Source organism: Petromyzon marinus, chromosome 75 (genome assembly GCF_048934315.1).
Source record: "Petromyzon marinus isolate PM22_M1 ecotype Great Lakes invasive population chromosome 75, UKy_Petmar_22M1.pri1.0, whole genome shotgun sequence".
Taxonomy (NCBI): domain Eukaryota; kingdom Metazoa; phylum Chordata; class Hyperoartia; order Petromyzontiformes; family Petromyzontidae; genus Petromyzon; species Petromyzon marinus.
In genome coordinates this window covers 5862531-5934176 of record NC_133741.1, presented here as the reverse complement: position 1 = coordinate 5934176, position 71646 = coordinate 5862531, and the positions used below count along the sequence as shown (strand labels likewise).

General features: G+C 57.4%; 2 protein-coding genes across 2 annotated transcripts in view; both read right to left on the bottom strand.

The window, feature by feature from the left end:
* Positions 1–17630, bottom strand: part of LOC116937897 (chromodomain-helicase-DNA-binding protein 5-like) — a 130440-nt gene extending 112810 nt beyond the window's left edge. Inside the window, exons 1-6 of the mRNA XM_076056456.1 lie at positions 17456–17630; positions 12575–13909; positions 8901–9197; positions 8631–8700; positions 8272–8365; positions 5965–6096 (exon numbers count right to left, since the gene is read on the bottom strand). Coding sequence (XP_075912571.1) covers positions 5965–6096; positions 8272–8365; positions 8631–8700; positions 8901–9197; positions 12575–13909; positions 17456–17572 — 2045 coding nt within the window. The 5' untranslated portion in view covers positions 17573–17630. The remainder of the gene's footprint in view (positions 1–5964; positions 6097–8271; positions 8366–8630; positions 8701–8900; positions 9198–12574; positions 13910–17455) is intronic.
* A 16053-nt stretch (positions 17631–33683) lies between these two features.
* Positions 33684–69370, bottom strand: LOC142907196 (uncharacterized). The gene is made up of 5 exons (XM_076056455.1): positions 69195–69370; positions 61315–61510; positions 55641–55777; positions 34427–34724; positions 33684–33718 (listed from the first exon to the last, which is right to left on the bottom strand). Exons 1-5 carry the CDS (start codon positions 69294–69296, stop codon positions 33684–33686), a joined length of 768 nt encoding a protein of 255 aa, XP_075912570.1. The 5' UTR covers positions 69297–69370.
* Positions 69371–71646: the final 2276 nt, after the last annotated feature.

Here is a 71646-nt window from a genome sequence, read left to right as displayed (position 1 = left end):
GTGAGCGAGTGAGTGGGTGAGAGAGTGGGCGAATGGGTGAGAGAGTGAGCGAGTGAGTGGGTGAGAGAGTGGGCGAGTGAGTGGGTGAGAGAGTGGGCGAGTGAGTGGGTGAGAGAGTGGGCGAATGGGTGAGAGAGTGAGCGAGTGAATGGGTGAGAGAGTGGGCGAGTGAGTGGGTGAGAGAGTGGGCGAGTGAGTGGGTGAGAGAGTGGGCGAATGAATGGGTGAGAGAGTGAGCGAGTGAGTGGGTGAGAGAGTGGGCGAATGAATGGGTGAGCGGGCGAATTAATGGATGAGTAAGTGGGCGAGTGAGTTGGTTAATGAATGGGTGAGTGAGTGAGTGGGTGAGCGAGTGAGTGAGTGGGTGAGTGAGTGTTTGAGTGAGTGGTGAGTGAGTAGGTGAGTGAGTGGGTGAGTGAGTGAGTGAGTGGGTGATTGAGTGAGTCAGTGAGTGAGTGAGTGGTGAGTGAGTGAGTCAGTGAGTGAGTGAGTAGGTGAGTGTGTGAGTCAGTGAGTGAGTGAGTGGGTGAGTGTGTGAGTGAGTGAGTGGTGAGTGAGTAGGTGAGTGAGTAGGTGAGTGTGTGAGTGAGTGTGTGAGTGAGTGGTGAGTAAGTAGGTGAGTGAGTATGTGAGTGTGTGAGCGAGTGTGTGAGTGAGTGAGTGAGTGGTGAGTGAGTAGGTGAGTGAGTAGGTGAGTGAGTGAGTGAGTGGGTGAGTGAGTGAGTCAGTGAGTGATGTGAGTGAGTGAGTCAGTGAGTGGGTGAGTGAGTGAGTGAGTAGGTGAGTGAGTGAGTGAGTGGGTGAGTGAGTGGTGAGTGAGTGGTGCGTGAGTGAGTGAGTGAGTGGGTGTGTGAGTAGGTGAGTGAATGAGTGAGTGGTGAGTGGGTGAGTGGGTGAGTGGGTGAGTGAGTAAGTGAGTGAGTGGTGAGTAAGTAAGTTAATGAGTGAGTGTGTGAGTGAGTGAGTGGTGAGTGAGTGAGTGGGTGAGTGAGTGAGTGAGTGGTGAGTGAGTGAGTCAGTGAGTGAGTGAGTAGGTGAGTGTGTGAGTCAGTGAGTGAGTGGGTGAGTGAGTGTGTGAGTGAGTGAGTGGGTGAGTGTGTGAGTGAGTGAGTGAGTGGTGAGTGAGTAGGTGAGTGAGTAGGTGAGTGAGTGAGTGAGTGGGTGAGTGGTGAGTGAGTAGGTGAGTGAGTAGGTGAGTGAGTGGTGAGTGAGCGAGCGGTGAGTGAATGAGTGTGTGAGTGAGTGAGTGGCTGAGTGACTGAGTGAGTGGCTGAGTGAGTGGGTGAGTGGTGAGTGAGTGGTGAGTGTCAGTGAGTGAGTGAGTGAGTCAGTGAGTGAGTGAGTAGGTGAGTGAGTGAGTAAGTGAGTGAGTGAGTGAGTGGTGAGTGAGTGGTGAGTGAGTAGGTGAGTGAGTGAGTGAGTGGGTGGGTGAGTGTGTGAGTGTGTGAGTGAGTGTGTGAGTGAGTGAGTGGTGAGTGAGTAGGTGAGTGAGTAGGTGAGTGAGTGAGTGGGTGGGTGAGTGGGTGAGTGAGTGAGTGAGTGGTGAGTGAGTGGTGAGTGAGTAGGTGAGTGAGTAGGTGAGTGAGTGAGTGAGTGGGTGAGTAGGTGAGTGAGTGGTGAGTGAGTAGGTGAGTGAGTAGGTGAGTGAATGAGTGAGTGGGTGAGTGGGTGAGTGGGTGAGTGAGTAAGTGAGTGAGTGGTGAGTAAGTGAGTGAGTGAGTGTGTGAGTGAGTGAGTGGTGAGTGAGTAGGTGAGTGAGTGGGTGAGTGAGTGAGTGAGTGGGTGAGCGAATGGGTGAGTGGGTTAACGAATGGGTGAGTGGGTGAGTGAGTGGTGAGTGAGTGAGTGAGTCGTGAGTGAGTGAGTCAGTGAGTGAGTGAGTGAGTAGGTGAGTGTGTAAGTCAGTGAGTGAGTGAGTGGGTGAGTGAGTGTGTGAGTGAGTGAGTGGGTGAGTGAGTGTGTGAGTGAGTGAGTGAGTGGTGAGTGAGTAGGTGAATGAGTAGGTGAGTGAGTGAGTGAGTGGGTGAGTGGTGAGTGAGTAGGTGAGTGAGTAGGTGAGTGAGTGAGTGAGTGGTGAGTGAGCGAGCGGTGAGTGAGTGAGTGGGTGAATGAGTGAGTGTGTGAGTGAGTGAGTGAGTGGTGAGTGAGTGGGTGGTGAGTGTGTAAGTGAGTGAGTAGGTGAGTGAGTCAGTGAGTGAGTCAGTTAGTGAGTGAGTGAGTAGGTGAGTGAGTAGGTGAGTGAGTAGGTGAGTAGGTGAGTGAGTAGGTGAGTGAGTCAGTGAGTGTGTGAGTGTGTGAGTGAGTAGGTGAGTGAGTAGGTGAGTGAGTGAGTGAGTGGTGAATGAGTAGGTGAGTGTGTGAGTCAGTGAGTGTGTGAGTGGGTGAGTGGGTGGGTGAGTGTGTGAGTGGTGAGTGAGTAGGTGAGTGAGTAGGTGAGTGAGTGAGTGGGTGAGTGAGTGAGTGAGTAGGTGAGTGAGTGACTGAGTGAGTGGCTGAGTGAGTGGGTGAGTAAGTGAGTGAGTGTGTAGGTGAGTGTGTGAGTGAGTGAGTGAGTGTGTGAGTGAGTGAGTGAGTAGGTGAGTGAGTGACTGAGTGAGTGGCTGAGTGAGTGTGTGAGTGAGTGTGTGAGTGGTGAGTGAGTAGGTGAGTGAGTAGGTGAGTGAGTGGGTGGGTGAGTGAGTGAGTGAGTAGGTGAGTGAGTGACTGAGTGAGTGGCTGAGTGAGTGAGTGAGTGATTGTGTAGGTGAGTGTGTAAGTGAGTGAGTGTGTAAGTGGGTGAGTGGGTGGGTGAGTGTGTGAGTGGTGAGTGAGTAGGTGAGTGAGTATGTGAGTGAGTGACTGAGTGAGTGGCTGAGTGAGTGGGTGAGTGAGTAAGTGAGTGAGTGAGTGTGTAGGTGAGTGGGTAAGTGAGTGAGTGTGTAAGTGGGTGAGTGAGTGTGTAGGTGAGTGTGTAAGTGAGTGAGTGTGTAGGTGAGTGTGTAAGTGAGTGAGTGTGTAAGTGAGTGAGTGTGTAAGTGTGTGAGTGAGTGAGTAGGTGAGTGTGTAAGTGAGTGAGTGAGTGTGTAGGTGAGTGTGTAAGTGAGTGAGTCAGTGTGTAGGTGAGTGTGTAAGTGAGTGAGTGAGTGTGTAGGTGAGTGTGTAAGTGAGTGAGTGTGTAAGTGAGTGAGTGAGTGTGTAGGTGAGTGTGTAAGTGAGTGAGTGTGTAAGTGGGTGAGTGAGTGTGTAGGTGAGTGTGTAAGTGAGTGAGTGTGTAAGTGAGTGAGTGTGTAAGTGAGTGAGTGCGTAAGTGAGTGTGTAAGTGAGTGTGTAAGTGAGTGAGTGTGTAAGTGGGTGAGTGTGTAAGTGAGTGAGTGAGTAGGTGAGTGTGTAAGTGAGTGAGTGTGTAAGTGAGTGAGTGAGTGTGTAAGTGAGTGTGTAAGTGAGTGTGTAAGTGGGTGAGTGTGTAAGTAGGTGAGTGTGTAAGTGTGTAAGTGAGTGTGTAGGTGAGTGTGTAAGTGAGTGAGTGAGTGTATAAGTGAGTGTGTAAGTGCGTGTGTAAGTGAGTGTGTGAGTGAGTGTGTAAGTGAGTGAGTGTGTAAGTGAGTGAGTGTGTAAGTGAGTGAGTGTGTAAGTGGGTAAGTGAGTGAGTGTGTAAGTGAGTGTGTAAGTGAGTGTGTAAGTGAGTAAGTGAGTGTGTAAGTGGGTGAGTGAGTAGGTGAGTGTGTAAGTGAGTGAGTGTGTAAGTGAGTGAGTGAGTAGGTGAGTGTGTAAGTGAGTGAGTGTGTAAGTGAGTGAGTGAGTGTGTAAGTGAGTGTGTAAGTGAGTGTGTAAGTGGGTGAGTGTGTAAGTAGGTGAGTGTGTAAGTGTGTAAGTGAGTGTGTAGGTGAGTGTGTAAGTGAGTGAGTGAGTGTATAAGTGAGTGTGTAAGTGCGTGTGTAAGTGAGTGTGTGAGTGAGTGTGTAAGTGAGTGAGTGTGTAAGTGAGTGAGTGTGTAAGTGAGTGAGTGTGTAAGTGGGTAAGTGAGTGAGTGTGTAAGTGAGTGTGTAAGTGAGTGTGTAAGTGAGTAAGTGAGTGTGTAAGTGGGTGAGTGTGTAAGTGAGTGAGTGTGTAAGTGAGTGAGTGTGTAAGTGGGTGTGTAAGTGAGTGAGTGAGTGTGTAAGTGAGTGTGTAAGTGAGTGTGTAAGTAAGTGAGTGTGTAAGTGAGTGAGTGTGTAAGTGGGTGAGTGAGTGTGTAGGTGAGTGTGTAAGTGAGTGTGTAAGTGAGTGTGTAAGTGAGTGAGTGTGTAAGTGAGTGAGTGAGTGTGTAAGTGAGTGTGTAAGTGAGTGAGTGTGTAAGTGAGTGTGTAAGTGAGTGAGTGTGTAAGTGAGTGTGTAAGTGAGTGAGTGTGTAAGTGAGTGTGTAAGTGGGTGAGTGTGTAAGTGGGTGAGTGAGTGAGTGTGTAAGTGAGTGTGTAAGTGAGTATGTAAGTGAGTGAGTGTGTAAGTAAGTGAGTGTGTAAGTGAGTGTGTAAGTGAGTGAGTGTGTAAGTGAGTGTGTAAGTGAGTGAGTGTGTAAGTGAGTGTGTAAATAAGTGAGTGTGTAAGTGAGTGTGTAAGTGAGTGAGTGTGTAAGTGGGTGAGTGTGTAAGTGAGTGAGTGTGTAAGTAAGTGTGTAAGTGAGTGAGTGTGTAAGTGAGTGTGTAAGTGAGTGAGTGTGTAAGTGAGTGAGTGTGTAAGTGGGTGTGTAAGTGAGTGAGTGAGTGAGTGGGTGAGTGAGTGAGTGAGTGTGTAAGTGAGTGTGTAAGTGAGTGTGTAAGTGAGTGAGTGTGTAAGTGAGTGTGTAAGTGAGTGAGTGTGTAAGTGAGTGAGTGTGTAAGTGAGTGTGTAAGTGAGTGTGTAAGTGAGTGAGTGAGTGTGTAAGTGAGTGTGTAAGTGAGTGAGTGTGTAAGTGAGTGTGTAAGTGAGTGTGTAAGTGGGTGAGTGTGTAAGTGGGTGTGTAAGTGAGTGAGTGTGTAAGTGAGTGTGTAAGTGAGTGTGTAAGTGTGTAAGTGAGTGTGTAAGTGAGTGTGTAGGTGAGTGAGTGTGTAAGTGAGTGAGTGTGTAAGTGAGTGAGTGTGTAAGTGGGTGTGTAAGTGAGTGAGTGAGTGTGTAAGTGAGTGTGTAAGTGAGTGGGTGAGTGAGTGTGTAGGTGAGTGAGTAAGTGAGTGAGTGAGTGTGTAAGTGAGTGGGTGAGTGAGTGTGTAAGTGAGTCTGTAAGTGAGTGAGTGTGTAAGTGAGTGTGTAAGTGAGTGAGTGTGTAAGTGAGTGAGTGTGTAAGTGGATGTGTAAGTGAGTGAGTGAGTGAGTGGGTGAGTGAGTGAGTGAGTGTGTAAGTGAGTGTGTAAGTGAGTGTGTAAGTGAGTGAGTGTGTAAGTGAGTGTGTAAGTGAGTGAGTGTGTAAGTGAGTGAGTGTGTAAGTGAGTGAGTGTGTAAGTGAGTGTGTAAGTGAGTGTGTAAGTGAGTGAGTGAGTGTGTAAGTGAGTGTGTAAGTGAGTGTGTAAGTGAGTGTGTAAGTGAGTGTGTAAGTGGGTGAGTGTGTAAGTGGGTGTGTAAGTGAGTGAGTGTGTAAGTGAGTGTGTAAGTGAGTGTGTAAGTGTGTAAGTGAGTGTGTAAGTGAGTGTGTAGGTGAGTGAGTGTGTAAGTGAGTGAGTGTGTAAGTGAGTGAGTGTGTAAGTGGGTGTGTAAGTGAGTGAGTGAGTGTGTAAGTGAGTGTGTAAGTGAGTGGGTGAGTGAGTGTGTAGGTGAGTGAGTAAGTGAGTGAGTGAGTGTGTAAGTGAGTGGGTGAGTGAGTGTGTAGGTGAGTGTGTAAGTGAGTGAGTGTGTAAGTGAGTGTGTAAGTGAGTGTGTAAGTGAGTGAGTGTGTAAGTGAGTGAGTGTGTAGGTGAGTGTGTAAGTGTGTAGGTGAGTGTGTAAGTGAGTGTGTAAGTGAGTGTGTAAGCGAGTGAGTGAGCTGTAAGCGCTCCCCACCGCTGGTTCCAGTATAGGGTACGGTGGAGCTCGTAGTCTGGAATGTCCAAATCCTCCTTCTCCCATGTGCTCTGGTCATAGGCAAGGTCCCTCCACTTGATCAGGTAGAGCAGGTTGCCCTTCCTGTCCACACTACGCCACCACCACCACCACAGCAACAACCACAACAACAATAACAACAACATCAATCAACACAAACACTGAAATCACCACCACAACAACCACAACAACAATAACAACATCAATCAACACAAACACTGAAATCACCACCACCACCACAAAAACAATCACAACAACAATCACAACAACAATAACAACATCAATCAACACAAACACTGAAATCACCACCACAACCACCACCACCACAACAACCACAACAACAACAACAATAACAACAACATCAATCAACACAAACACCGAAATCACCACCACAACAACCACCACAACCACCACCACCACAACAACCACAACAACCACAACAACATCCACAACAACAATAACAACAACATCAATCAACACAAACACTGAAATCACCACCACCACAACAACCACCACAACAACCACAACAACCACAACACAATCACCACCACCACAACCACAACAACCACAACAACAACAATAACAACAACATCAATCAACACAAACACCGAAATCACCACCACAACAACAACAACCACAACAACAACAACCACAACAGCCACAACAACCACAACAACCACAACAACAATCAACACAAACACCGAAATCACCACCACAACCACCACAACAACCACCACCATAACAACAACCACAACAACAATAACAACATCAATCAACACAAACACTGAAATCACCACCACAACCACCACCACCACAACAACAACCACAACAACAACCACAACAACAATAACAACAACAATAACAACAACCACAACAACAACAATCAACACAAACACGGAAACCACCACCACAACCACCACCACAACAACAATAACAACATCAATCAACACAAACACCGAAATCACCACCACAACCACCACCACCACAACCACCACCACCACAACCACCACAACAACCACCACAACAACAACCACACCAACCACAACAACAACAACCACACCAACCACAACAACAACATCAATAAACACAAACACGGAAATCATCACCACCACCACCACAACAACAATCACAACAACAACCACAACAATCACAACAACAACCACAACAACCGCAATCACCACCACAATCACCACCGCAACCACGACCGCCACAACCACCAGCACAACAGAACCACAACCACCACCACAACCACCACCACAACCACCAACACAACCACCAATACAACCACCATCACGAGTGAGTGAATTGGCGAGCGAGTGAGTGAGTGAGTGAATGAGTGGTGAGTGAGTGGGTGAGTGAGTGAGTGGGTGAGTGAGTGGGTAAGCGAGTCAGTGAGTGAATGAGTGAGTGAGCGAGTGAGTGAGCGAGTGAGTGAGTGAATGAGTGAGTGAGCGAGTGAGTGAGCGAGTGAATGAGTGAGCGAGTGAGCGAGCGACCGAGTGAATCAGTGAGCGAGTGAATCAGTGAGCGAGTGAATCAGTGAGCGAGTGAATCAGTGGGCGAGTGAGTGAGTGAATCAGTGAGTGAGTGGGTGAGTGGGTGAGTGAGTGAGTGGGTGAGTGAGTGCGTGGGTGAGTGAGTGAGCGAATGAGTGAGTGAATCAGCGAGTGAGCGAGTGAATCAGTGGGCGAGTGAGTGAGTGAATCAGTGAGTGAGTGAGTGGGTGAGTGGGTGGGTGAATCAGTGAGTGGGTGAGTGGGTGAGTGGGTGAGTGAGTGAGTGAGTGGGTGAGTGAGTGAGTGAGTGGGTGAGTGAATCAGTGAGTGAGTGAGTGGGTGAGTGGGTGGGTGAGTGAGTGAGTGGGTGGGTGAGTGAGTGAGTGGGTGAGTGAGTGAGTGAGTGGGTGAGTGAGTGAGTGGGTGAGTGAATCAGTGAGTGAGTGAGTGGGTGAGTGGGTGGGTGAGTGAGTGGGTGAGTGAGTGAGTGAGTGGGTGAGTGAGTGGGTGAGTGAGTGAGTGAATCAGCGAGTGAGTGAGTGAATCAGCGAGTGAGTGAGTGAGTGAATCAGTGAGCGAGTGGGTGAGTGAGTGAGTGAATCAGCGAGCGAGTGAATCAGTGAGTGAGTGAGTGAATCAGTGAGTGACTGAGCGAGTGAGTGAGTGGGTGAGTGGGTGAGCGAGTGAGTGAGTGAATCAGCGAGTGAATCAGTGAGTGAATGAGTGAATCAGTGGGTGAGTGAGTGAGTCACACCCCCACCCACCCCCATACCTGTGCACCAACACACGGTGTATCACGAGCCACTCAGGCTTGATCCCGTAGCGGTAGTGCGTCTGGGCGAGTGATTCACTCAGTGAGTGAGTCACTCAGTGAGTGAGTCACTCAGTGAGTGAGTGAGCAAGTGAGTCACTCAGTGAGTGAGTGAGTGGGTGAGTGAGTGGGTGGGTGAGTGAGTGAGTGAGTGGGTGAGTGAGTGAGTGAGTGGGTGAGTGAGTGGGTGAGTGAGTGGGTGAGTGAGTGAGTGAGTGGGTGAGTGAGTGGGTCAGTGAGTGAGTGAGTGAATCAGTGAGTGAATCAGTGAGCCAGTGAGTGAATGAGTGAATCAGTGAGTGAGTCACACCCCCACCCACCCCCATACCTGTGCACCAACACACGGTGTATCACGAGCCACTCAGGCTTGATCCCGTAGCGGTAGTGCGTCTGGGCGAGTGATTCACTCAGTGAGTGAGTCACTCAGTGAGTGAGTGGGCGAGTGAGTGAGTGAATCAGTGAGTGAGTGGGTGAGTGAGTGAGTGAATCAGTGAGTGAGTGAGTGGGTGAGTGAGTGAGTGGGTGAGTGGGTGAGTGGGTATGTGAGTGAGTGAGCCAGTGAATCAGTGAGTGAATCAGCGAGTGAATCAGTGAGTGAGTGAGTCACACCCCCACCCACCCCCATACCTGTGCACCAACACACGGTGTATCACGAGCCACTCAGGCTTGATCCCGTAGCGGTAGTGCGTCTGGGCGAGTGATTCAACGGCCCTGGGGTCCTTGACCGGCGTCGGGCGACTCTGCGCGGACGAGCGATGCACGGAGTCCACCTCGTCGTCCACCACCACCATCATCTCCTCGTCGGAGCCGTGCTCGTAGGGAGGAGGATCCTCCATGTCATTCTTGCGCTGGTAGTTGCGATACATGACGTTGTGGTGTAGCTCCAGCTGATGGCGGAGCGGGCGGGGATGCCGTGGGGTGGTGAGTCAGGCAGGCAGTCAGGCAGTCACTTACTCACTCACTCAGTACAGTCAGGCAGGCAGGCAGTCAGGCACTCAGGCAGGCAGGCAGTCAGTCAGTCAGGCAGTCAGTCAGGCAGGCAGTCACTCAGTCAGGCAGGCAGGCAGTCAGGCAGGCAGGCAGGCAGTCAACCACTCACCCACTCACTCAGTCAGTCAGGCAGGCAGTCAGGCAGGCAGGCAGGCAGTCAGTCAGTCAGGCAGTCAGTCAGTCAGGCAGGCAGTCAGGCAGGCAGGCAGGCAGTCAGTCAGGCAGGCACTCAGTCAGTCAGTCACTCACTCACTCAGTCAGTCAGTCACTCACTCAGGCAGTCAGTCAGTCAGTAACTCACTCAGTCAGTCAGTCAGGCAGGCAGGCAGTCAGTCAGTCAGGCAGGCAGGCAGGCAGGCAGTCACTCACTCACTCAGTCAGGCAGTCAGGCAGGCAGGCAGGCAGTCAGGCAGGCAGTCAGGCAGGCAGGCAGGCAGGCAGTCAGTCAGTCAGTCAGGCAGGCAGTCAGTCAACCACTCACCCACTCACTCAGTCACTCAGTTAGTTAGTCAGTCAGTCAGGCAGGCAATCAAGCAGGCACTCACTTAGTCAGGCAGTCAGTCAGGCAGGCAGGCAGTCAGGCAGTCAGTCAGGCAGGCAGTCACTCAGTCAGGCAGGCAGTCAGTCAGTCAGGCAGGCAGTCACTCACTCACTCAGTCACTCAGTCAGTCAGGCAGTCAGGCAGTCAGGCAGGCAGGCAGTCAGGCAGGCAGTCAGTCAGTCAGTCAGGCAGGCAGGCAGGCAGGCACTCAGTCAGTCAGTCAGTCACTCACTCAGTCAGTCAGTCAGTAACTCACTCAGTCAGTCAGGCAGTCAGGCAGGCAGGCAGGCAGTCTGGCAGGCAGTCAGTCAGGCAGGCAGGCAGGCAGGCAGTCAACCACTCACCCACTCACTCAGTCACTCAGTCAGGCAGTCAGGCAGGCAGTCAGTCAGGCAGGCAGACAGGCAGTCAGTCAGTCAGGCAGGCAGGCAGGCAGTCAGGCAGGCAGGCAGGCAGGCAGGTAGTCAGGCAGTCAGTCAGGGAGGCAGGCAGGCAGTCACTCACTCACTCAGTCACTCAGTCAGTCAGTCAGGCAGGCAGTCAGGCAGTCACTCACCCACTCACTCAGTCACTCAGTCAATCAGGCAGGCAGTCAGGCAGTCAGGCAGGCAGGCAGGCAGTCTGGCAGGCAGTCAGTCAGGCAGGCAGGCAGGCAGGCAGGCAGTCAACCACTCACCCACTCACTCAGTCACTCAGTCAGGCAGTCAGGCAGGCAGTCAGTCAGGCAGGCAGACAGGCAGTCAGTCAGTCAGGCAGGCAGGCAGTCAGGCAGGCAGGCAGGCAGGTAGTCAGGCAGTCAGTCAGGCAGGCAGGCAGGCAGTCACTCACTCACTCAGTCACTCAGTCAGTCAGTCAGGCAGTCACTCACCCACTCACTCAGTCACTCAGTCAGTCAGGCAGGCAGTCAGGCAGTCAGGCAGTCAGTCAGGCAGTCAGGCAGTCAGTCAGGCAGGCAGGCAGGCAGTCAGGCAGGCAGTCAGTCAGGCAGGCAGGCAGGCAGTCAACCACTCACCCACTCACTCAGTCACTCAGTCAGGCAGTCAGGCAGGCAGTCAGGCAGGCAGGCAGGCAGACAGGCAGTCAGTCAGTCAGGCAGGCAGGCAGTCAGGCAGGCAGGCAGGCAGGCAGGTAGTCAGGCAGTCAGTCAGGCAGGCAGGCAGGCAGTCAGGCACTCAGTCAGTCAGTCACTCACTCAGTCAGTCAGTAACTCACTCAGTCAGTCAGGCAGGCAGGCAGTCAGTCAGGCAGGCAGTCAGTCAGGCAGGCAGGCAGGCAGGCAGTCAGGCAGGCAGGCAGGCAGGCAGGCAGGCAGGCAGTCAGGCAGGCAGTTAGTCAGGCAGGCAGTCAGTCAGGCAGGCAGGCAGTCATGCAGGCAGGCAGGCAGTTAGTCAGGCAGGCAGGCAGTCAGGCAGCCAGGCAGTCAGTCAGGCAGGCATTCAGGCAGTCAATCAGGCAGTCAGTCAGTCAGGCAGTCAGTCAGGCAGGCAGGCATGCAGGCAGGCAGTCAGGCAGGCAGGCAGGCAGGCACCCACTCACTCAGTTACTCAGTCACTCAGTCATTCAGTCAGTCAGGCAGGCAGACAGTTAGTCAGGCAGGCAGGCAGTCAGTCACCCACTCACTCAGTCACTCAGTCAGTCAGTCAGTCAGGCAGGCAGGCAGGCAGTCAGGCAGGCAGGCAGGCAGTCAGGCAGTTAGTCAGGCAGGCAGTCAGTCAGGCAGGCAGGCAGGCAGGCAGTCAGGCAGTCAGGCAGGCAGTCAGTCAGGCAGTCAGTCAGGCAGGCAGGCAGGCAGTCAGGCAGGCAGGCAGGCAGGCAGTCAGGCAGGCAGGCAGGCAGTCAGGCAGTCAGGCAGGCAGTCACTCCGTCAGGCAGGCAGGCACCCACTCACTCAGTTACTCAGTCAGTCAGGCAGTCAGTCAGTCAGGCAGGCAGTCAGGCAGTCAGGCAGGCAGGCAGTCAGGCAGTCAGGCAGGCAGGCAGGCAGGCAGTCAGGCAGGCAGGCAGGCAGGCAGGCAGGCAGGCACTCAGGCAGCCAGGCAGCCAGGCAGTCAGGCAGGCAGGCAGGCTGTCAGGCAGTCAGGCAGGCAGGCAGGCAGTCAGGCAGGCAGGCAGGCAGGCACTCAGGCAGCCAGGCAGGCAGGCAGTCATGCGGTCACTCAGTCAGTCACTCAGTCACTCACTCACTCAGTCACTCAGTCACTCACTCACTCACTCAGTCACTCACTCCGTCACTCAGTCAGTCACTCAGTCACTCAGTCACTCACTCCGTCACTCAGTCAGTCACTCACCACTCACCCACTCACCCACCCACCCACCCACTCACCCACTCACTCACCCACTCACTCACTCACCCACTCACTCACCCACTCACCCACCCACTCACCCACCCACTCACTCACTCACTCACCCACTCACCACCCACTCACCACCCACTCACCCACCCACTCACCCACCCACTCACCCACTCACCACCCACTCACCACCCACTCACTCACTCACCCACTCACCCACTCACTCACCCACTCACTCACCCACCCACTCACTCACCCACTCACTCACCCACTCACCCACCCACTCACTCACTCACCCACCCACTCACTCACCCACCCACCCACTCACCCACTCACTCACTCACCACCCACTCACACACTCACCCACTCACCCACTCACTCACTCACCCACTCACTCACCCACTCACCCACTCACTCACCCACTCACTCACTCACCACTCACCTGTAGCTCAGACACCCAGGAGCAATGCCAGTAGGAGAGCCCCACCCATTTGACAAAGAATTCCCTCTCGGGCTTCCGGGCCAGCTGCCCCTGGAGCTGCCCCTGAAGCTGCCCCGGGAGCTGCCCCTGAGGCTGCTGCCCCTGAAGCTGCCCCTGAAGCTGCCCCTGAGGCTGCTGCCCCTGAAGCTGCCCCTGAAGCTGCCCCTGAAGCTGCCCCTGAAGCTGCCCCTGAAGCTGCCCCTGAAGCTGCTCCTGCTCCAGCTGCCCCTGCTGCTGCTGCTCCTGCCCCTGCTCCAGCTGCTGCCCCTGCTGCTGCTGCCCCTGATCTAGCTGCTGCCCCTGAAGCTGCCCCTGAAGCTGCCCCTGAAGCTGCCCCTGAAGCTGCCCCTGAAGCTGCCCCTGAAGCTGCCCCTGAAGCTGCCCCTGAAGCTGCCCCTGAAGCTGCTCCTGCTGCTGCTGTTGCTCTTGCTGCCCCTGAAGCTGCTGCCCCTGAAGCTGCCCCTGATCCAGCTGCTGCCCCTGAAGCTGCTGCTGCTGCTGCTCCTGCTGCTGCCCCTGCTGCTGCTGCTCGTACGGCTGCCCCCGGCTCTCCGTGGCTAGGGCACCACCCCCACCATCACCACCACCACCACCACCACCGGGGCAGCTGCTGGCGGTGGCTGCCTCTGGAGTGGCCGTGCGGGGCGTGGGCAGTTCTACAGCTGCTGCCCCCGCTGCTACAGCTGCTACTGCTGCCCCCGCTACTACTACAGCTGCTACTGCTGCCCCTGCTGCTGCTGCTGATGCCCCTGCTGCTGCTGCTGCTGATGCCCCTGCTGCCCCTGCTGCTACTGCTGCTACTGCTGCCCCTGCTGCTGATGCCCCTGAAGCTGCCCCTGAAGCTGCTGCCCCCGCTACTACAGCTGCTACTGCTGCCCCTGCTGCTGCTGCTGCCCCTGGAGCTGCCCCTGAGGCTGCTGCTGCCCCTGGCCCTGAGGCTGCTGCTGCCCCTGAAGCTGCCCCTGAAGCTGCTGCCCCTGATGCTGCCCCCGCTACTGCTGCTGCTGCTGCCCCTGAAGCTACTGCTGCCCCTGATGCTGCTCCTGCTGCTGCCCCTGATGCTGCTGCTGCCCCTGATGCTGCTGCTGCCCCTGATGCTGCCCCTGCTGCTGCTGCCCCTGAAGCTGCTCCTGCTGCTGCTGCTGGGGGCGTGGGCAGCTCTGGGGGAGCCGAGGGGGGCTCTGGGGGAGCCGTGGGGGGCTCTGGGGGAGCCGTGGGGGGCTCTGGGGGAGCCGTGGGGGGCTCTGTCCAACGCCAGTGGAGAATCTTCTGCACTTTGCCCTTCAGTGGGGGGCACTGCGACAACACACAGACACAGATACAGTCATACAGTCATACACATACAGTCATACAGTCATACATACAGTCATACACATACAGTCACACAGTCACACACACACAGTCACACACAGTCATACATACAGTCATACACATACAGTCACACATACAGTCACACACACACAGTCACACACAGTCATACACAGTCATACACATACACAGTCACACAGTCACACACAGACACAGACAGTCATACAGTCATACAGTCATACACATGCAGTCACATACAGTCATACACATACAGTCATACAGTCATACACATACAGTCATACAGTCACATACAGTCACACACATACACAGTAACACAGTCACACAGTCATACATACACACAGACACACACATACATACAGTCATACAGACACAGACAGTCATACACACACAGTCATACAGTCATACACACATACAGTCATACACATACAGTCATACAGTCACATACAGTCATACACATACAGTCATACAGTCATACAGCCATACACATGCAGTCATACAGTCATACACACATACAGTCATACAGTCACATACAGTCATACAGCCATACACATACAGTCATACAGTCATACACACATACAGTCATACACACAAACAGTCATACACATACACACAGTCATACACATACAGTCATACAGTCATACACATACAGTCATACAGTCATACACATACAGTCATACAGTCATACATATACACACATACAGTCATACAGTCATACACATACACACATACAGTCATACAGTCATACAGTCACATACAGTCACACACACAGTCACACACAGTCATACACATACAGTCATACACACATACAGTCATACACATACACACATACAGTCATACAGTCATACACATACAGTCATACAGTCATACACATACAGTCACACAGTCATACAGTCATACAGTCACACACACAGTCACACACAGTCATACACATACAGTCATACACACATACAGTTATACACATACAGTCATACAGTCATACAGTCACATACAGTCACACACAGTCATACACATACAGTCATACACACATACAGGCATACACATACAGTCATACAGTCATACACACATACAGTCATACACATACAGTCATACACATACAGTCATACACATACAGTCATACAGTCATACACACATACAGCTATACACATACAGTCATACACACAGTCACACAGTCACATACAGTCACACATACAGTCACACACACAGTCACACACATACACAATCACAAAGTCATACACAGTCATACACACACACAGACACACACACATACACACAGTCACACAGTCACATACAGTCATACACATAAAGTCATACACATACACACAGTCACAAAGTCACATACAGTCACACATACAGTCACACACACAGTCACACACAGTCACACACATACACAGTCACACAGTCATACACAGTCATACACACACACAGACATACACACATACACACAGTCACACAGTCACACACAGTCACACACAGTCACACACATACACACAGACACACACACAGTCACACACACACACAGTCATACACATACAGTCATACACATACAGTCATACACATAGTCATACACACATACAGTCATACACACACACAGTCATACAGTCACACAGTCATACAGTCACACAGTCATACACATACAGTCATACACATACACACAGTCACACAGTCACATACAGTCACACATACAGTCACACACACAGTCACACACAGTCACACACATACACAGTCACACAGTCACACACAGTCACACACATACACACAGACACACACACACAGTCACACACACACACAGTCATACACACAGTCACACACAGTCATACATACATACACATACAGTCACACAGTCATACAGTCACATACAGTCACACACACAGTCACACACACAGTCATACACAGACAAACACATACACAGTCACACAGTCACACACAGTCATACATACACACAGACACACACACAGACACACACACAGACACACATACACACAGTCACACAGTCACACACAGTCACACACATACACACACACAGTCACACACACACAGTCATACATACATACACACAGTCACACACATACAGTCACACAGTCACACACAGTCACACCCAGTCACAGCCACACACATACATACACCACACAGTCACACATACATACACACATATACACAGTCACACACACACACACACGTACACAGTCACACAGTCACACACACACAGTCACACATACACACATACACACACACATACACAGACACACACACAGTCACACACAGTCACACACACACATACACACAGTCACACACACAGTCACACATACACACACAGTCACATACACAGTCATACACACAGTCACACACACAGTCACACACACACAGTCACAGACAAAGTTCCCCCGTGTAGCCTCTAGCAGGTTGTACGGGCAAGTGCTGTTAGTAGTAGCAGCACCTACACACAGACAAAGCTCCCCCAGGTAGCCTCTAGCAGGCTGTAGGGGCAAGTGCTGTTAGTAGCAGCACCTACACACAGACAAAGCTCCCCCAGGTAGCCTCTAGCAGGCTGTAGAGGCAAGTGCTGTTAGTAGTAGCAGCACCTACACACAGACAAAGCTCCCCCAGGTAGCCTCTAGCAGGCTGTAGGGGCAAGTGCTGTTAGTAGTAGCAGCACCCACACACAGACAAAGCTCCCCCAGGTAGCCTCTAGCAGGCTGTAGGGGCAAGTGCTGTTAGTAGTAGCAGCACCCACACACAGACAAAGCTCCCCCAGGTAGCCTCTAGCAGGCTGTAGGGGCAAGTGCTGTTAGTAGTAGCAGCACCCACACACAGACAAAGCTCCCCCAGGTAGCCTCTAGCAGGCTGTAGGGGCAAGTGCTGTTAGTAGTAGCAGCACCAACACACAGACAAAGCTCCCCCGTGCCCCCAGGGCACTCCCCCCACTCCCCCCGTGCCCCCAGGGCACTCCCCCGGTGCCCCCACGGCACTTTCACTCCCCCCCGTGCCCCCAGGGTACTTTCCCCACTCCCCGTTACCGTGCATCGTGGACACGCCCATTCCCCGCAGGGCACGCCCCCCAGTTACCGTGCATCGTGGACACGCCCACTCCCCGCAGGGCACGCCCCCCAGTTACCGTGCATCGTGGACACGCCCACTCCCCGCAGGGCACGCCCCTCCCTCACCGTGCATCGTGGACACGCCCACTCCCCGCAGGGCACGCCCCTCCCTCACCGTGCATCGTGGACACGCCCACTCCCAGCAGGGCACGCCCCTCCCTCACCGTGCATCGTGGACACGCCCACTCCCCGCAGGGCACGCCCCCCACTCCCCCGTTACCGTGCATCGTGGACACGCCCACTCCCCGCAGGCCCCGCCCCCCCTCCCTCACCGTGCATCGTGGACACGCCCACTCCCCGTGCCCCGCCCCCCGTTACCGTGCATCGTGGACACGCCCACTCCCCGCAGGCCCCGCCCCCCCTCCCTCACCGTGCATCGTGGACACGCCCACTCCCCGCAGGGCACGCCCCCAGTTACCGTGCATCGTGGACACGCCCACTCCCCGCAGGGCACGTGGGTGAGTGGTGGGTTGAGGCAGTGGATGTGGAACGAGGAGGGGCACGTGTCACAGCAGATCAGCTCGCTACCGTGCATCGTGGACACGCCCACTCCCCGCAGGGCACGCCCCTCCCTCACCGTGCATCGTGGACACGCCCACTCCCCGCAGGGCACGCCCCCCGTTACCGTGCATCGTGGACACGCCCACTCCCCGCAGGGCACGCCCCCCGTTACCGTGCATCATGGACACGCCCACTTCCTGTGCCCCGCCCCCCGTTACCGTGCATCGTGGACACGCCCACTCCCCGCAGGCCCCGCCCCCCCTCCCTCACCGTGCATCGTGGACACGCCCACTCCCCGCAGGGCACGCCCCCAGTTACCGTGCATCGTGGACACGCCCACTCCCCGCAGGGCACGTGGGTGAGTGGTGGGTTGAGGCAGTGGATGTGGAACGAGGAGGGGCACGTGTCACAGCAGATCAGCTCGCTACCGTGCATCGTGGACACGCCCACTCCCCGCAGGGCACGCCCCTCCCTCACCGTGCATCGTGGACACGCCCACTCCCCGCAGGGCACGCCCCCCGTTACCGTGCATCGTGGACACGCCCACTCCCCGCAGGGCACGCCCCCTGTTACCGTGCATCATGGACACGCCCACTCCCCGCCAGGCACGCCCCCCACTCCCCCGCTACCGTGCATCGTGGACACGCCCACTCCCCGCAGGGCACGCCCCCCACTCCCCCGTTACCGTGCATCATGGACACGCCCACTCCCCGCCAGGCACGCCCCCCACTCCCCCGCTACCGTGCATCGTGGACACGCCCACTCCCCGTGCCCCGCCCCCCAGTTACCGTGCATCGTGGACACGCCCACTCCCCGCAGGGCACGCCCCTCCCTCACCGTGCATCGTGGACACGCCCACTTCCTGTGCCCCGCCCCTCCCTCACCGTGCATCGTGGACACGCCCACTCCCCGCAGGGCACGCCCCCTCCCTCACCGTGCATTGTGGACACGCCCACTCCCTGTGCCCCGCCCCTCCCTCACCGTGCATCGTGGACACGCCCACTCCCCCGCAGGGCACGCCCCCCACTCACCGTGCATCGTGGACACGCCCACTCCCCTCAGGGCACGCCCCCCCCCTCCCTCACCGTGCATCGTGGACACGCCCACTCCCCGCAGGGCACGTGGGTGAGTGGTGGGTTGAGGCAGTGGGATGTGGAACGAGGAGGGGCACGTGTCGCAGCAGAGCAGCCCGCTACCGTGCATCGTGGACACGCCCACTCCCCGCAGGGCACGCCCCCCCTCCCTCACCGTGCATCGTGGACACGCCCACTCCCCGCAGGCCCCGCCCCCCAGTTACCGTGCATCGTGGACACGCCCACTCCCCGCAGGGCACGCCCCCCACTCCCCCCTTACCGTGCATCGTGGACACGCCCACTCCCTGCAGGGCACGCCCCCCACTCCCTCACCGTGCATCGTGGACACGCCCACTCCCCGCAGGGCACGCCCCCCCTCCCTCACCGTGCATCGTGGACACGCCCACTCCCCGTGCCCCGCCCCTCCCTCACCGTGCATCGTGGACACGCCCACTCCCCGCAGGGCACGTGGGTGAGTGGTGGGTTGAGGCAGTGGATGTGGAACGAGGAGGGGCACGTGTCACAGCAGATCAGCTCGCTACCGTGCATCGTGGACACGCCCACTCCCCGCAGGGCACGCCCCCCCCTCCCTCACCGTGCATCGTGGACACGCCCACTCCCCGCAGGGCACGTGGGTGAGTGGTGGGTTGAGGCAGTGGATGTGGAACGAGGAGGGGCACGTGTCGCAGCAGAGCAGCTCGCTGCCGTGCATCGTGGACACGCCCACTCCCCGCAGGCCCCGCCCCCCAGTTACCGTGCATCGTGGACACGCCCACTCCCCGTGCCCCGCCCCCCAGTTACCGTGCATCGTGGACACGCCCACTCCCCGCAGGGCACACCCCTCCCTCACCGTGCATTGTGGACACGCCCACTCCCGCAGGGCACGCCCCCAGTTACCGTGCATCGTGGACACGCCCACTCCCCGTGCCCCGCCCCCCCCATTACCGTGCATCGTGGACACGCCCACTCCCCGCAGGGCACGCCCCTCCCTCACCGTGCATCGTGGACACGCCCACTCCCCGCAGGGCACGTGGGTGAGTGGTGGGTTGAGGCAGTGGATGTGGAACGAGGAGGGGCACGTGTCGCAGCAGATCAGCTCGCTACCGTGCATCGTGGACACGCCCACTCCCCGTGCCCCGCCCCCCAGTTACCGTGCATCGTGGACACGCCCACTCCCCGCAGGGCACGTGGGTGAGTGGTGGGTTGAGGCAGTGGATGTGGAACGAGGAGGGGCACGTGTCACAGCAGATCAGCTCGCTACCGTGCATCGTGGACACGCCCACTCCCCGCAGGCCCCGCCCCCCCTCCCTCACCGTGCATCGTGGACACGCCCACTCCCCGCAGGGCACGCCCCCCACTCCCTCACCGTGCATCGTGGACACGCCCACTCCCCGCAGGGCACGTGGGTGAGTGGTGGGTTGAGGCAGTGGATGTGGAACGAGGAGGGGCACGTGTCACAGCAGATCAGCTCGCTACCGTGCATCGTGGACACGCCCACTCCCCGCAGGGCACGCCCCCCCACTCCCCCCTCACCGTGCATCGTGGACACGCCCACTCCCGCAGGGCACGTGGGTGAGTGGTGGGTTGAGGCAGTGGGATGTGGAACGAGGGAGGGGCACGTGTCACAGCAGATCAGCTCGCCGCCGTCCTTGCAGGCGCGGCAAAACTCCATGTGGCGGTCTTCGACGGACGCCTCGTCGCCTCCTACACCTCCTCCTCGTCCTCCCACCTCCTCCTCGTCCTCCACCTCCTCCTCGTCCACCTCCTCCACCTCCTCCTCCTCCTCGTGCCGGACGGAGGCCGCCAGAGTCGCCCGCGGCGGTGGCGGAGGAGGCAGTGGAGGGCGACTGAGGCACGTCATCGTCGTCAGCTTCCCACTGGACGCCCTCTTTCTCCTGTGTGGGGGTGGTGGTGGTGGTGGTGAGTGGGTGAGTGAGTGAGTGAGTGGGTGGGTGAGTGAGTGAGTGAGTGGGTGGGTGGGTGAGTGGGTGAGTGGGTGGGTGGGTGAGTGGGTGGGTGGGTGAGTGGGTGGGTGAGTGGGTGAGTGGGTGGGTGAGTGGGTGGATGAGTGGGTGAGTGGGTGGGTGGGTGAGTGGGTGGGTGGGTGGGTGAGTGGGTGAGTGGGTGGGTGGGTGAGTGGGTGGGTGGGTGAGTGGGTGAGTGGGTGGGTGGGTGAGTGGGTGGGTGAGTGGGTGGGTGGGTGAGTGGGTGGGTAAGTGGTGAGTGGGTGAGTGGGTGGGTGGGTGAGTGGGTGAGTGGGTGGGTGAGTGGGTGGGTGGGTGAGTGGGTGGGTAAGTGGGTGAGGGGTGAGTGGGTGGGTGAGTGGGTGGGTGAGTGGGTGAGTGGGTGGGTGAGTGGGTGGGTGGGTGAGTGGGTGGGTGAGTGGGTGAGTGGGTGAGTGGGTGGGTGGGTGAGTGGGTGGGTGGGTGGGTGAGTGGGTGAGTGGGTGAGTGAGTGAGTGAGTGGGTGAGTGGGTGGGTGGGTGGGTGAGTGGGTGAGTGGGTGGGTGGGTGAGTGGGTGAGTGGGTGGGTGGGTGAGTGGGTGGGTGTGAGTGGGTGAGTGGGTGGTGGTGGGTGAGTGGGTGAGTGGGTGGGTGAGTGGGTGGGTGGGTGGGTGAGTGGGTGGGTGGGTGGGTGAGTGGGTGAGTGGGTGGGTGAGTGGGTGGATGAGTGGGTGAGTGGGTGGGTGGGTGAGTGGGTGGGTGGGTGGGTGAGTGGGTGAGTGGGTGGGTGGGTGAGTGGGTGGATGAGTGGGTGAGTGGGTGGGTGGGTGAGTGGGTGAGTGGGTGGGTGGGTGGGTGAGTGGGTGAGTGGGTGAGTGGGTGGGTGGGTGGGTGAGTGGGTGAGTGGGTGGGTGGGTGAGTGGGTGAGTGGGTGGGTGGGTGGGTGGGTGAGTGGGTGGGTGGGTGTGTGGGTGAGTGGGTGAGTGGGTGGGTGAGTGGGTGGGTGGGTGGGTGGGTGAGTGGGTGGGTGGGTGGGTGAGTGGGTGAGTGGGTGGGTGAGTGGGTGGATGAGTGGGTGAGTGGGTGGGTGGGTGAGTGGGTGGGTGGGTGGGTGAGTGGGTGAGTGGGTGGGTGGGTGAGTGGGTGGATGAGTGGGTGAGTGGGTGGGTGGGTGAGTGGGTGAGTGGGTGGGTGGGTGGGTGAGTGGGTGAGTGGGTGAGTGGGTGGGTGGGTGGGTGAGTGGGTGAGTGGGTGGGTGGGTGAGTGGGTGAGTGGGTGGGTGGGTGAGTGGGTGGGTGGGTGAGTGGGTGGGTGGGTGTGTGGGTGAGTGGGTGAGTGGGTGGGTGAGTGGGTGGGTGGGTGGGTGAGTGGGTGGGTGGGTGGGTGAGTGGGTGAGTGGGTGGGTGAGTGGGTGGATGAGTGGGTGAGTGGGTGGGTGGGTGAGTGGGTGGGTGGGTGGGTGAGTGGGTGAGTGGGTGGGTGGGTGAGTGGGTGGGTGGGTGAGTGGGTGAGTGGGTGGGTGGGTGAGTGGGTGGGTGAGTGGGTGGGTGGGTGAGTGGGTGAGTGAGTGGGTGAGTGGGTGAGTGAGTGGGTGAGTGGGTGGGTGTGTGAGTGAGTGGGTGGGTGAGTGGGTGAGTGGGTGAGTGGGTGAGTGGGTGGGTGGGTGGGTGAGTGGGTGGGTGGGTGAGTGGGTGAGTGGGTGGATGAGTGGGTGAGTGGGTGGGTGGGTGAGTGGGTGGGTGGGTGAGTGGGTGAGTGGGTGGGTGGGTGAGTGGGTGGGTGAGTGGGTGGGTGGGTGAGTGGGTGGGTAAGTGGTGAGTGGGTGAGTGGGTGGGTGGGTGTGTGGGTGAGTGGGTGGGTGAGTGGGTGGGTGGGTGAGTGGGTGGGTAGTGGGTGAGTGGGTGAGTGGGTGGGTGAGTGGGTGGGTGAGTGGGTGAGTGGTGGGTGAGTGAGTGGTGGTGGTGGGTGGTGGGAGGGTGAGTGGGTGAGTGGGTGAGTGGGTGGGTGGGTGGGTGGGTGGGTGGGTGGGTGAGTGGGTGAGTGGGTGAGTGAGTGAGTGAGTGGGTGAGTGGGTGGGTGGGTGGGTGAGTGGGTGAGTGGGTGGGTGGGTGAGTGGGTGAGTGGGTGGGTGGGTGAGTGGGTGGGTGGGTGAGTGGGTGGGTGGGTGTGTGGGTGAGTGGGTGAGTGGGTGGGTGAGTGGGTGGGTGGGTGGGTGAGTGGGTGGGTGGGTGGGTGAGTGGGTGAGTGGGTGGGTGAGTGGGTGGATGAGTGGGTGAGTGGGTGGGTGGGTGAGTGGGTGGGTGGGTGGGTGAGGGTGGGTGAGTGGGTGGTGTGGGTGAGTGGGTGGATGAGTGGGTGAGTGGGTGGGTGGGTGAGTGGGTGAGTGGGTGGGTGGGTGGGTGGGTGGGTGAGTGGGTGATGGGTGAGTGGGTGGGTGGGTGGGTGAGTGGTGAGTGGGTGGGTGGGTGAGTGGGTGAGTGGGTGGGTGGGTGGGTGGGTGAGTGGGTGGGTGGGTGTGTGGGTGAGTGGGTGAGTGGGTGGGTGAGTGGGTGGGTGGGTGGGTGGGTGAGTGGGTGGGTGGGTGGGTGAGTGGGTGAGTGGGTGGGTGAGTGGGTGGATGAGTGGGAGTGGGTGATGAGTGGGGTGAGTGGGTGGGTGGGTGAGTGGGTGGGTGGGTGGGTGAGTGGGTGAGTGGGTGGGTGGGTGAGTGGGTGGATGAGTGGGTGAGTGGGTGGGTGGGTGAGTGGGTGAGTGGGTGGGTGGGTGGGTGAGTGGGTGAGTGGGTGAGTGGGTGGGTGGGTGGGTGAGTGGGTGAGTGGGTGGGTGGGTGAGTGGGTGAGTGTGGGTGGGTGAGTGGGTGGGTGGGTGAGTGGGTGGGTGGGTGTGTGGGTGAGTGGGTGAGTGGGTGGGTGAGTGGGTGGGTGGGTGGGTGAGTGGGTGGGTGGGTGGGTGAGTGGGTGAGTGGGTGGGTGAGTGGGTGGGTGGGTGAGTGGGTGGGTGGGTGAGTGGGTGGGTGGGTGGGTGAGTGGGGTGGGTGGGTGGGTTGGGTGGGTGGTGAGTGGGTGGGTGAGTGGGGTGAGTGAGTGCTGAGTGAGTGAGTGCTGAGTGAGTGAGTGGTGAGTAAGTGGGGAGTAAGTGGTGAGTGACTGAGCGACTGAGCGAGCGATGCGATGCGATGGCGCGCCAGCGCCGGCGTCCGTCGCTTCGGTGCGGGGGTCCTCACGCAGTGCGGGCAACTCCACTTCCCGTGTGGAGCCTTCACGAGCTCGGGCTCCAGGCACACGAGGTGGTGGGCACGTGGACACGTGTCACACAGGATGATCTCGCCACGCTGTTGGCAAACCTCGCAAAAGTCTTGATGGTCCGTCTGGTAGCCATCGCCACGCTCCTCTGTGTGGGGGAGAGAGACACGGGGAGACACGGGGAGAAAGACACGTGGAGAGAGACACGTGGGAGACACGGGGAGACAGAGAGAGACACGTGTCACACAGGATGATCTCGCCACGCTGTTGGCAAACCTCGCAAAAGTCCTGGTGGTCCGTCTGGTAGCCATCGCCACGCTCCTCTGTGTGGGGAGAGACACGGGGAGACACGGGGAGACAGGGGGAGAGAGACACGGGGAGACACGGGGAGACAGGGGGAGACAGAGAGAGACACGTGGAGTCACGTGTCACACAGGATGATCTCGCCACGCTGTTGGCAAACCTCGCAAAAGTCCTGGTGGTCCGTCTGGTAGCCATCGCCACGCTCCTCTGTGTGGGGGAGAGAGACACGGGGAGACACGGGGAGAAAGACACGTGGAGAGAGACACGTGGGAGACACGGGGAGACAGAGAGAGACACGTGTCACACAGGATGATCTCGCCACGCTGTTGGCAAACCTCGCAAAAGTCCTGGTGGTCCGTCTGGTAGCCATCGCCACGCTCCTCTGTGGGGGAGACACGGGGAGAGAGAGACACGGGGAGACACGGGGAGACACGGGGAAACACGGGGGAGACAGAGAGAGACACGTGGAGACACGTGTCACACAGGATAATCTCGCCACGCTGTTGGCAAACCTCGCAAAAGTCCTGGTGGTCCGTCTGGTAGCCATCGCCACGCTCCTCTGTGTGGGGAGAGACACGGGGAGACACGGGGAGAAAGACACGTGGAGACACGGGGAGACACGGGGAGACACGTGAGAGACACGGGGAGACAGGGGGAGACACGTGGAGACACGGGGAGACAGAGAGAGTCACGTGTCACACAGGATGATCTCGCCACGCTGTTGGCAAACCTCGCAAAAGTCTTGATGGTCCGTCTGGTAGCCATCGCCACGCTCCTCTGTGGGGGAGACACGGGGAGAGAGACACGTGGAGACAGGGGGAGACATGGAGAGACAGAGGGAGACACGGGGAGACACGTGGGAGACATGGGGAGACAGGAAGAGATACGTGGAGACACGTGTCACACAGGATGATCTCGCCACGCTGTTGGCAAACCTCGCAAAAGTCCTGGTGGTCCGTCTGGTAGCCATCGCCACGCTCCTCTGTGTGGGGGAGAGACACGGGGAGACACGGGGAGACAGGGGGAGAGAGACACGGGGAGACACGGGGAGACAGGGGGAGGGGAGAGAGACATGGGAGACACGTGGAGACAGGGGGGAGACATGGAGAGACAGAGAGAGACAGAGGGAGACACGGGGAGACACGTGGGAGACACGGGGAGACAGGAAGAGACACGTGTCACACAGGATGATCTCGCCACGCTGTTGGCAAACCTCGCAAAAGTCCTGGTGGTCCGTCTGGTAGCCATCGCCACGCTCCTCTGTGGGGGAGACACGGGGAGAGAGAGACACGGGGAGACACGGGGAGACACGGGGAGACAGGGGGAGACACGGGGAGACAGAGAGAGACACGTGGAGACACGTGTCACACAGGATGATCTCGCCACGCTGTTGGCAAACCTCGCAAAAGTCCTGGTGGTCCGTCTGGTAGCCATCGCCACGCTCCTCTGTGTGGGGGAGAGAGACACGGGGAGACACGTGGGAGACACGGGGAGACAGGGGAGACACGGGGAGACACGTGGGAGACACGGGGAGACAGGGGGAGAGAGACACGTGGAGACACGGGGAGACAGAGAGAGACACGTGGAGTCACGTGTCACACAGGATAATCTCGCCACGCTGTTGGCAAACCTCGCAAAAGTCCTGGTGGTCCGTCTGGTAGCCATCGCCACGCTCCTCTGTGTGGGGGAGAGAGACACGGGGAGACACGGGGAGAAGACACGTGGAGACACGGGGAGACACGGGGAGACACGTGAGAGACACGGGGAGACAGGGGAGACACGTGGAGACACGGGGAGACAGAGAGAGTCACGTGTCACACAGGATGATCTCGCCACGCTGTTGGCAAACCTCGCAAAAGTCCTGGTGGTCCGTCTGGTAGCCATCGCCACGCTCCTCTGTGTGGGGGAGAGAGACACGGGGAGACACGGGGAGAAAGACACGTGGAGACACGGGGAGACACGGGGAGACACGTGAGAGACACGGGGAGACAGGGGGAGACACGTGGAGACACGGGGAGACAGAGAGAGTCACGTGTCACACAGGATGATCTCGCCACGCTGTTGGCAAACCTCGCAAAAGTCCTGGTGGTCCGTCTGGTAGCCATCGCCACGCTCCTCTGTGTGGGGGAGAGAGACACGGGGAGACACGGGGAGAAAGACACGTGGAGACACGGGGAGACACGGGGAGACACGTGAGAGACACGGGGAGACAGGGGGAGACACGTGGAGACACGGGGAGACAGAGAGAGTCACGTGTCACACAGGATGATCTCGCCACGCTGTTGGCAAACCTCGCAAAAGTCCTGGTGGTCCGTCTGGTAGCCATCGCCACGCTCCTCTGTGTGGGGGAGAGAGACACGGGGAGACACGGGGAGAAAGACACGTGGAGAGAGACACGTGGGAGACACGGGGAGACACGGGGAGACACGTGGAGAGAGACACGGGGAGACACGGGGAGACACGTGGGAGACACGGAGAGACAGAGAGAGACACGGGGAGACACGTGGACACGTGTCACACAGGATGATCTCGCCACGCTGTTGGCAAACCTCGCAAAAGTCCTGGTGGTCCGTCTGGTAGCCATCGCCACGCTCCTCTGTGGGGGAGACACGGGGAGAGAGACACGTGGAGACAGAGAGAGACACGTGTCACACAGGATGATCTCGCCACGCTGTTGGCAAACCTCGCAAAAGTCCTGGTGGTCCGTCTGGTAGCCATCGCCACGCTCCTCTGTGTGGGGGAGAGACACGGGGAGACACGGGGAGAAAGACACGTGGAGACACGGGGAGACACGTGGAGACAGGGGAGACACGGGGAGACACGTGGGAGACACGGGAGACACGGGGAGAGAGACACGTGGGAGACACGGGGAGACAGGGGGAGACACGGGGAGACACGGGGAGACAGAGAGAGACACGTGTCACACAGGATGATCTCGCCACGCTGTTGGCAAACCTCGCAAAAGTCCTGGTGGTCCGTCTGGTAGCCATCGCCACGCTCCTCTGTGTGGGGGAGAGAGACACGGGGAGACACGTGGAGACAGGGGGAGACATGGAGAGACAGAGGGAGACACGGGGAGACACGTGGGAGACATGGGGAGACAGGAAGAGATACGTGGAGTCATGTGTCACACAGGATGATCTCGCCACGCTGTTGGCAAACCTCGCAAAAGTCCTGGTGGTCCGTCTGGTAGCCATCGCCACGCTCCTCTGTGGGGGAGACACGGGGAGAGAGACACGGGGAGACACGGGGAGACACGTGGGAGACACGGGGAGACACGGGGAGACAGAGAGAGACACGTGGAGTCACGTGTCACACAGGATAATCTCGCCACGCTGTTGGCAAACCTCGCAAAAGTCCTGGTGGTCCGTCTGGTAGCCATCGCCACGCTCCTCTGCGTGGGGAGAGACACGGGGAGACACGGGGAGAAAGACACGTGGAGAGAGACACGTGGGAGACACGGGGAGACACGGGGAGACACGTGGGAGAGAGACACGGGGAGACACGGGGAGACACGTGGGAGACACGGAGAGACAGAGAGTGACACGGGGAGACACGTGGACACGTGTCACACAGGATAATCTCGCCACGCTGTTGGCAAACCTCGCAAAAGTCTTGGTGGTCCGTCTGGTAGCCATCGCCACGCTCCTCTGCGTGGGGAGAGACACGGGGAGACACGGGGAGAAAGACACGTGGAGACATGTGGGAGACACGGAGAGACACGGGGAGACACGTGGGAGACACGGGGAGACACGGGGAGACAGAGAGAGACACGTGGAGTCACGTGTCACACAGGATAATCTCGCCACGCTGTTGGAAAACCTCGCAAAAGTCCTGGTGGTCCGTCTGGTAGCCATCGCCACGCTCCTCTGTGGGGGGAGAGAGACACGGGGAGACACGTGGGAGAAAGACACGTGGAGAGAGACACGTGGGAGACACGGGGAGACACGTGGGAGACACGGGGAGACAGGGGGAGACACGTGGAGATACGGGGAGACAGAGAGAGACACGTGTCACACAGGATAATCTCGCCACGCTGTTGACAAACCTCGCAAAAGTCCTGGTGGTCCGTCTGGTAGCCATCGCCACGCTCCTCTGTGGGGGAGACACGGGGAGAGAGAGACACGGGGAGACACGGGGAGACACGGGGAAACACGGGGGAGACAGAGAGAGACACGTGGAGTCACGTGTCACACAGGATAATCTCGCCACGCTGTTGGCAAACCTCGCAAAAGTCCTGGTGGTCCGTCTGGTAGCCATCGCCTCGCTCCTCTGTGGGGGGAGAGAGACACGGGGAGACACGTGGGAGACACGGGGAGACAGGGGGAGACACGGGGAGACAGAGAGAGACACGTGAGAGACACGTGGGAGACAGGGGGAGACACGTGGAGACACGGAGAGACAGAGAGAGACAGAGGGAGACACGTGGGAGACAGGGGGAGAGAGAAACGTGGAGACACGGAGAGACAGAGAGAGACACGTGTCACACAGGATAATCTCGCCACGCTGTTGGCAAACCTCGCAAAAGTCTTGATGGTCCGTCTGGTAGCCATCGCCACGCTCCTCTGTGGGGGGAGAGAGACACGGGGAGAGAGACACGGGGAGACACGGAGGAGACAGAGAAAGACACGGGGGAGACACGTGAGAGACACGGGGAGAGAGACACGTGGAGAGAGACAGGGGGAGACACGGGGAGACACGTGGGAGACAGGGGGAGACACGTGGAGACACGGGGAGGGAGACACGTGGGAGACAAGGAGTAGGAGACACAGGGGGGACACGGGGAGACACGGGGAGACAGAGAGAGACACGTGGAGTCACGTGTCACACAGGATAATCTCGCCACGCTGTTGGCAAACCTCGCAAAAGTCTTGATGGTCCGTCTGGTAGCCATCGCCACCCTCCTCTGCGTGGGAGAGAGACACGGGGTGGGAGACACGGGGAGACATGGGGAGAGAGACACGTGGGAGACACGGGGAGACACGGGGAGACACGGGGAGACACGGGGAGACACGGGGAGACAGAGAGAGACACGTGGAGTCACGTGTCACACAGGATAATCTCGCCACGCTGTTGGCAAACCTCGCAAAAGTCCTGGTGGTCCGTCTGGTAGCCATCGCCACGCTCCTCTGTGGGGGGAGAGACACGGGGAGACACGGGGAGACAGGGGGAGAGAGACACGGGGAGACACGGGGAGACAGGGGGAGAGAGACACGGGGAGACACGTGGAGACAGGGGGAGACATGGAGAGACAGAGAGAGACAGAGGGAGACACGGGGAGACACGTGGGAGACACGGGGAGACAGGAAGAGATACGTGTCACACAGGATAATCTCGCCACGCTGTTGGCAAACCTCGCAAAAGTCTTGGTGGTCCGTGTGGTAGCCATCGCCACGCTCCTCTGTGGGGGAGACACGGGGAGAGAGACACGGGGAGACACGGGGAGAAAGACACGTGGAGACACGTGGGAGACACGGGGAGACACGGGGAGACAGAGAGAGACACGTGGAGTCACGTGTCACACAGGATAATCTCGCCACGCTGTTGGCAAACCTCGCAAAAGTCCTGGTGGTCCGTCTGGTAGCCATCGCCACGCTCCTCTGTGGGGGGAGAGACACGGGGAGACACGGGGAGACAGGGGGAGAGAGACACGGGGAGACACGGGGAGACAGGGGGAGAGAGACACGGGGAGACACGTGGAGACAGGGGGAGACATGGAGAGACAGAGAGAGACAGAGGGAGACACGGGGAGACACGTGGGAGACACGGGGAGACAGGAAGAGATACGTGTCACACAGGATAATCTCGCCACGCTGTTGGCAAACCTCGCAAAAGTCTTGGTGGTCCGTGTGGTAGCCATCGCCACGCTCCTCTGTGGGGGAGACACGGGGAGAGAGACACGGGGAGACACGGGGAGAAAGACACGTGGAGACACGTGGGAGACACGGGGAGACACGGGGAGACAGAGAGAGACACGTGGAGTCACGTGTCACACAGGATAATCTCGCCACGCTGTTGGCAAACCTCGCAAAAGTCTTGGTGGTCCGTCTGGTAGCCATCGCCACGCTCTTCTGCGTGGGGAGAGACACGGGGTGGGAGACACGGGGAGACACGTGGAGACACGGGGAGACACGGGGAGACAGAGAGAGACACGGGGAGACACGGGGAGACACGTGGGAGACACGGGGAGACACGTGGGAGACACGGGGAGACAGGGGGAGACAGGGGGAGAGAGACACGGGGAGACACGTGGGAGACACGGGGAGACAGGGGGAGACACGGGGAGACAGAGAGAGACACGTGAGAGACACGTGGGAGACAGGGGGAGACACGTGGAGACACGGAGGGACAGAGAGAGACAGAGGGAGACACGTGGGAGACACGGGGAGAGAGACACGTGGAGACAGAGAGAGTCACGTGTCACACAGGATAATCTCGCCACGCTGTTGGCAAACCTCGCAAAAGTCTTGATGGTCCGTGTGGTAACCATCGACACGCTCCTCTGTGGGGGGAGAGAGACACGGGGAGAGAGACACGGGGAGACACGGGGAGACAGAGAAAGACACGGGGGAGACACGTGAGAGACACGGGGAGAGAGACACGTGGAGAGAGACAGGGGGAGACACGGGGAGACACGTGGGAGACAGGGGGAGACACGGGGAGACACGGGGAGGGAGACACGTGGGGGACAAGGAGTAGGAGACACAGGGGGAGACACGGGGAGACACGGGGAGACAGAGAGAGACACGTGGAGTCACGTGTCACACAGGATAATCTCGCCACGCTGTTGGCAAACCTCGCAAAAGTCCTGGTGGTCCGTCTGGTAGCCATCGCCACGCTCCTCTGCGTGGGGAGAGAGACACGGGGTGGGAGACACGGGGAGACACGGGGAGAGAGGGGGAGACACGGGGAGACAGAGAGAGACACGTGAGAGACACGTGGGAGACAGGGGGAGACACGTGGAGCCACGGAGAGACAGAGAGAGACAGAGGGAGACACGTGGGAGACACGGGGAGAGAGACACGTGGAGACAGAGAGAGACACGTGTCACACAGGATGATCTCGCCACGCTGTTGGCAAACCTCACAAAAGTCTTGGTGGTCCGTCTGGTAGCCATCACCACGCTCCTCTGCGTGGGGAGAGAGACACGGAGAGACACGGGGAGAGACACGGGGAGAGAGACACGGGGAGGGAGACACGTGGGAGACACGGGGAGACACGGGGAGAGAGACACGTGGGAGACACGGGGAGAGACACGGGGAGAGAGACACGGGGAGACACGTGGAGAGAGACAGGGGGAGACAGGGGGAGACACGTGGAGACACGGAGAGACAGAGAGAGACACGTGTCACACAGGATAATCTCGCCACGCTGTTGGCAAACCTCACAAAAGTCTTGGTGGTCCGTCTGGTAGCCATCGCCACGCTCCTCTGTGGGGGGAGAGAGACACGGGGAGAGAGACACGGGGAGACACGGGGAGACAGAGAGAGACACGGGGGAGACACGTGAGAGACACGGGGAGAGAGACACGTGGAGAGAGATAGGGGGAGACACGGGGAGACACGTGGGAGACACGGGGAGACACGTGGAGACACGGGGAGGGAGACACGTGGGAGACAAGGAGTAGGAGACACAGGGGGAGACACGGGGAGACACGGGGAGACAGAGAGAGACACGTGGAGTCACGTGTCACACAGGATAATCTCGCCACGCTGTTGGCAAACCTCGCAAAAGTCTTGATGGTCCGTCTGGTAGCCATCGCCACCCTCCTCTGCGTGGGAGAGAGACACGGGGTGGGAGACACGGGGAGACATGGGGAGAGAGACACGTGGGAGACACGGGGAGACACGGGGAGACACGTGGGAGAGAGACACGGGGAGACACGGGGAGACACGGGGAGACACGGGGAGACACGGGGAGACACGGGGAGACAGAGAGAGACACGTGGAGTCACGTGTCACACAGGATAATCTCGCCACGCTGTTGGCAAACCTCGCAAAAGTCCTGGTGGTCCGTCTGGTAGCCATCGCCACGCTCCTCTGTGGGGGGAGAGACACGGGGAGACACGGGGAGACAGGGGGAGAGAGACACGGGGAGACACGGGGAGACAGGGGGAGAGAGACATGGGGAGACACGTGGAGACAGGGGGAGACATGGAGAGACAGAGAGAGACAGAGGGAGACACGGGGAGACACGTGGGAGACACGGGGAGACAGGAAGAGATACGTGTCACACAGGATAATCTCGCCACGCTGTTGGCAAACCTCGCAAAAGTCTTGGTGGTCCGTGTGGTAGCCATCGCCACGCTCCTCTGTGGGGGAGACACGGGGAGAGAGACACGGGGAGACACGGGGAGAAAGACACGTGGAGACACGTGGGAGACACGGGGAGACACGGGGAGACAGAGAGAGACACGTGGAGTCACGTGTCACACAGGATAATCTCGCCACGCTGTTGGCAAACCTCGCAAAAGTCTTGGTGGTCCGTCTGGTAGCCATCGCCACGCTCTTCTGCGTGGGGAGAGACACGGGGTGGGAGACACGGGGAGACACGTGGAGACACGGGGAGACACGGGGAGACAGAGAGAGACACGGGGAGACACGGGGAGACACGTGGGAGACACGGGGAGACACGTGGGAGACACGGGGAGACAGGGGGAGACAGGGGGAGAGAGACACGGGGAGACACGTGGGAGACACGGGGAGACAGGGGGAGACACGGGGAGACAGAGAGAGACACGTGAGAGACACGTGGGAGACAGGGGGAGACACGTGGAGACACGGAGGGACAGAGAGAGACAGAGGGAGACACGTGGGAGACACGGGGAGAGAGACACGTGGAGACAGAGAGAGTCACGTGTCACACAGGATAATCTCGCCACGCTGTTGGCAAACCTCGCAAAAGTCTTGATGGTCCGTGTGGTAGCCATCGCCACGCTCCTCTGTGGGGGGAGAGAGACACGGGGAGAGAGACACGGGGAGACACGGGGAGACAGAGAAAGACACGGGGGAGACACGTGAGAGACACGGGGAGAGAGACACGTGGAGAGAGACAGGGGGAGACACGGGGAGACACGTGGGAGACAGGGGGAGACACGGGGAGACACGGGGAGGGAGACACGTGGGGGACAAGGAGTAGGAGACACAGGGGGAGACACGGGGAGACACGGGGAGACAGAGAGAGACACGTGGAGTCACGTGTCACACAGGATAATCTCGCCACGCTGTTGGCAAACCTCGCAAAAGTCTTGATGGTCCGTCTGGTAGCCATCGCCACGCTCCTCTGCGTGGGGAGAGACACGGGGAGACACGGGGAGAAAGACACGTGGGAGACAGGGGGAGACACGGGGAGAGACACACGGGGAGACACGGGGAGACACGTGGAGACACGGGGAGACACGTGGGAGACACGGGGAGACACGTGGGAGACACGGGGAGACACGTCGAGAGAGACACGTGGGAGACACGGGGAGAGAGACACGGGAAGACACGGGGAGACACGGGGAGACAGAGAGAGACACGGAGAGAGAGACACGTGTCTCACAGGATGATCTCGCCACGCTGTTGGCAAACCTAGCAAAAGTCTTAGTGGTCTGTGTGGTAGCCATCGCCACGCTCCTCTGTGGGGGAGAGACACGGGGAGACACGGGGTGGGAGACACGGGGAGAGAGACACGGGGAGAGATACACGGGGAGAGAGACACGGGGAGAGACACGGGGTGGGAGACACGGGGTAGGAGACACGGGGTGGGAGACACGGGGTAGGAGACACGGGGAGACATGGGTGGAGACACGGGGTGGGAGACACGGAGTAGGACACACGGGGAGAGAGACACGGGGAGACACGGGGTGGGAGACACGGAGTAGGAGACACGGGGTGGGAGACACGGGGTAGGAGACACGGGGAGACACGGGTGGAGACACGGGGTGGGAGACACGGAGTAGGAGACACGGGGAGGGAGACACGGGTGGACACGGGGGGAGACACGGGGGGAGACACGGGGACAGAGTAGGAGATGGAGAGATTTCGATGACAATGGCGACGGTAACCATGACGACGACGGTGACCATGACGACGACTGTGACCATGACGACGACTGCAACCATGACGACTGTGACCATGACAACGACTGTAACCATGGCAACGACTGTAACCTTTCTTCCGCCCCTTCACAGCCGCAGCGCCGGATGATCCTCCCCCTCCACCACCACCACCACCACCACCGCCACCGCCTCCACCGCCTCCACTGCCTCCACCGCCTCCACCGCCTCCACCGCCTCCACCGCCTCCACCGCCTCCACTGCCTCCACCGCCTCCACCGCCTCCACCTCCTCCGCCGCCTCCCCGCTTGTTGCCCCTCCGGCGGCCGCCCCCTCTCCTCGGCCCCCCGGCAGCCCCCCGGGGGTGGGCCACTCCACCCAGAATGCAGTGCGGCGGAGCTGCCCGGACCGCCGCTGCCGTCCCCCTTGCCGGGTCGGTCACGCCCCCTCGCCCCTCCCCTCGCCCCTCCCCTCGCCCCTCCCCCTGCCCCTCCCCATGCCCCTCTTCATCCTCCTCGTCCACCACGGCCTCGTCAAACTCCTCCTCCTCCTCCTCCTCGTCGTCATCGTCATCATCGTCGTCGCTCTGATGGAGGTGGGTGGGGGGGGGGGGGTGAGTGGCTCATTGAGTGAGTGGCTGAGTGAGTGAGTGGCTGAGTGAGTGGCTGGCTGAGTGAGTGGCTGAGTGAGTGGCTGAGTGAGTGAGTGACTGAGCGAGTGGCTGAGTGAGTGGCTGAATGAGTGGCTGAGTGAGTGAGCGAGTGGCTGACTGAGTGAGTGACTGAGCGAGTGATTGAGTGAGTGTGTGAGTGAGTGACTGAGTGAGTGGCTGAGTGAGTGGCTGAGTGAGTGGCTCAGTGAGTGGGTGAGTGGCTGAGTGAGTGGCTGAGTGAGTGGCTGAGTGAGTGGCTGGCTGAGTGAGTGAGTGCCTGAGTGAGTGGCTCAGTGAGTGGGTGAGTGGCTGAGTGAGTGGCTGAGTGGCTGAGTGAGTGGCTGAGTGAGTGGCTGAGTGACTGAGCGAGTGGCTGAGTGAGTGGCTGAGCGAGTGGCTGAGCGAGTGGCTGAGTGAGTGGCTGGCTGAGTGAGTGGCTGGCTGAGCGAGTGGCTGGCTGAGCGAGTGGCTGAGCGAGTGACTGAGCGAGTGGCTGAGTGAGTGGCTGAGTGAGTGAGTGGCTGAGTGAGTGGCTGAGCGAGTAGATAAGTGAGTGGCTGAGCGAGTGAGTGGCTGAGTGAGCAAGTGACTGAGCGAGTGACTGAGCGAGTGGCTGAGTGAGCGAGTGGCTGAGCGAGTGACTGAGTGAGCGAGTGGCTGAGCGAGCGGCTGGCTGAGCGAGTGGCTGAGCGAGTGGCTGAGTGACAGAGTGGCTGAGTGAGCGAGTGGCTGAGCGAGTGGCTGGCTGAGTGAGTGGCTGAGCGAGTGGCTGAGTAAGCGAGTGGCTGAGTGAGCGAGTGGCTGAGCGAGTGGCTGGCTGAGTGAGTGGCTGAGCGAGTGGCTGAGTAAGCGAGTGGCTGAGTGAGCGAGTGGCTGAGTGAGTGAGTGGCTGAGCGAGTGGCTGGCTGAGTGAGTGGCTGAGCGAGTGGCTGAGTAAGCGAGTGGCTGAGTGAGCGAGTGGCTGAGCGAGTGGCTGGCTGAGTGAGTGGCTGAGCGAGTGGCTGAGTAAGCGAGTGGCTGAGTGAGCGAGTGGCTGAGTGAGTGAGTGGCTGAGCGAGTGGCTAGCTGAGTGAGTGGCTGAGCGAGTGGCTGAGTAAGCGAGTGGCTGAGTGAGCGAGTGGCTGAGCGAGTGGCTGGCTGAGTGAGTGGCTGAGCGAGTGGCTGAGTAAGCGAGTGGCTGAGTGAGCGAGTGGCTGAGTGAGTGAGTGGCTGAGCGAGTGGCTGGCTGAGTGAGTGGCTGAGCGAGTGGCTGAGTAAGCGAGTGGCTGAGTGAGCGAGTGGCTGAGCGAGTGGCTGGCTGAGTGAGTGGCTGGCTGAGTGAGTGGCTTAGTGAGTGAGTGGCTGAGCGAGTGGCTGGTAAGTGAGTGGCTGAGCGAGTGGGTGAGTGGCTGGCTGAGTGAGTGGCTGAGTGAGTGGCTGGCTGAGTGAGTGGCTCAGTGAGTGAGTGGCTGAGTGAGTGGCTGAGTGAGTGGCTCAGTGAGTGGCTCAGTGAGTGGGTGAGTGGCTGAGTGAGTGGCTGAGTGAGTGGCTCAGTGAGTGGGTGAGTGGCTGAGTGAGTGGCTGAGTGAGTGGCTGAGTGAGTGGCTGGCTGAGTGAGTGAGTGCCTGAGTGAGTGGCTCAGTGAGTGGGTGAGTGGCTGAGTGAGTGGCTGAGTGGCTGAGTGAGTGGCTGAGTGAGTGGCTGAGTGACTGAGCGAGTGGCTGAGTGAGTGGCTGAGCGAGTGGCTGAGCGAGTGGCTGAGTGAGTGGCTGGCTGAGTGAGTGGCTGGCTGAGCGAGTGGCTGGCTGAGCGAGTGGCTGAGCGAGTGACTGAGCGAGTGGCTGAGTGAGTGGCTGAGTGAGTGAGTGGCTGAGTGAGTGGCTGAGCGAGTAGATAAGTGAGTGGCTGAGCGAGTGAGTGGCTGAGTGAGCAAGTGACTGAGCGAGTGACTGAGCGAGTGGCTGAGTGAGCGAGTGGCTGAGCGAGTGACTGAGTGAGCGAGTGGCTGAGCGAGCGGCTGGCTGAGCGAGTGGCTGAGCGAGTGGCTGAGTGACAGAGTGGCTGAGTGAGCGAGTGGCTGAGCGAGTGGCTGGCTGAGTGAGTGGCTGAGTGAGTGGCTGAGTAAGCGAGTGGCTGAGTGAGCGAGTGGCTGAGCGAGTGGCTGGCTGAGTGAGTGGCTGAGCGAGTGGCTGAGTAAGCGAGTGGCTGAGTGAGCGAGTGGCTGAGTGAGTGAGTGGCTGAGCGAGTGGCTGGCTGAGTGAGTGGCTGAGCGAGTGGCTGAGTAAGCGAGTGGCTGAGTGAGCGAGTGGCTGAGCGAGTGGCTGGCTGAGTGAGTGGCTGAGCGAGTGGCTGAGTAAGCGAGTGGCTGAGTGAGCGAGTGGCTGAGTGAGTGAGTGGCTGAGCGAGTGGCTAGCTGAGTGAGTGGCTGAGCGAGTGGCTGAGTAAGCGAGTGGCTGAGTGAGCGAGTGGCTGAGCGAGTGGCTGGCTGAGTGAGTGGCTGAGCGAGTGGCTGAGTAAGCGAGTGGCTGAGTGAGCGAGTGGCTGAGTGAGTGAGTGGCTGAGCGAGTGGCTGGCTGAGTGAGTGGCTGAGCGAGTGGCTGAGTAAGCGAGTGGCTGAGTGAGCGAGTGGCTGAGCGAGTGGCTGGCTGAGTGAGTGGCTGGCTGAGTGAGTGGCTTAGTGAGTGAGTGGCTGAGCGAGTGGCTGGTAAGTGAGTGGCTGAGCGAGTGGGTGAGTGGCTGGCTGAGTGAGTGGCTGAGTGAGTGGCTGGCTGAGTGAGTGGCTCAGTGAGTGAGTGGCTGAGTGAGTGGCTGAGTGAGTGGCTCAGTGAGTGGCTCAGTGAGTGGGTGAGTGGCTGAGTGAGTGGCTGAGTGAGTGGCTGAGTGAGTGAGTGGCTGAGTGAGTGGCTCAGTGAGTGGGTGAGTGGCTGAGTGAGTGGCTGAGTGGCTGAGTGAGTGGCTGAGTGACTGAGCGAGTGGCTGAGTGAGTGGCTGAGTGAGTGGCTGAGTGAGTGAGTGGCTGAGTGTGTGGCTGAGCGAGTGGCTGAGCGAGTGGCTGAGTGAGTGGCTGGCTGAGCGAGTGGTTGGCTGAGCGAGTGGCTGAGCGAGTGACTGAGTGACTGAGCGAGTGGCTGGCTGAGCGAGTGACTGAGTGAGTGACTGGCTGAGTGACTGAGCGAGTGACTGAGCGAGTGACTGAGTGAGCGAGTGACTGAGCGAGTGAGTGAGCGAGTGACTGAGCGAGTGAGTGAGCGAGTGACTGAGCGAATGACTGAGTGACTGAGCGAGTGACTGAGTGAGTGAATGAGCGAGTGAGTGACTGAGTGAGTGGCTGGCTGAGTGACTGAGTGAGTGACTGAGCGAGTGACTGAGTGACTGAGTGAGTGACTGAGTGACTGAGTGAGTGACTGAGCGAGTGACTGAGCGAGTGACTGAGTGACTGAGCGAGTGACTGACTGAGTGACTGAGTGAGTGACTGAGCGAGTGACTGACTGAGTGACTGAGCGAGTGACTGAGTGACTGACTGAGTGACTGAGCGAGGGACTGAGTGACTGAGCGAGTGACTGAGCGAGTGGCTGAGCGAGTGGCTGAGCGAGTGACTGAGCGAGTGACTGAACGAGTGGCTGAGTGAGTGAGCGAGTGGCTGACTGAGTGAGTGACTGAGCGAGTGATTGAGTGAGTGTGTGAGTGAGTGACTGAGTGAGTGGCTGAGTGAGTGGCTGAGTGAGTGGCTCAGTGAGTGGGTGAGTGGCTGAGTGAGTGGCTGAGTGAGTGGCTGAGTGAGTGGCTGGCTGAGTGAGTGAGTGCCTGAGTGAGTGGCTCAGTGAGTGGGTGAGTGGCTGAGTGAGTGGCTGAGTGGCTGAGTGAGTGGCTGAGTGAGTGGCTGAGTGACTGAGCGAGTGGCTGAGTGAGTGGCTGAGCGAGTGGCTGAGCGAGTGGCTGAGTGAGTGGCTGGCTGAGTGAGTGGCTGGCTGAGCGAGTGGCTGGCTGAGCGAGTGGCTGAGCGAGTGACTGAGCGAGTGGCTGAGTGAGTGGCTGAGTGAGTGAGTGGCTGAGTGAGTGGCTGAGCGAGTAGATAAGTGAGTGGCTGAGCGAGTGAGTGGCTGAGTGAGCAAGTGACTGAGCGAGTGACTGAGCGAGTGGCTGAGTGAGCGAGTGGCTGAGCGAGTGACTGAGTGAGCGAGTGGCTGAGCGAGTGGCTGGCTGAGCGAGTGGCTGAGCGAGTGGCTGAGTGACAGAGTGGCTGAGTGAGCGAGTGGCTGAGCGAGTGGCTGGCTGAGTGAGTGGCTGAGCGAGTGGCTGAGTAAGCGAGTGGCTGAGTGAGCGAGTGGCTGAGCGAGTGGCTGGCTGAGTGAGTGGCTGAGCGAGTGGCTGAGTAAGCGAGTGGCTGAGTGAGCGAGTGGCTGAGTGAGTGAGTGGCTGAGCGAGTGGCTGGCTGAGTGAGTGGCTGAGCGAGTGGCTGAGTAAGCGAGTGGCTGAGTGAGCGAGTGGCTGAGCGAGTGGCTGGCTGAGTGAGTGGCTGAGCGAGTGGCTGAGTAAGCGAGTGGCTGAGTGAGCGAGTGGCTGAGTGAGTGAGTGGCTGAGCGAGTGGCTAGCTGAGTGAGTGGCTGAGCGAGTGGCTGAGTAAGCGAGTGGCTGAGTGAGCGAGTGGCTGAGCGAGTGGCTGGCTGAGTGAGTGGCTGAGCGAGTGGCTGAGTAAGCGAGTGGCTGAGTGAGCGAGTGGCTGAGTGAGTGAGTGGCTGAGCGAGTGGCTGGCTGAGTGAGTGGCTGAGCGAGTGGCTGAGTAAGCGAGTGGCTGAGTGAGCGAGTGGCTGAGCGAGTGGCTGGCTGAGTGAGTGGCTGGCTGAGTGAGTGGCTTAGTGAGTGAGTGGCTGAGCGAGTGGCTGGTAAGTGAGTGGCTGAGCGAGTGGGTGAGTGGCTGGCTGAGTGAGTGGCTGAGTGAGTGGCTGGCTGAGTGAGTGGCTCAGTGAGTGAGTGGCTGAGTGAGTGGCTGAGTGAGTGGCTCAGTGAGTGGCTCAGTGAGTGGGTGAGTGGCTGAGTGAGTGGCTGAGTGAGTGGCTCAGTGAGTGGGTGAGTGGCTGAGTGAGTGGCTGAGTGAGTGGCTGAGTGAGTGGCTGGCTGAGTGAGTGAGTGCCTGAGTGAGTGGCTCAGTGAGTGGGTGAGTGGCTGAGTGAGTGGCTGAGTGGCTGAGTGAGTGGCTGAGTGAGTGGCTGAGTGACTGAGCGAGTGGCTGAGTGAGTGGCTGAGCGAGTGGCTGAGCGAGTGGCTGAGTGAGTGGCTGGCTGAGTGAGTGGCTGGCTGAGCGAGTGGCTGGCTGAGCGAGTGGCTGAGCGAGTGACTGAGCGAGTGGCTGAGTGAGTGGCTGAGTGAGTGAGTGGCTGAGTGAGTGGCTGAGCGAGTAGATAAGTGAGTGGCTGAGCGAGTGAGTGGCTGAGTGAGCAAGTGACTGAGCGAGTGACTGAGCGAGTGGCTGAGTGAGCGAGTGGCTGAGCGAGTGACTGAGTGAGCGAGTGGCTGAGCGAGCGGCTGGCTGAGCGAGTGGCTGAGCGAGTGGCTGAGTGACAGAGTGGCTGAGTGAGCGAGTGGCTGAGCGAGTGGCTGGCTGAGTGAGTGGCTGAGTGAGTGGCTGAGTAAGCGAGTGGCTGAGTGAGCGAGTGGCTGAGCGAGTGGCTGGCTGAGTGAGTGGCTGAGCGAGTGGCTGAGTAAGCGAGTGGCTGAGTGAGCGAGTGGCTGAGTGAGTGAGTGGCTGAGCGAGTGGCTGGCTGAGTGAGTGGCTGAGCGAGTGGCTGAGTAAGCGAGTGGCTGAGTGAGCGAGTGGCTGAGCGAGTGGCTGGCTGAGTGAGTGGCTGAGCGAGTGGCTGAGTAAGCGAGTGGCTGAGTGAGCGAGTGGCTGAGTGAGTGAGTGGCTGAGCGAGTGGCTAGCTGAGTGAGTGGCTGAGCGAGTGGCTGAGTAAGCGAGTGGCTGAGTGAGCGAGTGGCTGAGCGAGTGGCTGGCTGAGTGAGTGGCTGAGCGAGTGGCTGAGTAAGCGAGTGGCTGAGTGAGCGAGTGGCTGAGTGAGTGAGTGGCTGAGCGAGTGGCTGGCTGAGTGAGTGGCTGAGCGAGTGGCTGAGTAAGCGAGTGGCTGAGTGAGCGAGTGGCTGAGCGAGTGGCTGGCTGAGTGAGTGGCTGGCTGAGTGAGTGGCTTAGTGAGTGAGTGGCTGAGCGAGTGGCTGGTAAGTGAGTGGCTGAGCGAGTGGGTGAGTGGCTGGCTGAGTGAGTGGCTGAGTGAGTGGCTGGCTGAGTGAGTGGCTCAGTGAGTGAGTGGCTGAGTGAGTGGCTGAGTGAGTGGCTCAGTGAGTGGCTCAGTGAGTGGGTGAGTGGCTGAGTGAGTGGCTGAGTGAGTGGCTGAGTGAGTGAGTGGCTGAGTGAGTGGCTCAGTGAGTGGGTGAGTGGCTGAGTGAGTGGCTGAGTGGCTGAGTGAGTGGCTGAGTGACTGAGCGAGTGGCTGAGTGAGTGGCTGAGTGAGTGGCTGAGTGAGTGAGTGGCTGAGTGTGTGGCTGAGCGAGTGGCTGAGCGAGTGGCTGAGTGAGTGGCTGGCTGAGCGAGTGGTTGGCTGAGCGAGTGGCTGAGCGAGTGACTGAGTGACTGAGCGAGTGGCTGGCTGAGCGAGTGACTGAGTGAGTGACTGGCTGAGTGACTGAGCGAGTGACTGAGCGAGTGACTGAGTGAGCGAGTGACTGAGCGAGTGAGTGAGCGAGTGACTGAGCGAGTGAGTGAGCGAGTGACTGAGCGAATGACTGAGTGACTGAGCGAGTGACTGAGTGAGTGAATGAGCGAGTGAGTGACTGAGTGAGTGGCTGGCTGAGTGACTGAGTGAGTGACTGAGCGAGTGACTGAGTGACTGAGTGAGTGACTGAGTGACTGAGTGAGTGACTGAGCGAGTGACTGAGCGAGTGACTGAGTGACTGAGCGAGTGACTGACTGAGTGACTGAGTGAGTGACTGAGCGAGTGACTGACTGAGTGACTGAGCGAGTGACTGAGTGACTGACTGAGTGACTGAGCGAGGGACTGAGTGACTGAGCGAGTGACTGAGCGAGTGGCTGAGCGAGTGGCTGAGCGAGTGACTGAGCGAGTGACTGAACGAGTGACTGAGTGACTGAGTGAGTGACTGAGCGAGTGACTGACTGAGCGAGTGACTGAGCGAGTGACTGAGCGAGTGACTGAGTGACTGAGCGAGTGACTGACTGAGTGACTGGCTGAGTGACTGAGTGACTGGCTGAGTGACTGAGCGAGTGACTGAGCGAGTGACTGTCTGAGTGACTGGCTGAGTGACTGGCTGAGTGACTGAGCGAGTGACTGAGTGACTGAGCAAGTGACTGAGTGACTGAGCGAGTGACTGAGCGAGTGACTGAGTGACTGAGCGAGTGACTGGCTGAGCGAGTGACTGAGCGAGTGACTGACTGAGTGAGTGAGTGACTGAGTGACTGAGCGAGTGACTGAGCGAGTGACTGGCTGAGCGAGTGAGTGACTGACTGAGTGACTGAGTGACTGGCTGAGTGACTGAGCGAGTGACTGGCTGAGCGAGTGACTGACTGAGTGACTGAGTGACTGGCTGAGTGACTGAGTGACTGACTGAGTGACTGAGCGAGTGACTGAGTGACTGAGCGAGTGACTGGCTGAGCGAGTGACTGAGCGAGTGACTGAGTGACTGAGTGAGTGGCTGAGCGAGTGGCTGGCTGAGTGAGTGACCGAGCGAGTGGCTGGCTGAGTGACTGAGTGAGTGACTGAGTGAGTGACTGAGTGACTGAGTGACTGAGCGAGTGACTGAGCGAGTGACTGGCTGAGTGAGTGACTGAGTGACTGGCTGAGTGAGTGACTGAGTGACTGACTGACTGAGTGACTGAGCGAGTGACTGAGCGAGTGACTGGCTGGGCGAGCGAGCGAGTGACTGAGCGAGTGACTGGCTGACTGACTGACTGACTGAGTGACTGACTGAGTGACTGGCTGAGTGACTGGCTGAGTGACTGACTGAGTGACTGAGTGACTAAGTGACTGAGCGAGTGACTGACTGAGTGACTGGCTGAGTGACTAAGTGACTGAGTGAGTGACTGAGTGACTGAGCGAGTGACTGAGTGACTGAGCGAGTGACTGAATGAGTGACTGAGCGAGTGACTGAGTGACTGAGCGAGTGACTGACTGAGCGAGTGACTGGCTGAGCGATCGAGGCGGTGAGTCGCTGGCTGAGCGAGTGACTGAGTGACTGAGTGACTGAGTGACTGACTGAGTGACTGACTGAGTGACTGACTGGGTGACTGGCTGAGCGAGCGAGGCGGTGAGTGACTGAGCGAGTGACTGGCTGAGCGAGCGAGGCGGTGAGTGACTGAGCGAGTGACTGGCTGAGTGAGCGAGGTGGTGAGTGGCTGGCTGAGCGAGTGACTGAGTGACTGAGTGACTGGCTGAGTGACTGAGTGACTGAGTGACTGACTGAATGAGTGACTGAGTGAGTGACTGAGTGACTGAGTGACTGAGTGACTGGCTGAGCGAGTGACTGGCTGAGTGACTGATTGAGTGACTGACTGACTGAGCGAGTGCCTGACTGAGTGACTGAGTGACTGAGTGACTGGCTGAGTGACTGAGCGAGTGACTGACTGAGTGACTGAGCGTGTGACTGACTGAGTGACTGACTGAGTGACTGAGTGACTGAGTGACTGGCTGAGTGACTGAGTGACTGAGTGAGTGACTGGCTGAGTGACTGAGTGACTGAGTGACTGAGTGACTGGCTGAGTGACTGAGTGAGTGACTGAGTGACTGATTGACTGACTGAGTGACTGAGTGGCTGAGTGACTGAGTGACTGGCTGAGTGACTGAGTGAGTGAGTGAGTGAGTGACTGAGTGACTGAGCGAGTGACTGAGCGAGTGACTGGCTGAGCGAGTGACTGGCTGAGTGACTGAGCGAGTGACTGGCTGAGCGAGTGACTGAGTGACTGACTGAGTGACTGAGTGACTGGCTGAGTGACTGAGTGACTGACTGAGTGACTGAGCGAGTGGCTGGCTGAGTGACTGAGTGAGTGACTGAGTGAGTGACTGAGTGACTGAGTGACTGAGCGAGTGACTGAGCGAGTGACTGGCTGAGTGAGTGACTGAGTGACTGGCTGAGTGAGTGACTGAGTGACTGACTGACTGAGTGACTGAGCGAGTGACTGAGCGAGTGACTGGCTGGGCGAGCGAGCGAGTGACCGAGTTACTGAGCGAGTGACTGGCTGACTGACTGACTGAGTGACTGACTGAGTGACTGGCTGAGTGACTGGCTGAGTGACTGAATGAGTGACTGAGCGAGTGACTGAGTGACTGAGCGAGTGACTGACTGAGCGAGTGACTGGCTGAGCGAGCAAGGCGGTGAGTGGCTGGCTGAGCGAGTGACTGAGTGACTGGCTGAGTGACTGAGTGACTGAGTGACTGAGTGACTGACTGAGTGACTGACTGAGTGACTGACTGGATGACTGGCTGAGAGAGCGAGGCGGTGAGTGACTGAGCGAGTGACTGGCTGAGCGAGCAAGGCGGTGAGTGACTGAGCGAGTGACTGGCTGAGTGAGCGAGGTGGTGAGTGGCTGGCTGAGCGAGTGACTGAGTGACTGAGTGACTGGCTGAGTGACTGAGTGACTGAGTGACTGACTGAGTGAGTGACTGAGTGAGTGACTGAGTGACTGAGTGACTGAGTGACTGGCTGAGCGAGTGACTGAGTGACTGACTGACTGAGTGACTGACTGACTGACTGAGCGAGTGCCTGACTGAGTGACTGAGTGACTGAGTGACTGGCTGAGTGACTGAGCGAGTGACTGACTGAGTGACTGAGCGAGTGACTGACTGAGTGACTGACTGAGTGACTGAGTGACTGAGTGACTGGCTGAGTGACTGAGTGACTGAGTGACTGAGTGAGTGACTGGCTGAGTGACTGAGTGACCGAGTGACTGAGTGACTGGCTTAGTGACTGAGTGAGTGTCTGAGTGACTGATTGACTGACTGAGTGACTGAGTGGCTGAGTGACTGAGTGACTGGCTGAGGGACTGAGTGAGTGACTGAGTGAGTGAGTGACTGAGTGACTGAGCAAGTGACTGAGCGAGTGACTGGCTGAGCGAGTGAGTGACTGACTGAGTGACTGGCTGAGTGACTGAGCGAGTGACTGGCTGAGCGAGTGACTGAGTGACTGACTGAGTGACTGAGTGACTGGCTGAGTGACTGAGTGACTGACTGAGTGACTGAGCGAGTGACTGAGTGACTGAGCGAGTGACTGGCTGAGCGAGTGACTGAGCGAGTGACTGAGTGACTGAGTGAGTGGCTGAGCGAGTGGCTGGCTGAGTGAGTGACTGAGCGAGTGGCTGGCTGAGTGACTGAGTGAGTGACTGAGTGAGTGACTGAGTGACTGAGTGACTGAACGAGTGACTGGCTGAGTGATTGACTGAGTGACTGGCTGAGTGAGTGACTGAGTGACTGACTGACTGAGTGACTGAGCGAGTGACTGAGCGAGTGACTGGCTGGGCGAGCGAGCGAATGACCGAGTGACTGAGCGAGTGACTGGCTGACTGACTGACTGAGTGACTGACTGAGTGACTGACTGACTGAGCGAGTGACTGACTGAGTGACTGGCTGAGTGACTAAGTGACTGAGTGACTGAGTGACTGAGCGACTGACTGAGTGACTGAGCGAGTGACTGAATGAGTGACTGAGCGAGTAACTGAGTGACTGAGCGAGTGACTGACTGAGCGAGTGACTGGCTGAGCGAGTGACTGAGCGAGTGACTGGCTGAGCGAGCGAGGTGGTGAGTGGCTGGCTGAGCGAGTGACTGAGTGACTGAGTGACTGGCTGAGTGACTGAGTGACTGAGTGACTGAGTGACTGACTGAGTGACTGACTGAGTGACTGACTGGGTGACTGGCTGAGCGAGCGAGGCGGTGAGTGACTGAGCGAGTGACTGGCTGAGCGAGCGAGGCAGTGAGTGGCTGGCTGAGCGAGTGACTGAGTGACTGAGTGACTGGCTGAGTGACTGAGTGACTGAGTGACTGACTGAGTGAGTGACTGAGTGAGTGACTGAGTGACTGAGTGACTGGCTGAGCGAGTGACTGGCTGAGTGACTGACTGAGTGACTGACTGACTGAGCGAGTGCCTGACTGAGTGACTGAGTGACTGAGTGACTGGCTGAGTGACTGAGCGAGTGACTGACTGAGTGACTGAGCGAGTGACTGACTGAGTGACTGACTGAGTGACTGAGCGACTGAGTGACTGGCTGAGTGACTGAGTGACTGAGTGAGTGACCGGCTGAGTGACTGAGTGACTGAGTGACTGGCTGAGTGACTGAGTGAGTGACTGAGTGACTGATTGACTGACTGAGTGACTGAGTGGCTGAGTGACTGAGTGACTGGCTGAGTGACTGAGTGAGTGACTGAGTGACTGAGTGGCTGAGTGACTGAGTGAGTGACTGAGTGACTGATTGACTGACTGAGTGACTGAGTGACTGATTGACTGACTGAGTGACTGAGTGACTGAGTGACTGGCTGAGTGACTGAGTGACTGAGTGACTGACTGAGTGACTGAGTGACTGACTGACTGAGTGACTGAGTGACTGACTCACTGACTGACTGAGTGACTGAGTGACTGAGTGATTGACTGAGTGACTGACTGAGTGACTGAGTGACTGAGTGACTGACTGAGTGACTGAGTGACTGAGTGAGTGACTGACTGAGTGACTGAGTGGCTGAGTGACTGAGTGACTGACTCACTGACTGACTGAGTGACTGACTGAGTGACTGAGTGACTGAGTGACTGACTGACTGAGTGACTGGTTGAGTGACTGAGTGACTGACTGACTGAGTGACTGGCTGAGTGATTGAGTGACTGACTGAGTGACTGAGTGACTGAGTGACAGAGTGACTGACTCACTGACTGACTGAGTGACTGGCTGAGTGACTGAGTGACTGACTGACTGAGTGACTGGCTGAGTGACTGAGTGACTGAGTGAGTGACTGAGTGACTGAATGACTGACTGAGTGACTGGCTGAGTGACTGACTGACTGAGCGACTGAGTGACTGACTGAGTGACTGAGTGACTGACTGAGTGACTGACTGAGTGAGTGACTGAGTGACTGACTGAGTGACTGACTGAGTGAGTGACTCACTGAGTGACTGAGTGACTGAGTGACTGACTGACTGAGTGACTGACTGACTGACTGAGCGAGTGCCTGACTGAGTGACTGAGTGACTGAGTGACTGGCTGAGTGACTGAGCGAGTGACTGACTGAGTGACTGAGCGAGTGACTGACTGAGTGACTGACTGAGTGACTGAGTGACTGAGTGACTGGCTGAGTGACTGAGTGACTGAGTGACTGAGTGACTGAGTGAGTGACTGGCTGAGTGACTGAGTGACCGAGTGACTGAGTGACTGGCTTAGTGACTGAGTGAGTGTCTGAGTGACTGATTGACTGACTGAGTGACTGAGTGGCTGAGTGACTGAGTGACTGGCTGAGGGACTGAGTGAGTGACTGAGTGAGTGAGTGACTGAGTGACTGAGCAAGTGACTGAGCGAGTGACTGGCTGAGCGAGTGAGTGACTGACTGAGTGACTGGCTGAGTGACTGAGCGAGTGACTGGCTGAGCGAGTGACTGAGTGACTGACTGAGTGACTGAGTGACTGGCTGAGTGACTGAGTGACTGACTGAGTGACTGAGCGAGTGACTGAGTGACTGAGCGAGTAACTGGCTGAGCGAGTGACTGAGCGAGTGACTGAGTGACTGAGTGAGTGGCTGAGCGAGTGGCTGGCTGAGTGAGTGACTGAGCGAGTGGCTGGCTGAGTGACTGAGTGAGTGACTGAGTGAGTGACTGAGTGACTGAGTGACTGAACGAGTGACTGGCTGAGTGATTGACTGAGTGACTGGCTGAGTGAGTGACTGAGTGACTGACTGACTGAGTGACTGAGCGAGTGACTGAGCGAGTGACTGGCTGGGCGAGCGAGCGAATGACCGAGTGACTGAGCGAGTGACTGGCTGACTGACTGACTGAGTGACTGACTGAGTGACTGACTGACTGAGCGAGTGACTGACTGAGTGACTGGCTGAGTGACTAAGTGACTGAGTGACTGAGTGACTGAGCGACTGACTGAGTGACTAAGTGACTGAGTGACTGAGTGACTGAGCGACTGACTGAGTGACTGAGCGAGTGACCGAATGAGTGACTGAGCGAGTAACTGAGTGACTGAGCGAGTGACTGACTGAGCGAGTGACTGGCTGAGCGAGTGACTGAGCGAGTGACTGGCTGAGCGAGCGAGGTGGTGAGTGGCTGGCTGAGCGAGTGACTGAGTGACTGAGTGACTGGCTGAGTGACTGAGTGACTGAGTGACTGAGTGACTGACTGAGTGACTGACTGAGTGACTGACTGGGTGACTGGCTGAGCGAGCGAGGCGGTGAGTGACTGAGCGAGTGACTGGCTGAGCGAGCGAGGCAGTGAGTGGCTGGCTGAGCGAGTGACTGAGTGACTGAGTGACTGGCTGAGTGACTGAGTGACTGAGTGACTGACTGAGTGAGTGACTGAGTGAGTGACTGAGTGACTGAGTGACTGGCTGAGCGAGTGACTGGCTGAGTGACTGACTGAGTGACTGACTGACTGAGCGAGTGCCTGACTGAGTGACTGAGTGACTGAGTGACTGGCTGAGTGACTGAGCGAGTGACTGACTGAGTGACTGAGCGAGTGACTGACTGAGTGACTGACTGAGTGACTGAGCGACTGAGTGACTGGCTGAGTGACTGAGTGACTGAGTGAGTGACCGGCTGAGTGACTGAGTGACTGAGTGACTGGCTGAGTGACTGAGTGAGTGACTGAGTGACTGATTGACTGACTGAGTGACTGAGTGGCTGAGTGACTGAGTGACTGGCTGAGTGACTGAGTGAGTGACTGAGTGACTGAGTGGCTGAGTGACTGAGTGAGTGACTGAGTGACTGATTGACTGACTGAGTGACTGAGTGACTGATTGACTGACTGAGTGACTGAGTGACTGAGTGACTGGCTGAGTGACTGAGTGACTGAGTGACTGACTGAGTGACTGAGTGACTGACTGACTGAGTGACTGAGTGACTGACTCACTGACTGACTGAGTGACTGAGTGACTGAGTGATTGACTGAGTGACTGACTGAGTGACTGAGTGACTGAGTGACTGACTGAGTGACTGAGTGACTGAGTGAGTGACTGACTGAGTGACTGAGTGGCTGAGTGACTGAGTGACTGACTCACTGACTGACTGAGTGACTGACTGAGTGACTGAGTGACTGAGTGACTGAGTGACTGACTGACTGAGTGACTGGTTGAGTGACTGAGTGACTGACTGACTGAGTGACTGGCTGAGTGATTGAGTGACTGACTGAGTGACTGAGTGACTGAGTGACAGAGTGACTGACTCACTGACTGACTGAGTGACTGGCTGAGTGACTGAGTGACTGACTGACTGAGTGACTGGCTGAGTGACTGAGTGACTGAGTGAGTGACTGAGTGACTGAATGACTGACTGAGTGACTGGCTGAGTGACTGACTGACTGAGCGACTGAGTGACTGACTGAGTGACTGAGTGACTGACTGAGTGACTGACTGAGTGAGTGACTCACTGAGTGACTGAGCGACTGAGTGACTGACTGACTGAGTGACTGACTGAGTGACTGAGCGAGTGACTGACTGAGTGACTGAGTGACTGAGTGACTGACTGACTGAGTGACTGACTGAGTGACTGACTGAGTGACTGAGTGAGTGACTGACTGACTGACTGAGTGACTGACTGAGTGACTGGCTGACTGACTGAGTGACTGACTCACTGAGTGACTGAGTGACTGACTGAGTGACTAAGTGACTCACTGAGTGACTGACTGAGTGACTGACTGAGTGACTGACTGACTGACTGAGTGACTGACTCACTGAGTGACTGAGTGACTGACTGAGTGACTAAGTGACTCACTGAGTGACTGACTGAGTGACTGAGTGAGTGACTGAGTGACTGAGTGACTGAGTGACTAAGTGACTCACTGAGTGACTGAGCGAGTGACTCACTGTGTGACTGAGTGACTGACTGAGTGACTAAGTGACTCACTCAGTGACTCACTGAGTGACTGACTGAGCGAGTGACTCACTGAGTGACTGAGTGAGTGACTCACTGAGTGACTGAGTGACTGAGTGACTCACTGAGTGACTGACTGAGTGACTGATTGACTGAGTGACTGAGTGACTGAGTGACTGACTGAGTGACTCACTGAGTGAGTGAGTGAGTGACTGAGTGAGTGACTCACTGAGTGACTGAGTGAGTGACTCACTGAGTGACTGAGTGACTGAGTGACTGACTGACTGAGTGATTGAGTGACTGACTGAGTGAGTGAGTGACTGAGTGACTGACTGACTGAGTGACTGAGAGACTGACTGAGTGACTGACTGACTGACTGAGTGACTGAGTGACTGAGTGACTGACTGAGTGACTGAGTGACTGACTCACTGACTGAGTGACTGAGTGATTGAGTGACTGACTGAGCGAGTGACTGAGTGACTCACTGAGTCACTCACTGAGTGACTGACTGAGTGACTCACTGACTGAGTGACTGAGTGGCTGACTGAGTGACTGAGTGGCTGACTGAGTGACTGAGTGACTGACTGACTGGCTAAGTGACTGAGTGACTGAGTGACTGGCTGACTGAGTGACTGAGTGAGCGAGTGACTCACTGAGTGACTGAGTGACTGACTGAGTGAGTGAGTGAGTGACTTAGTGACTGATTGAGTGACTGAGTGACTGGCTGAGTGACTGACTGAGTGAGTGACTGACTGAGTGACTCAATGACTGACTGACTGACTGACTGACTCACTGAGTGACTGACTGAGTGACTGACTGACTGAGTGACTGACTGACTCACTGACTCACTGAGTGACTGACTGACTGAGTGACTGAGTGACTGACTGACTCACTGACTCACTGAGTGACTGACTGACTGAGTGACTGAGCGAATGACTGAGTGACTGAGTGACTGACTGAGTGACTGAGTGACTGAGTGACTGACTGAGTGACTGACTGACTGACTGAGTGACTGACTGACTGAGTGACTGAATCACTGAGTGACTGACTGACTGAGTGACAGACTGACTGAGTGACTGAGTCACTGAGTGACTGACTCACTGAGTGACTGAGTGACTGACTGAGTGACTAAGTCACTCACTGAGTGACTCACTGAGTGACTGAGTGACTCACTGAGTGACTGACTGAGCGAGTGACTCACTGAGTGACTGAGTGACTGAATGATTGACTAAGTCACTCACTGAGTGACTCACTGAGTGACTGACTGAGCGACTGACTGAGCGAGTGACTCACTGAGTGACTGACTCACTGACTGACTGAGTGACTCACTGAGTGACTGACTGACTCACTGACTCACTGAGTGACTGACTGACTGAGTGACTCACTGAGTGACTGACTGACTGAGTGACTCACTGAGTGACTGACTGACTCACTGACTGACTGAGTGACTGACTGAGTGACTCACTGAGTGACTGACTGACTGAGTGACTCACTGAGTGACTCACTGACTGAGTGAGTGAGTGAGTGACTGAGTGACTGATTGAGTGACTGAGTGACTGGCTGAGTGACTGACTGAGTGAGTGACTGACTGAGTGACTCAATGACTGACTGACTGATTCACTGACTCACTGAGTGACTGACTGAGTGACTGACTGACTGAGTGACTGACTGACTCACTGACTCACTGAGTGACTGACTGACTGAGTGACTGAGTGACTGACTGACTCACTGACTCACTGAGTGACTGACTGACTGAGTGACTGAGCGAATGACTGAGTGACTGAGTGACTGACTGAATGACTGAGTGACTGAGTGACTGACTGAGTGACTGACTGACTGAGTGACTGACTGACTGAGTGACTGAATCACTGAGTGACTGACTGATTGACTGACTGAGTGACTGATTCACTGAGTGACTGACTCACTGAGTGACTGAGTGACTGACTGAGTGACTAAGTCACTCACTGAGTGACTCACTGAGTGACTGAGTGACTCACTGAGTGACTGACTGAGCGAGTGACTCACTGAGTGACTGAGTGACTGACTGATTGACTAAGTCACTCACTGAGTGACTCACTGAGTGACTGACTGAGCGACTGACTGAGCGAGTGACTCACTGAGTGAATGACTCACTGACTGACTGAGTGACTCACTGAGTGACTGACTGACTCACTGACTCACTGAGTGACTGACTGACTGAGTGACTCACTGAGTGACTCACTGAGTGACTGACTGACTGAGTGACTCACTGAGTGACTGACTGACTCACTGACTGACTGAGTGACTGACTGAGTGACTCACTGAGTGACTGACTGACTGAGTGACTCACTGAGTGACTCACTGACTGAGTGACTCACTGATTGACTCACTGAGTGACTCACTGACTGAGTGACTCACTGAGTGACTGACTGAGCGAGTGACTCACTGAGTGACTGACTGAGTGACTCACTGAGTGACTCACTGAGTGACTCACTGAGTGACTGACTGACTGAGTAACTCACTGAGTGACTGACTGACTCACTGACTGACTGAGTGACTGACTGAGTGACTCACTGAGTGACTGACTGACTGAGTGACTCACTGAGTGACTCACTGACTGAGTGAGTGAGTGAGTGACTGAGTGACTGATTGAGTGACTGAGTGACTGGCTGAGTGACTGACTGAGTGAGTGACTGACTGAGTGACTCAATGACTGACTGACTGACTCACTGACTCACTGAGTGACTGACTGAGTGACTGACTGACTGAGTGACTGACTGACTCACTGACTCACTGAGTGACTGACTGACTGAGTGACTGAGCGAATGACTGAGTGACTGAGTGACTGACTGAGTGACTGAGTGACTGAGTGACTGACTGAGTGACTGACTGACTGAGTGACTGACTGACTGAGTGACTGAATCACTGAGTGACTGACTGACTGAGTGACTGACTGACTGAGTGACTGAGTCACTGAGTGACTGACTCACTGAGTGACTGAGTGACTGACTGAGTGACTAAGTCACTCACTGAGTGACTCACTGAGTGACTGAGTGACTCACTGAGTGACTGACTGAGCGAGTGACTCACTGAGTGACTCACTGAGTGACTCACTGAGTGACTCACTGAGTGACTGACTGACTGAGTGACTCAATGACTGACTGACTGAGTGACTGCCTGAGCGAGTGACTCACTGAGTGACTCACTGAGTGACTCACTGACTGAGTGACTGAGTGACTGACTGACTCACTGACTGACTGACTGACTGAGTGACTGACTAACTCACTGACTCACTGAGTGACTGACTGACTGAGTGACTGACTGACTGAGTGACTGACTGAGTGACTGACTGAGTGACTGACTGACTGAGTGACTGACTGAGTGACTGACTGAGTGACTGACTGACTGAGTGACTGAGTGACTGACTGACTCACTGACTCACTGAGTGACTGACTGAGTGACTGACTGAGTGAGTGACTCACTGAGTGACTCACTGAATGACTGAGCAAGTGACTGACTGAGTGACTGACTGAGTGACTGAACGAGTGACTGACTCACTGACTGACTGAGTGACTCACTGAGTGAGTGACTGACTGACTGAGTGACTGACTGACTGACTGAGTGACTGACTGAGTGACTGACTGAGCGAGTGACTGAGCGAGTGACTGAGCGAGTGACTCACTGAGTGACTGACTGACTGAGTGACTCACTGAGTGACTCACTGAGTGACTCACTCACTGAGTGACTGAGTGACTGACTGACTGAGCGAGTGACTCACTGAGTGACTGACTGACTGAGTGACTCACTGAGTGACTGACTCACTGACTGACTCACTGACTGACTGAGTGACTGACTGAGTGACTCACTGAGCGAGTGACTGAGCGAGTGACTCACTGAGTGACTGACTGAGCGAGTGACTGACTCACTGAGTGACTGACTGAGTGACTAAGTCACTCACTGAGTGACTGACTGAGTGACTGAGTGACTCACTGAGTGACTCACTGAGTGACTCACTGAGTGATTGAGTGACTGAGCGAGTGACTGAGCGAGTGACTCACTGAGTGACTCACTGAGTGACTCACTGAGTGACTGACTGAGTGACTGACTGAGTGACTCACTGACTGACTGAGTGACTGAGTGACTGACTGACTGACTCACTGACTCACTGAGTGACTGACTGACTCACTGAGTGACTCACTGAGTGACTGAGCGAGTGACTCACTGAGTGACTGAGTGAGTGACTGAGTGACTGACTGACTCACTGACTCACTGAGTGACTGACTGACTGAGTGAGTGACTGAGCGAGTGACTGACTCACTGACTCACTGACTGACTGAGTGACTGACTGACTCACTGACTGACTGAGTGACTGACTGAGTGACTGACTGAGTGAGTGACTGAGCGAGTGACTGAGCGAGCGACTCACTGACTCACTGAGTGACTCACTGACTGACTCACTGAGTGACTCACTGAGTGAGTGACTGAGCGAGTGACTCACTGAGTGACTCACTGAGTGAGTGACTGAGCGAGTGACTCACTGAGTGACTCACTGACTGACTGACTGAGTGACTCACTGAGTGACTCACTGAGTGAGTGACTGACTGACTCACTGACTGAGTGACTGACTGACTGAGTGACTCACTGAGTGAGTGACTGAGCGAGTGACTCACTGAGTGACTGACTGAGTGACTCACTGAGTGAGTGACTGAGCGAGTGACTGAGCGAGCGACTCACTGACTCACTGAGTGACTCACTGACTGACTCACTGAGTGACTCACTGAGTGAGTGACTGAGCGAGTGACTCACTGAGTGACTCACTGAGTGAGTGACTGAGCGAGTGACTCACTGAGTGACTCACTGACTGACTGACTGAGTGACTCACTGAGTGACTCACTGAGTGAGTGACTGACTGACTCACTGACTGAGTGACTGACTGACTGAGTGACTCACTGAGTGAGTGACTGAGCGAGTGACTCACTGAGTGACTGACTGAGTGACTCACTGAGTGAGTGACTGAGCGAGTGACTGAGCGAGCGACTCACTGACTCACTGAGTGACTCACTGACTGACTCACTGAGTGACTCACTGAGTGAGTGACTGAGCGAGTGACTCACTGAGTGACTCACTGAGTGAGTGACTGAGCGAGTGACTCACTGAGTGACTCACTGACTGACTGACTGAGTGACTCACTGAGTGACTCACTGAGTGAGTGACTGACTGACTCACTGACTGAGTGACTGACTGACTGAGTGACTCACTGAGTGAGTGACTGAGCGAGTGACTCACTGAGTGACTGACTGAGTGACTCACTGAGTGAGTGACTGAGCGAGTGACTGAGCGAGCGACTCACTGACTCACTGAGTGACTCACTGACTGACTCACTGAGTGACTCACTGAGTGAGTGACTGAGCGAGTGACTCACTGAGTGACTCACTGAGTGAGTGACTGAGCGAGTGACTCACTGAGTGACTCACTGACTGACTGACTGAGTGACTCACTGAGTGACTCACTGAGTGAGTGACTGACTGACTCACTGACTGAGTGACTGACTGACTGAGTGACTCACTGAGTGAGTGACTGAGCGAGTGACTCACTGAGTGACTCACTGAGTGACTCACTGAGTGAGTGACTGAGCGAGTGACTCACTGAGTGACTCACTGACTGACTGACTGAGTGACTCACTGAGTGACTCACTGAGTGAGTGACTGACTGACTCACTGACTGAGTGACTGACTGACTGAGTGACTCACTGAGTGAGTGACTGAGCGAGTGACTCACTGAGTGACTCACTGAGTGACTCACTGAGTGAGTGACTGAGCGAGTGACTCACTGAGGAGGCTCGTTTGCGTCGTCCGCCGGACGTGCGCCGGCGTCCCCCGCTGGCGTGGCCCCTCCCCCCCCTCCTGGACCCCCCCTCCCCTCCCCCGCGGCCCCACAACTTGAGGGGTCGGCGGCGCGCGTTGGGACCTGGGGGGGGGGGGGTGGGTGGGGGGGAGGTAGAGGCAAAGGTTCCCCAGGTAGCCACCACGCACTCACCCATTCACACATTCATACACTCACTCATACACTCACTCATTCACTCATTCACTCATTCATTCACTCACTCATTCACTCACCCATTCACACATTCACTCACTCATTCACTCACTCATTCATTCACTTATACACTCACCCATTCACACATTCACTCACTCATTCACTCACTCATTCACTCACTCATTCATTCACTCACTCATTCACTCACTCACTCATACACTCACTCACTCAACCACTCACTCACTCATTCATTCACTTATACACTCACCCATTCACTCACTCATTCACTCACTTATTCACTCACTCATACACTCATTCACTCACTCACTCATTCACTCACACACTCAATCACCCACTCACCCATTCACTCATTCACTCACTCATTCACTCACTCATTCACTCACTCATTCACTCACTCATTCACTCACTCATACACTCATTCACTCACTCACTCATTCACTCACACACTCAATCACCCACTCACCCATTCACTCATTCACTCACTCATTCACTCACTCATTCACTCACTCATTCATTCACTCACTCATTCACTCACTCATTCATTCACTTATACACTCACCCATTCACACACTCATTCACTCACTCATTCACTCACTCACCCACTCACTCATTCACTCACCCACTCAACTCACCCATTCACTCACTCATTCACTCACTCATTCACTCACACACTCATACACTCATTCCCTCACTTACCCACTCACCCATTCACTCATTCACTCACACACTCATACATTCACTCACTCACCCACTCACTCACCCACTCACTCACTCATACACTCACTCATTCACTCACCCACTCACACACTCATACACTCACTCATTCACTCACTCACCCACTCACCCATTCACACATTCACTCACTCATTCACTCACTCATTCACTCACCCACTCACACATTCACTCAACTCACCCATTCACACATTCACTCATTAACTCATTCATTCGCTCATTCACTCACTCAATCACACACTCATACACTCACCCACTCAACTCACATTCACTCATTCGCTCACTCACCTACTCACTCACCCATTCACACATTTACTCACTCATTCACTCACTCATTCACACACTCATACACTCATCCACTCAACTCACTCACTCACTCATTCGCTCACTCACCCACTCACTCACACATTCACTCATTCACTCACCCACTCACTCACCCACTCACTCACCCATTCACACATTCACTCACACACACTCACCCACTCACTCACCCATTCACTCATTCATTCACACATTTACTCACCCATTCACTCACTCATTCACACACTCATACACTCACTCATTCACACACTCATACACTCACCCACTCACTCACCCATTCACTCACTCATTCACACACTCATACACTCACACACTAAACTCATGCACTCACTCACTCATTCTCTCACTCACCCACCCTCTGACCCATCAGCTCCATCTCTTCTCTAGCCCATGCCGCGCCCGTTTAGCCCCCTCGATCCGGCCGAACAAAAGCTGTTCCGGCATGCGGTGGCTGGGCATGCGGGCTACATGACCCAGCCAACAAAGCCTTGCCTGCCGGAGGAGCTCACCGATGGGACCTTGCCCAAATCTTTCAAAGATTTGTGAGCTCCTCACACAATCCAGCCTGGTTAAACCCAGGATGGATCGTAGGCAGGCTAGCCTAAATGTTTCTAACCGGCGAAGATGTTCCATTAGGGGGGTCCACGTTTCGCAAGCGTAGAGAAGGGAGGGAATGACCGTGGCCGAGAAGACCTGAAGCTTAGTGCGGAGCGACAGACCAGGTAGCTTCCACACAGCGTTACGCAACCGATGAAAAGATATTGCCGCTCGACTGATTCGGAGTGAGACCTCTGCTGTTAAACTGTAGCCGGTCATTAGTACACTGCCCAGGTATGGGAAACTCTCCACTCTCTCCACAACTGCCCCATCACCGATTGGGAGTTGTGGGTGTGGAGTGTCCGATGGTACAAAATACCCAGGCAGGTGCTGAATTTTGGTGGGGCTGATGGTAAGGCCCCATCTGTTAGTGGCACGCTCCAGTCTCAGCAGCTGCGTCTCCAACTCCTCCTATGAATGAGCAGCTATTACCAAATCATCGGCATACATAACGTGGTTGAGCAATAGGCAGCCATCTCTTGACCGCACCCGGGCATCGATCAGCCTCCCATTATATCTGTACCATATGGAGATTCCCCCGGTACAGCTATTGAAGGCTTCACGAACTACGTGGTCAAAATAGATGTTAAATAATGTGGGAGCCAGAGGACATCCCTGTCGCACCCCAAGGTGTACAGGGAATGGCTCTGACTCCCGGCCACGTAGTTTGACCCGGGCCCGCTCACCATCATTAAGGTCCTTAATGATCGTGAGCAGAGGGTCAGGTACTCCAAAAGCACGAAAAACAAACCAGAGCCCAGGCCTACTGATGGTATCATAGGCCTTGACCAGGTCAATAAAGCAGAGATGTAGGGCCTGCTGGAATTCCCTACACCTCTGCTGTAGCAGACGGACAGAAAATATGGCATCTGTGCAGGACCGCCCTTTCCTGAAACCGCATTGGGGCTCCGCAAGCCTCTCCTCAACGTGCCTGGCAAGGCGATATTGAATAATCCTTGCCAGGACCTTTCCCGGCACACTGAGGAGTGAGATGCCCCTGTTGTTGTTACAGTCTGTGCGGTCCCCCTTCTTAAAGAGGGGGACCACCAGGGCATCCTTCCAACCCTGCGGAACCCGTCCAGTGGTCCAGACTTTTGTTATGATGTGATATATGGCAGTCTGTGCACAAACGCCACCCTCCCTCAGCATTTCGCTTGGGAGATCATCTCTGCCCGCTGCCTTTCCTGGTCTCAGACTCTGGATCGCCTTCAGTACTTCCTCAACAGATGGCACCTCAGCCAGCCACTCACAGGGGCTGACTTCTTCCAATATTTGAGGCACCGCAGCCTCAGCAGGGTCATCCTCACTTTGTGCCACGATGTGTTCCTGGTTGAGGGATTTTCCCTCCCCCAGGACCTCACAGAAATGCTCAGCAAATCTGCAAACCTCTTCCTGGGGGTTGGAGATTGGATCACCGTTTTTTCCCCTAATGATGGTAATAGGTGTGGCGCTGCAGGTTACTTTTTTGATGGAGTTAAATGGGAGATTTGTGATCACAGGCAACTGAGGCAGACTCCATCTACAACCCGCGACCACCACCCATCCTTGCAGCGCCTCACGGCTCTCCAAACCTCTAAGCGAAGGCTGCGGTAAGCCTCCTCATTCTCTGAAGTGGGCTTCTGTAGCCGATGACAGTGGGCCTGTCGCTTTTTCTCAACTATCCTGAACACCTCCTCTGTCAGCCAAGGTCTCTGGGGAGGTCTGGACCGCGTACCCAAAGCAGCCATTGCAGCTGCATGAGTCACAGTCCTAAACCTCGCCCATTTACCCTCGACATCAGGAGGAGTGGGGGACGATGCCAATCCCAGCCGCAAGCGATGATGAAATTCTCGCTTGCAACTTTCATCAGATAACTGAGACCAGGCCACTTTAGGTTTGAATGGGGTCCTGGGTGTACACCCACCACAGGAGTGGAAGAATGGCAGGCGCATCTTACAGATGACTAGTCGATGGTCAGAAGGCAGATCAGCTCCACGGTAGGTCCTGGTGTCAAGGACATGGGCCCGTATCCGCTGTTCCGTCACTATGTAGTCCAGCAGATGTTCTTGCTTGGACCCGGCATGCATCCATGATGTTATGTGGATGTGCCGATGCCGGAACAGCGTGTTGGTAATTACAAGCCCATGGGCTGCACAAAAATCTAGCAGCCTCCTACCATTGTTAATGAGCTGATCTGGCCCATGCCCTCCAATCACTCCAGACCAGGTGCCAGCATCATGACCAACTCGAGCATTGAAGTCACCCAACAAGATGACTCTATCCCGAGGGGCCACTTTAGCCAGCACCTGTGACAGGGGATCATAGAAGGCATCTGACTCATCGGCTTTGCCTGCATCCCTCCACAGATGTTCGTCTTCGGTGGGGGCATAAGTAACCACGACCACCACTCCTCGCCTCCGGTTGATGGGAAGGCGAGCCCAAAGTAGCCTGGGGCTTACAGCTTCCCACACCTCACCGCCACGCTCCCACACCCCCTTCATTATTTTGTTCAAAAGAAGAGCCACACCCCTGGTGTTTGGCAGTCTGCTGCCCCGAGTAGAGGACTGTCCACCCCTCGTGGTGGCAGGAGCCAGAGCCGGTCCACCGGACCTCCTGAATGCCACAGAGATCCAGGCGGTACCGGTCCAGCTCCCGACAGCGGAGTGGCAGCCTCTCCTCCGCAGTGAGCGTTCGAACATTCCACGTGGCCACCCGTAGTGGCTTTTCGTTGTTTCTGGAGCAGCCCCGAGGGTAGATATTCAATCTCCTGGCTCCGCCAAATGGGGTTTGGCCAGGAGACGTCATAGACGCCTGTCCCCCCGGGGCCTCCGGCACAAGCTTATTAGTTACATATTTCACTCGTGGTTTAGTGGTAAATTATTGAAGGTGGAGGGGTTACCAGCCCCTCGCACCCGTCCAGAGCCCCCGTTTAGCCACTGTGGTGGTCACAGACGCCATGAGGGGAGGAGCCAATCGGAATTGGCCCTCCCCCCACAGCACTGTCCACGACAGAGTTGCCCGTCCGGCACCGCGAGGAGGTAGGGGGTTGTTTTGCCGGACTCAGACACACAGACACACACACACAGACACACACACACAGACACACACACACACATACACACAGACACACACACAGAGTCACACACAGACACACACACAGACAAAGATAAAGACAAAGATCCCCCATATAGCCTTAACAGACTGTAGGGGCAAGTGCTGTTAGCGAGCACCTATGAAGGCCGGAACGGTACACGAGGGGGTGGGTGGCCAGCACCACGCCCGACCGCCTTTGTCTCCCTAGGGGCAATGTTTACACACCGCACCAGGTACTCATTTGAGGCTGAGTCGACCTAGGGGAGGCCCGGGACCGGTCAGATAATCGTCACTGGTGTTGGCCATGAGCGGGAATCGAACCCGGGTCGCCAGGTTCATAGCGCAGCGTAGCGCTAACCACTACACTATCGCTCCCCATTACATGGGTATACACACACAGACACACACACACACAGTGACATACACACACAGACACACACAGACACACACACACACACACACAGACACACACAGACACACACACAGCTCACACACAGACACACACAGACACACAGACACACACAGACACACACAGACACACAGACACACACACACAGACACACACACAGCTCACACACAGACACACACACAGCTAACACACACAGACACACACAGACAAACACACACACAGACACAGACACACACAGACACACACAGACACACACAGATACACACACACACAGACACACACACACACACACATCGCGACCCTGACGACCTCTGACCTTTGCCCTCTGTGCTCCTGGCTTTGCGAGGGGGGGCCCTGGGGGTGGAGGGGGCCAGTCGAGTCGCGGGGGGGGCAACCACAGCCCCCAAAGTGGGGGGCACGAGGAGCCCCCCACCACCACCACCGCCACCACCGCCACCACCGCCACCACCACCGCCACCACCGCCACCACCGCCTCTACAACCGCCAGACACCTGAGTGGGGAGAAAGGGAGAGGCGAAGTCACTCATTCACTCATTCATTCACTCATTCATTCACTAATTCATTCATTTACTCATTCACTTATTCATTCACTCATTCATTCACTCATTCATTCACTCATTCATTCACTAATTCACTCATTCATTCACTCATTCATTCACTGATTCACTCATTCATTCACTCATTCATTCACTCATTCATTCACTCATTCATTCATTTACATATTAATTCATTCTCTCATTAATTCATTCATTCACTAATTCGTTCTCTCATTCATTCACTCATTCGTTCATTTACTCATTCACTTACTCATTCACTTATTCATTCACTCATTCATTCACTAATTCACTCATTCATTCACTCATTCACTCACTCATTCACTCATTCATTCACTAATTCATTCATTTACTCATTCATTTATTCATTCACTCATTCCTTCACTAATTCACTCATTCATTCACTCATTCATTCACTAATTCACTCATTCATTTACTAATTCACTCATTCATTCACTCATTCATTCACTAATTCACTCATTCATTCATTTACACATTAATTCATTCTCTCATTAATTCAATCACTCATTCATTCACTAATTCACTCATTCATTCACTAATTCACTCATTCACTCATTCATTCACTCATTCATTCACTAATTCATTCATTTACTCATTCACTTATTCATTCACTCATTCATTCACTCATTCATTCACTAATTCACTCATTCATTCACTCATTCATTCACTGATTCACTCATTCATTCACTCATTCATTCACTCATTCATTCATTTACATATTAATTCATTCTCTCATTAATTCATTCACTCATTCATTCACTAATTCGTTCTCTCATTCATTCACTCATTCGTTCATTTACTCATTCACTTACTCATTCACTTATTCATTCACTCATTCATTCACTAATTCACTCATTCATTCACTCATTCACTAACTCATTCACTCATTCATTCACTAATTCATTCATTTACTCATTCATTTATTCATTCACTCATTCCTTCACTAATTCACTCATTCATTCACTCATTCATTCACTAATTCACTCATTCATTCACTAATTCACTCATTCATTCACTCATTCATTCACTAATTCACTCATTCATTCATTTACACATTAATTCATTCTCTCATTAATTCAATCACTCATTCATTCACTAATTCACTCATTCACTCACTCATTCACTCATTCATTCACTAATTCATTCATTTACTCATTCACTTATTCATCCACTCATTCATTCACTCATTCATTCACTAATTCACTCATTCATGCACTCATTCACTCACTCATTCACTCACTCATTCACTCATTCATTCACCAATTCATTCATTTACTCATTCGTTTATTAATTCACTAATTCACTCATTCATTCACTCATTCATTCACGAATTCACTCATTCATTCACTCATTCATTAATTCACTCATTCATTCACTCATTCACCCACTCACCCACCTACCCACCAACCCACCCACTCAACCCACCCTCTCACCCACTCACTCAGCCACTCACCCACCAACCCACTCACTCACTCACCCACCCACTCACCCACCCACCCACTCACCCTCTCACCCACTCACACACCCACCCACCCACTCACCCACTCACTCACCCACCCACCCACTCACCCACTAACCCACTCACTCACCCACCCACCCACCCTCTCACCCACTCACCCTCTCACCCACTCACTCACTCACCCACCACCCACCCTCTCACTCACCCACTCACCCACTCACCCACTCACCCTCTCACCCACCCACCCACCCACCCACCCACCCTCTCACCCACCCACTCACTCACCCACTCACTCACCCACTCACTCACCCACTCACCCACCCACCCACCCACTCACCCACCCACCCACCCACTCACCCACTCACTCACTCACTCACCCAACCACCCACCCTCTCACTCACCCACCCACCCACCCACTCACCCACCCACCCACCCACCCACTCACCCACCCACCCACACACTCACTCACTCACCCACCCCACTCACTCACTCACTCACCCACCCACCACCCACCCACTCACTCACTCACCCACCCACCCACCCACTCACCCACCCACTCACCCACTAACCCACTCACTCACCCACCCACCCACCCTCTCACCCACTCACCCTCTCACCCACTCACTCACTCACTCACCCACCCACCCACCCACTCTCTCACTCACTCACCCACCCAACCACTCACCCACCCACTCACCCACCCACCCACTCACCCACTCACCCACCCTCTCACCCACCCACCCACCCACCCTCTCACCCACCCACTCACCACTCACTCACCCACCCACCCACCCTCTCACCCACCCACCCACCCACTCACTCACCCACTCACTCACTCACTCACCCACCCACCCACCCACTCACCCACTCACTCACTCACTCACCCAACCACCCACCCTCTCACTCACCCACCCACCCACCCACTCACCCACCCACCCACCCACCCACCCACTCACCCACCCACCCACACACTCACTCACTCACCCACCCACTCACTCACTCACTCACCAACCCAACCACACACCCACTCACTCACTCACCCACACACTCACTCACTCACCCACCCACTCACTCACTCACTCACCCAGCCCACCCACCCTCTCACTCACCCACCTACCCACCCACTCACCCACCCACCCACTCACTCACCCACCCACCCACCCACCCTCTCACCCACCCACTCACCCACCCACTCACCCACTCACCCACCCACCCACCCACTCACCCACTCACCCACCCACCCACCCACTCACTCACCCACCCACTCACTCACCCTCTCACTCACTTACCCACCCACCCACTCACCCACCCTCTCACCCACCCACCCACCCTCTCACCCACTCACCCACCCACCCACCCACCCACTCACTCACCCACTCACCCACCCACCCACTCACCCACTCACCCACTCACTCACCCACTCACCCACCCACTCACACACTCACTCACCCACCCTCTCACCCACCCACCCACCCTCTCACCCACCCACCCACCCACTCACCCACTCACCCACCCACCCACCCACTCACCCACCCACCCACCCACCCACTCACTCACCCACCCACCCACCCACTCACTCACTCACCCACCCACCCTCTCAACCACCCACCCACTCACTCACCACCCACTCACCCACTCACCCACCCACCCACCCACCCACTCACTCACCCACCCACCCACTCACCCACCCACTCACTCACCCACTCACCCACCCACTCACTCACCCTCTCACCCACCCACCCACCCACCCCTCTCACTCACCCACTCATTCACCCACTCACCCACCCACCCTCTCACTCACCCACCCACCCACTCACCCTCTCACCCACTCACTCACCCTCTCACTCACCCACCCACTCACCCACTCACCCACCCACTCACTCACCCACTCACCCACCCACCTACTCACCCACCCACTCACCCACACACCCACCCACCCACCACTCACTCACTCACCCACTCACTCACCCACCCACCCACTCACTCACCCACCCACTCACCCACCCACTCACTCACCCACCTACCCACCCACTCACCCACCCACCCACCCACTCACTCACCCACCCACCCACCCACCCTCTCACCACCCACTCACCCACTCACCCACCCACCCACCCACTCACCCACTCACCCACCCACCCACCCACTCACTCACCCACCCACTCACTCACCCTCTCACTCACTTACCCACCCACCCACTCACCCACCCTCTCACCCACCCACCCACCCACTCACCCACTCACCCACCCACCCACCCACTCACTCACCCACTCACCCACCCACCCACTCACCCACTCACCCACTCACTCACCCACTCACCCACCCACTCACACACTCACTCACCCACCCTCTCACCCACCCACCCACCCTCTCACCCACCCACCCACCCACTCACCCACTCACCCACTCACCCACCCACCCACTCACCCACCCACCCACCCACTCACTCACCCACCCACCCACCCACCCACCCACTCACTCACTCACCCACCCACTCACTCACCCACCCACCCACCCACTCACTCACTCACCCACCCACTCACTCACCCACCCACCCACTCACTCATCCACCCACCCACCCACTCACTCACTCACCCACCCACCCTCTCACCCACCCACCCTCTCACTCACCCACCCACCCACCAACTCACTCACCCACCCACCCACCCACTCACCCACCCACCCACTCACCCACCCACCCACTCACCCACCCACCCACTCACCCATCCACCCACCCTCTCACTCACCCACCCACTCACTCACCCACCCACTCACCCACCCTCTCACCCACTCACCCACTCACTCACCCACCCACCCTCTCACCCACTCACTCACCCACCCACCCCACCCACCCTCCCACCCACCCACTCACCCACCCACCCACCCACCCACTCACCCACCCACCCACTCACCCACTCACCCACCCACTCACCCACCCTCTCACCCACCCACCCACCCACCCACCCACTCACCCACCCACCCACTCACCCACCCACCCACTCACCCACCCACCCACTCACCCACTCACCCACTCACCCACTCACCCACCCACTCACCCACCCACTCACTCACTCACCCACCCACCCACTCACCCACCCACTCACCCACCCACTCACCCACTCACCCACTCACTCACCCACTCACCCACCCACCCTCTCACTCACCCACCCACCCACTCACCCTCTCACCCACTCACTCACCCTCTCACTCACCCACCCACCCACCCACTCACCCACCCACTCACTCACCCACTCACCCACCCACCTACTCACCCACCCACTCACCCCACACACCCACCCACCCACCCACTCACTCACTCACCCACTCACTCACCCACCCACCCACTCACTCACCCACCCACTCACCCACCCACTCACTCACCCACCTACCCACCCACTCACCCACCCACCCACCCACTCACTCACCCACCCACCCACCCACCCTCTCACCCACCCACTCACCCACTCACCCACCCACCCACCCACTCACCCACTCACCCACCCACCCACCCACTCACTCACCCACCCACTCACTCACCCTCTCACTCACTTACCCACCCACCCACTCACCCACCCTCTCACCCACCCACCCACCCACTCACCCACTCACCCACCCACCCACCCACTCACTCACCCACTCACCCACCCACCCACTCACCCACTCACCCACTCACTCACCCACTCACCCACCCACTCACCACACTCACTCACCCACCCTCTCATCCACCCACCCACCCTCTCACCCACCCACCCACCCACTCACCCACTCACCCACTCACCCACCCACCCACTCACCCACCCACCCACCCACTCACTCACCCACCCACCCACCCACCCACTCACTCACTCACTCACCCACTCACCCACCACCCCACCCACCACCCCACCCACCCACCCACTCACTCACCCACCCACCCACCCACCCACCCACCCACTCACTCACTCACCCACCCACTCACTCACCCACCCACCCACCCACTCACTCACTCACCCACCCACTCACTCACCCACCCACCCACTCACTCATCCACCCACCCACCCACTCACTCACTCACCCACCCACCCTCTCACCCACCCACCCTCTCACTCACCCACCCACCCACCCACTCACTCACCCACCCACCCACCCACTCACCCACCCACCCACTCACCCACCCACCCACTCACCCACCCATCCACTCACCCATCCACCCACCCTCTCACTCACCCACCCACTCACTCACCCACCCACTCACCCACCCTCTCACCCACTCACCCACTCACTCACCCACCCACCCTCTCACCCACTCACTCACCCACCCACCCACCCACCCACCCTCCCACCCACCCACTCACCCACCCACCCACCCACCCACTCACCCACCCACCCACTCACCCACCCACTCACCCACCCTCTCACCCACCCACCCACCCACCCACCCACTCACCCACCCACCCACTCACCCACCCACCCACTCACCCACCCACCCACTCACCCACTCACCCACTCACCCACTCACCCACCCACTCACCCACCCACTCACTCACTCACCCACCCACCCACTCACCCACCCACTCACCCACCCACTCACCCACTCACCCACTCACTCACCCACTCACCCACCCACTCACCCACCCACTCACCCACCCACCCACTCACCCACTCACCCACCCACCCTCTCACTCACCCACTCACTCACCCACTCACCCACCCACCCTCTCACTCACCCACCCACCCACTCACCCTTCACCCACCCACCCACTGACCCACCCACCCACCCACTCACTCACCCACCCACCCTCTCACCCACCCACTCACTCACTCACCCACCCACTCACCCACCCTCTCACCCACTCACCCTCTCACTCACCCACCCACCCACCCTCTCACTCACTCACCCTCTCACCCACCCACTCACTCACCAACTCACTCACCCACCCACCCACCCTCTCACCCACCCACTCACCCACCCACTCACCCACCCACTCACTCACCCTCTCACCCACCCACCCACCCACCCTCTCACTCACCCACTCACTCACCCACTCACCCACCCACCCTCTCACTCACCCACCCACCCACTCACCCTCTCACCCACTCACTCACCCTCTCACTCACCCACCCACCCACCCACTCACCCACCCACTCACTCACCCACTCACCCACCCACCTACTCACCCACCCACTCACCCACTCACCCACCCACCCACCCACTCACTCACTCACCCACTCACTCACCCACCCACCCACTCACTCACCCACCCACTCACCCACCCACTCACTCACCCACCTACCCACCCACTCACCCACCCACCCACCCACTCACTCACCCACCCACCCACCCACCCTCTCACCCACCCACTCACCCACCCACTCACCCACTCACCCACCCACCCACCCACTCACCCACTCACCCACCCACCCACCCACCCACCCACTCACTCACCCACCCACTCACTCACCCTCTCACTCACTTACCCACCCACCCACTCACCCACCCTCTCACCCACCCACCCACCCTCTCACCCACTCACCCACCCACCCACCCACTCACTCACCCACTCACCCACCCACCCACTCACCCACTCACCCACTCACTCACCCACTCACCCACCCACTCACACACTCACTCACCCACCCTCTCACCCACCCACCCACCCTCTCACCCACCCACCCACCCACCCACCCACTCACCCACTCACCCACTCACCCACCCACCCACCCACTCACCCACCCACCCACCCACTCACTCACCCACCCACCCACCCACCCACCCACCCACTCACTCACTCTCTCACCCACCCACTCACTCACCCACCCACCCACCCACTCACTCACTCACCCACCCACTCACTCACCCACCCACCCACTCACTCACTCACTCATCCACCCACCCACCCACTCATCCACCCACCCACCCACCCACTCACTCACTCACCCACCCACCCTCTCACCCACCTACCCACCCACCCACCCTCTCACCCACCCACCCACCCACCCTCTCACCCACCCACCCACCCACCCTCCCACCCACCCACTCACCCACCCACCCACCCACCCTCTCACCCACCCACCCACTCACCCTCCCACCCACCCACTCACCCACCCACTCACCCACCCACCCACCCACTCACCCACCCACTCACCCACCCACCCTCCCACCTGCTCTAACACCGAAGCCACAGCTGCAGCAGCAGCCGCGCTCGATCCCTTGAGTGGAGAATTTGCGCTGAACTCCCTCCACTTGAGTCCCGTGATGAGCATGAGGCGAGCCGAGCCCACACAGGGATTGCAGCGGACAAGGAGAGGCCTGTGAAGGTGGGTGGGTGGGTGGGTGAGTGGGTGGGTGAGTGAGTGGGTGGGTGAGTGAGTGGGTGGGTGAGTGAGTGGGTGGGTGAGTGAGTGAGTGAGTGGGTGGGTGAGTGAGTGAGTGGGTGAGTTGGTGGGTGAGTGGGTGAGTGGGTGAGTGGGTGGGTGGGTGGGTGAGTGGGTGGGTGGGTGAGTGGGTGGGTGGGTGGGTGAGTGGGTGGGTGAGTGGGTGGGTGGGTGGGTGGGTGAGTGGGTGGGTGGGTGGGTGGGTGAGTGGGTGGGTGGGTGAGTGGGTGGGTGAGTGGGTGAGTTGGTGGGTGGGTGGGTGGGTGAGTGGGTGGGTGAGTGGGTGAGTGGGTGAGTGGGTGGGTGAGTGGGTGGGTGAGTGAGTGGGTGAGTGGGTGGGTGGGTGAGTGAGTGGGTGGGTGGGTGGGTGGGTGAGTGGGTGAGTGGGTGGGTGAGTGGGTGGGTGGGTGAGTGAGTGGGTGAGTGGGTGAGTTAGTGAGTGAGTGAGTCACTGAGTGAGTGAGTGAGTCACTGAGTGAGTGAATGAGTCACTGAGTGAGTGAGTGAGTCACTGAGTGAGTGAGAGAGTCACTGAGTGAGTCACTGAGTGAGTGAGTGAGTCACTGAGTGAGTCACTGAGTGAGTCACTGAGTGAGTCACTGAGTGAGTGAGTCACTGAGTGAGTCACTGAGTGAGTCACTGAGTGAGTCACTGAGTGAGTCACTGAGTGAGTGAGTGAGTCACTGAGTGAGTGAGTGAGTCACTGAGTGAGTCACTGAGTGAGTCACTGAGTGAGTCACTGAGTGAGTCACTGAGTGAGTCACTGAGTGAGTCACTGAGTGAGTCACTGAGTGAGTCACTGAGTGAGTGAGTGGGTGGGTGAGTGAGTGTGTGGGTGAGTGGGTGAGTGAGTGAGTGAGTGGGTGGGTGGGTGAGTGAGTGAGTGGGTCAGTGGGTGGGTGAGAGGGTGGGTGGGTGAGTGGGTGAGTGAGTGGGTGGGTGGATGGGTGAGTGGGTGGGTGAGTGGGTGGGTGAGTGGGTGGGTGGGTGGGTGGGTGGGTGAGTGGGTGGGTGAGTGGGTGGGTGGGTGGGTGAGTGAGTGGGTGGGTGGGTGGGTGAGTGGGTGGGTGAGTGGGTGAGTGGGTGGGTGGGTGAGTGGGTGGGTAAGTGGGTGGGTGAGTGGGTGGGTGGGTGGGTGGGTGAGTAGGTGGGTGGGTGAGTGGGTGGGTGAGTGAGTGAGTGGGTGGGTGGGTGGGTGAGTGAGTGAGTAGGTGAGTGAGTTGGTGGGTGGGTGGGTGGGTGAGTGGGTGGGTGGGTGGGTGAGTGGGTGGGTGAGTGGGTGGGTGGGTGGGTGGGTGAGTGGGTGGGTGGGTGGGTGGGTGGGTGAGTGGGTGGGTGGGTGAGTGGGTGGGTGAGTGGGTGAGTTGTTGGGTGGGTGGGTGGGTGAGTGGGTGGGTGGGTGGGTGAGTGGGTGGGTGAGTGGGTGGGTGGGTGGGTGGGTGGGTGAGTGGGTGGGTGAGTGGGTGGGTGGGTGGGTGAGTGAGTGAGTGGGTGAGTGAGTGGGTGGGTGGGTGGGTGAGTGGGTGGGTGGGTGGGTGAGTGGGTGGTGAGTGGGGTGGGTGAGTGAGGTGGGTGGGTGAGTGGGTGGGTGAGTGAGTGGGTGGGTGGTGTGTGAGTGAGTGGGTGGGTGAGTGAGTGGGTGAGTGGTGTGGTGGGTGAGTGGGTGGGTGGTGGTGGAGTGGGTGGGTGGGTGAGTGGGTGGGTGGGTGGGTGGGTGGTGGGTGGGTGGGTGAGTGGGTGGGTGGGTGGGTGGGTGGGTGGGTGGGTGTGGGTGGGTGGGTGGTGGGGTGGTGGGTGGGTGGGTGGGTGGGTGGGTGGGTGGGGTGGGTGGGTGGGTGGGTGGGTGGGTGGGTGAGTGAGTGGGTGGGTGGGTGGGTGGGTGGGTGGGTGAGTGGATGGTGGGTGAGTGAGTGGGGGTGGGTGAGTGGGTGGTGGGTGGGTGGGGGTGGGTGGGTGGGTGGGTGGGTGGTGGGGGTGGGTGGGTGGTGGGTGGGTGGGTGGGTGGGTGGGTGGTGGGTGAGTTGAGTGGGTGGTGGGTGGGTGGGTGGGTGAGTGGGTGGGTGGGATGGTGGGTGGGTGGTGGGTGGGTGAGTGGTGGGTGGGTGGGTGGGGTGTGGGTGGGTGGGTGAGAGGGGGGTGGGTGGGTGGGTGAGTGGGTGGGTGGTGGGTGGGTGGGGTGAGTGGGTGGGTGGGTGAGGTGGAGTGGGTGGGTGGGTGGTGAGTGGGTGAGTGGGTGGGT

What these genes read in the sequence shown, in the direction of transcription:
- LOC142907196 (XM_076056455.1), bottom strand. Translation starts at nt 69,296, where the DNA reads ATGCTCATCACGGGACTCAAGTGGAGGGAGTTCAGCGCAAATTCTCCA. An exon ending in TGGCTTCGGTGTTAGAGCAG is followed by an intron (nt 61,511 to 69,194) that starts GTGGGAGGGTGG and finishes CTCCCCACTCAG; the next exon opens with GTGTCTGGCGGTTGTAGAGG. An exon ending in GCGGGGAGGCGGCGGAGGAG is followed by an intron (nt 33,719 to 34,426) that starts GTGGAGGCGGTG and finishes TCTCCCCCACAG; the next exon opens with AGGAGCGTGGCGATGGCTAC.